Raw genomic sequence first — 72,089 nt, forward strand, 5'->3', positions numbered from 1 at the left:
TCAGTACAAAAATTGTTCTTATGAAGACAGAAAACTTTCTAATTCACAGTCATCAGCTACGACCAACAGGAAGTCGGCTATTTTGATTTGAATGTGGATTTTTTTTTACATTTAGCTGTGATTTAATGCATGCTGCTCAGAGGAGAAGTAACACTATACACACCAAACTTTGTCTACATGTTGAAAAAACATTGAGGAACTTAAATTGTGAATGGGTTTTGGATAGCTTGGATGGTTTTATTGTGGTGATTTTTTAAAATGACAGTAAAAATGGAATTATTAATTTTCCTGCATTTTTAAATTCCAAACACTTCAAAACCTTTTTTCATACAGAAAAAAAAGTCATTCTGAGGAAATATGCATAGTTTCATGACTTTACAACACTGTATGGATAACAGAAAATTAAAAAAACTGTCAGACATCTCATCTCACTCTGTCCCTCTGTTTGAGTATTATGTGCTGAGACTTCCATTGTCTGAGAGAAATAACGGCCCTAGGTGCAATTCCCGGACTAAAAAAGGGAGGAGACTCTCTTTTGGTTTCACTTTTAAATCGGTTAAAATACAAATAAATACTTGGATTTAATTCACACTGACAAGCTAAACCAACATATATGATTATTACCAGGCCAGGGCTCATTAATAATTGATGTGTGGTCAGTGATACGTGAGAAACAGGAGAGATGAATCACCCCTCTGAGCATGAGCGTGTGGAATGATGAGCTCAGAAAAAAACGAGTTTATTCTTGTTTTATAGCTATTAAAAATAAAGTATTGCAGCGATATCACACAATTCACCAATTAGAACACACCAAGAACTAAATTAAGATGTTTTTGAACTGTTTGTGTGAAAATGAAATATTTGCGGCTGCCCTCCGAACTCTCAGAGTTGTGATTGTGTTTCTCACGTATCACTCACCACACATCAATTATTAATGAGCCCTGACCCTGTAATAATCATATATGTTGGTTTAGCTTGTCAGTGTGAATTAAATCTAAGTATTTATTTGTATTTTAACCGATTTAAAAGTGAAACTAAAAGTCCGGGAATTGAACCTCTAGGGGCACTATTTCTCTCAGACAATGGAAGTCTAAGCACACACACAAACAGAGGGACAGAGTGAGAAGAGATGTCTGACAGTTATTTACATTTTCTGTTATCCATACAGTTTTGTAAAGTCATGAAACTATGCATATTTCGACAAAATGACTTTTTTTCTGTATGAAAAAAGGTTTTGAAGTGTTTGGAATTTAAAAAATGCTGGAAAATTAATAATTCCATTTTTACTGTCATTTAAAAAAATCACCACGACAAAACCGTTCAAGCTATCCAAAATCCATTGGCAATTTAAGTTCCTCAATGTTTTGGCATCATGTAGACAAAGTTTGGTGTGTATAGTGTTACTCTCCTCTGAGCAGTATGCATTAATTCACAGTTAATGAAAAAAAAAAAATCCACATTCAAATCAAAATAGCCAACTTCCTGTTGGAAAAGAAAGTTAGAAAGTTTTCCGTCTTGATAAGAACAATTTATGTACCGAGTTTGGTGTCTGTAGCTAAAACCAACCCCCCCACTTTTGTCAAAAGGTGGCACTTTAGAGTGCCTCTTCCACGCCCTTTAATAAGCTTTTGCCATTGTCTAGCTGTCACTAATACTGATATGTGTTCCGAGTTTCATGAAATTCTAAGTATGTAATATGCCTCAAAATCACCTGAGAAGTATTCCAGTTTGACATGTTGCCACGGCAACAATATTTTTAGATATCAGTATCCCCCTTGCAGATTTATATCGGCTGTGTTTTAACATTATTCTGATCAAGTTTGAAGCAAATCGAGTAATAATAAGATGCTGAATTCAAATCATTTTGAAAATGACACACTTCCTTCTGCCAGTTGGTGGCGCTATAACTTTGACTCCTTATAGTAACATATATGCGATCGACATCATACACCGAATAATCTGATTGTTTGATTAAAATCAGGAAATGTATGTGGATGGTATTAGACACTTCCTGTTTCTCATTTCTCGCCATAATTTCAACACCTCACCACTATCAAACCGTTTGAGATATCAAAAATCCCCTGGCAATTTTTCGTCCCCAATGTCTTGAGATCATATTGACCGAGTTTGGTGGCAATCAGCAAAAAAAACCTATGACAAGTATTTCAAGTTCCAGAGCATGCACTTTTTACATAACTCTAAATAGCTGACTTCCTGTTGGGCGGAGCCTATGACATGCAATACGAAAGTTGTTCTGCACAATGAGATCTATATGTGTACTGAGTTTCATATTAATACGTGCAAGTATGTGTGAGCTATACATCAACATTTCTGACTGTGTTCCAGGGGGCGCCGTAGAGCCCCTGTGCCACGCCCGGGTCCCAACCTCTGCAGGCTCCTAAAGGCCACAGATTCCAAAGGTGTGCAAATTTTCAAGAGTTTTTGAGTATGTTAAGGACCCCAAAAGCCCCCACAACTTTGACAAAAAATATGAATACTAAACCCTAAATAGCCAACTTCCTGTTGGGCGTAGCCTATGACATGCAGTACGAAAGTTGTTTGGTTTGATGAGATCAACATGTGTACCGAGTTTCGTGTGTCTAAGTGCAAGTATGTATGATATATTGCCCTCCATATTCTAGGGGGCGCTGTAGAGCCCCTGTGCCACGCCCGTGTATCAGTCTCTGCCCGGCCCTAATGGCCGCAGGGTCCAAGGTGTGTGCCAATTTTCAAGAGTTTTCGAGCATGTTAAGGGCCTCAAAAGCCCCCGAGACGTTGGAAAAAAATAATAATAAGAATAATACTAAAATATAGCTGCAAGCAGTGATGGCAGGCTCAAGCTACCAATGCCTTCGCCACCCCGGTGGCATCAGGTAAACTGTGCCCAGCGGGCACATGCATTCACAAGATCCCTCCGGCAGTGAGGTTTTAAAGGATATGGCAGTTAAAGGGTTAACCCGAATCATCTAGACTTTAAAATCACATTCACAGAACAATATATATATATATATATATATATATATATATATATATATATATATATATATATATATATATATATATTTAGTAACACTTTACAATAAGATTTCATTTATAAACATTATGTTAACATGAACAATATTTATATAGCATTCATTCGTGTCAGTTAATATTCCAAACTTAAACATTAAAACATTGTTTTATTGTGATTTTTTTCCAAGCACATTTTACCAATTCCAAACCATATCAATCTTAATAACTACCATAATTTTTTATTTAATCATTTATGAGTGCTATACAATAGTCCAGGAAAGCTGGAAGAGAAAAACTCATATTCATGTGTGCAGAATTATTAGGCATGTTTTCTTTTACAGATGAAATGCGCTAAAAACAAGTTTTAACTCAAACTGTTTTAACTCAAAGTCGAAAATTATGAAATACCCATGAGAAATATCAAACACAAATGCAATACAGAAATGGATAAGTTAAGACTTGACCATTGTACAAAAATGCTGACTGGGTCATGAGGTCAGAAAAGAAGAAGAAAAAAACAGGTCGAGAAGAACTGACAAAAAGAATTGCAAAATAATTAGGAATTAATGTGAAGATTAATTTTTAGTCAATTCTGCAAGACAGACTTTCAGGAAAGGAGGTGGAATAAAAATGAACTCCTAAATCTTAATCCCGGATTCTGGAAGATATATTCTTCAAACCATCGGACAAGAGGAGGTGGTGCTGGTCCTTCACGAGTCACTCTAATCTGTTCATAAAGCCTATATATAAAGTCTTAATATATAGTATTTCACAATACTTCATGGTATTCTAATTAAATAATTTTTTTGGAATCTTAGATCTCTCAGAACCTGACACATTGTAATTCTGAGACTCCAGGAAAGTGGCAGTTCTGTAAAATGTTGGTGCTGGAGACTAAATGCTCCCTGATAGTTTCACACCTAATTCAGTAACACACACACACACACACTCACACACTCACACACACACACATTACCCACGGTGACAGAGGGACATCAGATGTATGATAGTTTTTTTAATTTTCTATCATCCATATAGTGTTGTATAGTCATGAAACTATGCATATTTCCTAACTATGCACTATTTCCTCAGAATGACTTGTCTTCTATGTGTACATTTTTTTGAAGTGTTTAGAAGCTGCACATAAAAAAAAAGACATTTACTGGTTACTTTTTTACTGTTATTTCAAAAAATCACCACGACAAAACCATTCAAGCTATCCAAAATTCATCGGCACCTGTTCTGTAAGATACATTCTTTAAACAGTGGTAAAAGAGGATGTGGAGCTGATCCTTCAAGAGTCACTCAAAACTTATCTTTCCATAAAGCCTATGAAGAATTATTCTTAATATACACTTCACAATACTTCAGCTTGTTATTCTAATTAAGTGAGGGTCATTTTATCAGTAAAATACATAAAATTCATATTATTTTTCTTTGAAAGATTTCTATAAATGATTTAAATCATACTTGTTTCTACAATAATTATTTAAAAGTAATCCTATAGCTCCATCTGGTGGCCATTATTGGTACTAAGAATTGCAAGCTTGATTTATATGTTATGATAGTTTTAATTTTATGCTGGCTCTTGAAAATGATAAAGCTATGACTCTTACTGTGCTTCCTTCAAATGATGACTTCTACGTATATAAAAAATTATGAAGAGTTGGAATTAAAATTTTTAAAGATATAGTAAAATAATTATTGTATTTTTTTATGTTACATTAATAAATCGCTACGGCCACACCATTTAAGGTATCCTAAACCCATTTGAAATTTAACATCTTCAGTACATAGGCTTCATGTTAGTTTGGTGTGAACTACTTGTGTCTTCTTGGAGGAGTATGAATTCATTTACAGGCTGATTTTATCATAAATCCACAATAACATTTCTGAGTTCTGTATCAATCTGTGTTGTTGTTTGTTTATTTTTATTTTTTTATTTTTCATAGGAAGATAACTGACCCTTTACTCTCCTTTTTAATGAATGTGCTTATAAACCAAGAACTAGCTATTTATAGCTGTATTTATAAACTGCTTACTACTGACTATTAATATTGGGACAAGGCTTTATAAAGCATGAACTGACTATTTACTAATGAGTGCAGTTATTATAAAGTGTTATCAATGCGTTTGCTAATGTTAACAAATTAGACATTATTTTACAGTGTTATCAAATCCCTTAAATGATTTGTAAGTGTTTTGTAATGATTTTATTGACCTACAAGCATTTGTGAAAGTTCTGCTTGCATTACAGCTTAGTCTTGATCTGTGAGCTGAACAGATTTACTGTTACATCCATGAGATTGTCAACTCAAATAAATATAATGTCACAGGATGTCAGAGGTCAGTATCAAATTAATTAGAAATGATTATTTGCAGCACAAATAAGGTTTTTTAGGATTTTTAAAAATCCCTAAAACTGTCAGAAAAGGATAAGTCCTAAGATTTCTACACTCAAAAAAATGATTTTTCACATTTGTTCACTTTACCTGAACAATTCATGTTGAATTAATGCCATTTTGGCTATTTTTCAGTTCAACATGATTGTGTCATGTTAAACTGACTTAAAACTGTGACTCATTGGTTTAACATAAAGTTTTCATTTTGAAAGAACATGTTTCAATCAAGTACCTCAAAATAAGTTTTACACTTCCCATCATGCTTTGCACAGGACTGGATATGGGGAGAGAAAATGTTGAAATAAAGTGTTATTTTATGCAGTTTTTAGTAAAATGTGATAATAAGGAGACTTTTTCATGTCTAATGCTCTATTATATGGGCATTTTAAAAGACTTTATATTAGTGTATTTTGTGCGAGTTACCGTTGTGGTGAAGTGTGGAGCTTGTGGTTGGGTTGAGGACCTGCCAAGTTAGCTAAAATTATAAAAATAGAGAAGTTGCGGCCCAATGGTTAGAGTTGAACTGGCAATCGAAAAGTTGTGAGTTCGAGTCCTGGGCCTGCAGGAATTGTGGGTGGGGGGAGGGCATGTACAGTTCTCTCTCCACCTTCAATACCACGACTTAGGTGCCCTTGAGCAAGGCATCGAACCCCCAACTGCCACCCCGGGTACCGCAGCATAAATGGCTGCCCACTGCTCCGGGTGTGTGCTCACAGTGTGTGTGTGTGTGTTCACTGCTCTGTGTGTGTGCACTTCGGATGGGTTAAATGCAGAGCGCAAATTCTGAGTATGGGTCACCATACTTGGCTGAATGTCACGTCACTTTCACTTTTGTCACTTTCAATTACAACAATAAAGGTTTGAAAATGTAACATGTTTTGTCCATTTATTCAATAGAATTAAGAAAATGTAAGGTGCTTATATAAAGCAAGTAACAATAAGTTATTGAAAATGAGTAAAGTTTATGTATTATACAAGCTTAAATCACAGTTCATCAGTTTTCATATATTGTATTTAATTCATTTACGTTAACTGAACATGAAAAGGTGAAGCTTAAACAAATATTAACTTTTGCGTTGGATTTATGTGATTACATTGGATGGAAAATTGACATCTAATTGAATTAAATAAGTTTTAGCTTTTGGGGTTAAATATTTTTTTGAGTGTATGTGAGTGGCTAAATTTATTTGTTTTTATAACTATAATGCATAAACTATGAAATTATAAAAAAATCACCACGACAAAACCATCCAAGCTATCCAAAACCCATTCACAATTTAAGTTCCTCAATGTTTTTTCAACATGTAGACAAAGTTTGGTGTGTATAGTGTTACTCTCCTCTGAGCAGTATGCATTAATTCACAGCTAAATGTAAAAAAAATCCACATTCAAATCAAAATAGCCGACTTCCTGTTGGTCGTAGCTGATGACTGTGAATTAGAAAGTTGTCCGTCTTGATAAGAACAATTTTTGTACCGAGCTTGGTGTCTGTAGCTAAAACTAACCCCCCACTTTTGACAAAAGGTGGCGCTATAGAGTGCCTCTTCCATGCCCTCTTATGAACTTTTGCCAGTGTCTAGCTGTCACTAATACTGATATGTGTTCTGAGTTTGATGAAATTCTAAGCCTCAAAATCACCTGAGAAGTATTCCAGTTTGACATTTTGCCACGGCAACAATATTTTTAGATATCGATATCCGCCCATCAGATTTATATCGGCTGTCTTTTAACATTACTCTGATGAAGTTTGAAGCAAATCGACTAATAATAAGATGCTGAATTCAAATCATTTTGAAAATGACACACTTCCTTCTGCCAGTTGGTGGCGCTATAACTTTTACTCCTAATAGTCACATATATGCGATCAACATCATACAACGAATAATCTGATGAAGTTTGATTAAAATCAGGAAATGTATGTGGATGGTATTAGACACTTCCTGTTTCTCATTTCTCGCTATAATTTCAATGCCTCGCCACGAGGCAATTTTTCATCCCCAGTGTCTTGAGATCATGTTGACCGAGTTTGGCGGCAATCGAGTAAAAAACCTATGACAAGTATTTCAAATTCCAGAGCATGCGCTTTTTACATAACTCTAAATAGCTAACTTCCTTTTGGGCGGAGCCTATGACATGCAATACGAAAGTTGTTCGGCACGAAGAGATCTATATGTGTACTGAGTTTCATATGAATATGTGCAAGTATGTGTGAGCTATACATCAACATTTTCTGACTGTGATCCAGGGGGCGCCGTAGAGCCCCTGTGCCACGCCCGGGTCCCAGCCTCTGCAGGCTCCTAAAGGCCACAGATTCCAAAGTGTGCGCAAATTTTCAAGAGTTTTTGAGTATGTTAAGGACCCCAAAAGCCCCCACAACTTTGGCGAAAAATTTGAATACTAAACCCAAAATAGCCAACTTCCTGTTGGGCGTAGCCTATGACATGCAATAGGAAAGTTGTTTGGATTGATGAGATTTATATGTGTACCGAGTTTCATACGTCTACGACCAAGTATGTATGATATATGACCCTCTATATTCCAGGGGGCGCTGTAGAGCCCCTGTGCCACGCCCGTGTATCAGTCTCTGCCAGGCCCTAATGGCCGCAGGTTCCAATCTGTGTGCCAATTTTCAAGACTTTTTAAGCATGTTAAGGGTCCCAAAAGCCCCCGAGACATTGGAAAATAATAATAATAAATATAGCTGCAAGCAGCAATGTCGGGCTCAAGCCATCAGTGCAACGCCACCCCGGTGGCATCGGGAAAACTGTGCCCAGCGGGCATAAGCATTTACAGTAACCCTCTGACAATCAAGTTTTAAGGGATGCGGCAGTTAAAGGGTTAATCCGACCAATCTAGACTTTGAAATCACATACACAGAACAATATATATATAACTTTAGTAATACTTTATTTTTATATTTATAAAAAATTTATAAGGTGTGCATTGTAGCTGACACCTATATGAACACATTACAATTGTTTTGTGACTGCAAGTCTTTCTTCTCAAATGCTATTGAGCTTCAAATTTGCATTTGAGCCCATGTGAAAAAGTAGCATAATTTACATATGACTTACAGTTTGTTGTAATAAATATCAAACATTCAAATTAATTGTGCATTATAGCTGTCACCTAGATGAACAATTACAGTTGTTTTTATGACTGTAAGTCATTCTCTTCAAATGCTACTGACGTTAGAAAAGTGTATAACAATATCACATGTAACTTTAGAGACCGGCCCTAAATTTGAGACTCTCGAATGTCCAATGTCAAGACAACTTTATGCCTGTTTTTTTTTCTTTAGTTTTCTTTTCTCTGTGCCGGATTGCTGATGTGCTATACCCAGGCATAGATGTCTATCCATCAATTATGAACATTCAGCCGCAAACATGAGGTGTGAGCGGTCGCGAGCACATATTGGAGAATGGCGCATGTTTTTTTTGTTTTTTTTGAGCAACTGGGATGGTGCCCCCTCTGGGAGTTGGTGCCCTACGAAGACTGCATACTCTGCATATAGGGAGCGGCAGTACTATCTGGAAGATATATTCCTCAAACCATCGTACAAGAGAAGGTGATGCTAATCCTTCAAGAATCGCTCAAAAGCTATTCAAGTGTACAGTTTCCTTTTATTGCATCTTGAAATAAATATTTCTGAATTCTGAATCAAGCTGGGTTGTGTTTATTCATTTATTTTATAAGACAACTGAGACTTTAATCTATTTTGTAATATATGTGCTTTTAAACCAAGAACAATTTATTTATAGATGTATTACTGCTTAATAATGACTATTATTAAGGGAAAAGGCTTTATAATCATGAACTATTTACTAATGCTTAGCTAATGAGTGCAGTTATTATAAAGTGTTACCAATGCATTTACTAATGTTAACAAATTAGACATTATTTTACAGTGTTACCAAATCCTTAAATAATTTATTAGTGTTTTGTAATGATTTTAATGACCTATAAGCATTTGTGAAATAGTTTTGCTTGCATTGCAGCTTTATCTGTCAGTTGAAGAGTTTTACTGTTACATCCATGAGATTAATAAATGTCATGTCACGTCACAGGTTGTCATAGGTCAGTATCAAATGAGTTTGAAATTATTATTTGCAGCACAAATAAGGATTCTTAGGATGTTTTTAAATCCCTAAAACTGTCAGAAAAGGATAAGGCCTAAGAGATTTCTTAACCTGTAATGAAAGGAAAAAACACCACCATTAGCAACAACAAAAACAATAACAATTTAAAATACAGATTTTTTTTTCCTGATTATTAAAGGGATGATTAGGTCTCTCTCTCTCTCTCTCTCTCTCTCTCTCTCTCTGCCAGACAGCCCCTCCCTACAATCCACACACACTGTCAGTCACCAAACATTCACAGTCACCAACCCCCTCACACTCCCCCTCCCTCTCCCCCTCCCTTTCCTCACACAGACAGAGTGGCCAGAGTGAGATCATGTCAGTTGAGAAGTCTGACAGTTTTTTAATTTTCTGTTATCCATACAGTGTTGTAAAGTCGTGAAACTATGCATATTTCCTCAGAATGATTTGATATTTGTATGAAAAAATGCTTTGAAGTGTTTGGAAGCTGCAATTTAAACATACAAGACAATTAATGTTTCCCTTTTTACTGTCATTTCAAAAAATCACCACGACAAAACCGTTCAAGCTAACCAAAATCCGTTCGCAATTTAAGTTCCTCAATGTTTTTTCTTCATGTTGACAAAGTTTGGTGTGTATAGTGTACTTCCCCTGTGAGGAGTATGCATTAATTCACAACTGTAAAATCTCAAAAATACACATTCAAATCAAAATAGCCGACTTCCTGTTGGTCGTAGCTGATGACTGTGAATTAGAAAGTTGTCCGTCTTGAAAAGAACAATTTATGTACCAAGTTTGGTGTCTGTAGCTAAAACTAACCCCCCCACTTTTGACAAAAGGTGGCGCTATAGAGTGCCTCCTTCACGCCCTTTTAAAAGCTTTTGCCATTGTCTAGCTATCACTAATACTGATATGTGTTTTGAGTTTCATGTAAATCTGAGCTAGTTATCTGCCTAAAAATCACCAGAACAGAACATTCAAGTTTGACACGTTGCCATAGCAACACTATATTAGATATAAATATCCCCACAACAGATTTTCTTCGGCCGTGTTTTGTCATTATTCTGATGAAGTTTGAAGCAAATCAAGTAAAAATAAGATGCTGAATTCAAAGCGTTTTGAAAATGATTCACTTCCTGCTGCCAGTTGGTGGCGCTATAACTTTGACTCCTAATAGTCACATATATATGATCGGTATCATACAATGAACAAACCAATTAAGTTTGATCAAATTCAGGAAATGTATGTGGATGTTATTAGACATTTCCTGTTTCTCATTTCTCGCCATAATTTCAACGCCTCGCCACGGGCAAACCGTTCGAGATATCAAAAATCTCTTCGCAATTTAGCATCCCCAATGTCTTGAGATCGTGTTCACCGAGTTTGGTGGTGAACGGGTGGAGTTCCTCAGAGGAGTATATCAAATTCCAGAGCATGTGTTTTTCATAAAACCCTAAATAGCCAACTTCCTGTTGGGCGGAGCTTATGACATGCAGTGTGAAAGTTGTTTGGTTTGATGAGTTATATATATGTACCAAGTTTCATATGTATACGTGCAAGTATGCATGATATATGGCCCTCAGTACTACAGGGGGCGCTGTAGAGCCTCTGTGCCACGCCCGTGTATCAGACTCTGCCCGGCCCTAATGGCCGCAGGTTCCAAGGTGTGTGGCAATTTTCAAGAGTTTTTGAGCATGTTAAGGGCCTCAAAAGCCCCCGAAACCTTGAAGAAAAATAATAATAATAATAATAAATATAGCTGCAAGCAGCGATGGCGGGCTCAAGCCACCAATGCCATCACCACCCCGGTGGCATCAGGTAAACTGTGCCCAGCGGGCACATGCATTCACAATATCCCTCTGGCAGTGAGGTTTTAAAGGATAGAGGGGAGCGTAGAGGGGAGCGTGCATTTGCAGTGGCTGGGCCACGACTCTGGAATACCCTGCCTTTAGAGATCAGACTGGCCCCTTCCTTGTCTATTTTTAAATCTTTGCTAAAAACTTTTGTATTTTCCTTAGTGTACTGACTACTGTGTTATGCTACATTTTGAAATGGGTGGTTTTAAATTTTTTGTCTGGTCTATTTTTATGTATGTGTAATATTCTTGCTCTTATGTTAAAGCACTTTGGTCAGCCAGGAGGCTGTTGTAAATGCGCTATACAAATAAATTGAACTTGAACTAGAACTTGAACTTGATATGGCAGTTAAAGGGTTAATCCGAATCATCTAGACTTTAAAATCACATTCACAGAACAATATATATATATATATATATATATATATATATATATAACTTTAGTAACACTTTACAATAAGATTTCATTTATAAACATTATGTTAACATGAACAATATTTATATAGCATTCATTCATGTCAGTTAATATTCCAAACTTAAACATTAAAACATTGTTTTATTGTGATTTTTTTCCAAGCACATTTTACCAATTCCAAACCATATCAATCTTAATAACTACCATTATTTTTTATTTAATCATTTATGACTGCTATACAATAGTCCAGGAAAGCTGGAAGAGAAAAACAGGTCAAGAAGAACTGACAAAAGAATTGCAAAAGAATTAGGAATTAATGTGAAGATTAATTCTAGTCAATTCTGCAAGACAGACTTTCAGGAAAGGAGGTGGAATAAAAATGAGCTCCTAAATCTTAATCCCAGATTCTGGAAGATATATTCCTCAAACCATCGGACAAGAGAAGGTGGTGCTGGTCCTTCACGAGTCACTCTAATCTGTTCATTAAGCCTATATATAAAGTCTTAATATATAGTATTTCACAATACTTCATGGTATTCTAATTAAATCATTTTTTGGAATCTTAGATCTCTCAGAACCTGACACATTGTAATTCTGAGACTCCAGGAAAGTGGCAGTTCTGTAAAATGTTGGCGCTGGAGACTAAATGCTCACTGATAGTTTCACACCTAATTCACTTAAAACACACACAAACACACACACACACACACAGTGACAGAGGGACAGAGTGACATCAGATGTATGTTTTTTAATTTTCTGTCATCCATATAATGTTGTATAGTCATGAAACTATGCATATTTCTTCAGAATGACTTGTCTTCTATGTGTACATTTTTTTGAAGTGTTTAGAAGCTGCACTTTTTTTACTGGTTCCTTTTTTACTATTATTTCAAAAAATCACCACGACAAAACCATTCAAGCTATCCAAAATTCATTCACACCTGTTCTGTAAGATTAATTCTTTAAACAGTGGTAAAAGAGGATGTGGTGCTGAACCTTCAAGAGTCACTTAAAACGTATCTGTCCATAAAGCCTATAAAGAATTATTCTTAATATACAGTTCACAATACTTCAGCTTGTTATTCTAATTAAGTGAGGGTCATTTTATCAGTAAAATACATAAAATACATATTATTTTATTTGAAAGATTTCTATAAATTATTTAAATCATACTCGTTTCTCCAATAATTATTTAAAAGTAATCCTATATGGCCATTATAGGTACTAAGAATTGCAAGCTTGATTTATAAGTTATGATAGTTTTAATTTTATGCTGGCTCTTGAAAATGATAAAGCTATGAAACTTACTGTGCTTCCTTCAAATGAGGACTTCTACTTATATAAAAAATTATGAAGAGTTAGAATGAAAAATTTTAAAGATATAGTAAAATAACTATTGTATTTTTTATGTTACTTTAATAAATCTCTATGGCAACACCATTTAAGCTATCCTAAACCCATTCACAATTTAACATCTCAGTATATTGGCATCATGTTGAAAAAGGAGTATGGAGTAGTATGAGGAGGAGTATGAATTCATTTACAGGCTGATTTTATCATAAATCCACAATAAAATTTATTTTTCTGTTCTGTATCAATCTGTGTTGTTGTTTGTTTATTTTTATCTTTTATTTTTCATAGGAAGATAACTGATCCTTTACTCTCCTTTTTAATAAATGTGCTTATAAACCAAAAACAAGCTATTTATAGCTGTATTTATAAACTGCTTACTACTGACTATTAATATTGGGACAAGGCTTTATAAAGCATGAACTGACTATTTACTTTTTGAGTTTGAAATTATTATTTGCAGCACAAATTAGGGTTTTTTAGGATTTTTAAAAATCCCTAAAACTGTCAGAAAAGGATAAGGCCTAAGATTTCTATGTGAGTGGCTACATTTATTTGTTTTATAACTATAATGCATAAACTATGAAATTATACAAAATGTATAAAAAAGTACAACAGTCATTGTTTTCCAATGTTTTTTTTTTTTTTTTTTTGGATTTACATTAAAAAAAATTAGCCTACTGCAATCATTCTAAACAGCTTGAATAAAACCTGTTAATATTTATTATAGACCACTGTAACTGTGTATAATCTAACAAACAAGTTTATTATGAAAATAAAAGTGTGTACACCAGATAAATTGGACGATAAAGAAATTGCTAACAATAGTATAATAGAGCATGTTTTAGGTTTTTAGGCGTTTAGATGCAGATATGGACAAATCAAATGTAAAATAAAATGTAATTGATTTAATTAAATATAGATTAATTCTTGTTAGAGCAAAATAATAAATAAATAAATAAATACGCACACACATTAAAAAAGCAGCCAAGATGAATGAATTTCATTTTTTATATAGATTAAAATTGAAGACAGAAGCAGCTGGTATATGCGGTCACTTAATATTAAAATCCAGTAGATCCACTTCAGATATATTTCTCAACAGTTTATGTTCACGTGGCTGTTTTCGTTTATAGTCGCCAAGCTATTATGTGTTTTGAAATAATCTTGTCCGTGATGTGTTCGTTCGTACGACGAAAGCCAGAATCCTGCAGCTCGAGAGATACATGTTATTCTGCCAGTCTCGCTTTCAAATAGTCTTGCGCACTTAAACGGGTCACAAACACCTGCATTTACCTCTTGATGTGTTACAATGGGTTTATTGTGTGCATTTGTGGTAATGTTTTATTTAAAAAAGCTCTTAAACAAGAATAAATTCGTTTGTTTTGAGCTCGACACTGTAAGCGCTGATCGGAGGCGTGATTTCAGATAGGCAGCCACAAATATTTCATTTTCACACAAACAGTTCAAAAACATCTGAATTTAGCTCTTGGTGTGTTCTAATTGGTTGATTGTGTGATATCGCTGTAATAATTTATTTTTAAAAGCTTTAAAACAGGAATAAATTCGTTTTCTCTGAGCTCTTTACTCCAGACGCTCGTGATCACAGCGGTGATTCATCTCTCCTATTTCTCACGTATCTCTGGCCAGAAATAATTTATCCATGAGCCCTGAACCGGTAATAATCAGATATGTTGGTTTAGCTTGTCAGTGTGAATTAAATCTAAGTATTTGTTTGTATTTTTAACCGATTTAAAAGTGAAAGTAAAAGTCCGGGAATTGAACCTGTAGGGGCGCTATTTCTCTCAGACAATGGAAGTCTGAAGCACATATACTCAAACAGAGGGACAAAGTGAGATGAGATGTCTGAGAGTTTTTTAATTTTCTGTTATCCATACAGTGTTGTAAAGTCGTGAAACTATGCATATTTCCTCAGAATGACTTTTTCATCTGTATGAAAAAATTATTTGACGTGTTTGGAAGCTGCAATTTAAAAATACAATAATGATTCCCTTTGTAAGGTCATTTAAAAAAATCACCACGGCAAAACCATTCAAGCTATCCAAAATCCATTCACAATTTAAGTTCCTATCAGAAATACTGATGTGTGTTCAGAGTTTTGTGAAATTCTAAGTATGTTATTTGCCTCAAAATCACTTGAGAAGTATTCCAGTTTGACATGTTGCCACGGCAACAATTTTTTAGATATCAATATCCCCCTTGCAGATTTATATCAGCTGTGTTTTAACATTATTCTGATGAAGTTTGAAGCAAATCGAGTAAAAATAAGATGCTGAATTCAAATCATTTTGAAAATGACACACTTCCTTCTGCCAGTTGGTGGCGCTATAACTTTGACTCCTAATAGTCACATATATGTGATCGACATCATACAACGAATAATCTGATGAAGTTTGATTAAAATCAGGAAATGTATGTGGATGGTATTAGACACTTCCTGTTTCTAATTTCTCGCCATAATTTCAACGCCTCGCCACGAGCAAACCGTTCGAGATATCAAAAATCCCCTGGCAATTTTTCATCCCCAGTGTCTTGAGACCATGTTGACCGAGTTTGGCGGCAATCGAGAAAAAAACCTATGACAAGTATTTCAAATTCCAGAGCATGCGCTTTTTACATAACTCTAAATAGCTGACTTCCTGTTGGGTGGAGCCTATGACATGCAATACGAAAGTTGTTCGGCACGATGAGATCTATATGTGTACTGAGTTTCATATGAATATGTGCAAGTATGTGTGAGCTATACATCAACATTTCTGACTGTGTTCCAGGGGGCGCCGTAGAGCCCCTGTGCCACGCCCGGGTCCCAGCCTCTGCAGGCTCCTAAAGGCCACGGATTCCAAAGTGTGCGCAAATTTTCAAGAGTTTCTGAGTATGTTAAGGACCCCCAAAGCCCCCACAACTTTGACGAAAAATTTGAATACTAAACCCTAAATAGCCAACTTCCTGTTGGGCGGAGCCTATGATATGCAATACAAAAGTTGTTTGGATTGATGAGATTTATATGTGTACCGAGTTTCATACGTCTACGAGCAAGAATGTATGATATATGGCCCTCCATATTCCAGGGGGCGCTGTAGAGCCCCTGTGCCACGCCCGTGTATCAGTCTCTGCCCGGCCCTAATGGCCGCAGGTTCCAATCTGTGTGCCAATTTTCAAGACTTTTTAAGCACGTTAAGGGCCCCAAAAGCCCCCGAGACGTTGGAAAAAAAAAAAATAAATAATAATAATAATAATAATAATAATAATAATAAAAAATAATCCTAAGGAAAACAATAGGCCTCTCGCCCTTTGGGCTTGAGCCCTAATAATAAGAAGAAGAAGAAGAAGAAGAAGAAGAAGAAGAAAAAATAATCCTAAGGAAAACAATAGGCCTCCCGCCCTTTGGGCTTGAGCCCTAAATATAGCTGCAAACAGCGATGGCGGGCTCAAGCCACCAATGCCATCGCCATCCCGGTGGCATCAGGTAAGCCTATATATAAAGTTCAGAAAGCCTATATATAAAGTCTTAATATATAGTATTTCACAATACTTCATGGTATTCTAATTAAATAATTTTTTGGAATCTTAGATCTCTCAGAACCTGACACATTGTAATTCTGAGACTCCAGGAAAGTGGCAGTTCTGTAAAATGTTGGCGCTGGAGACTAAATGCTCCCTGATAGTTTCACACCTAATTCACTTAAAAACATTGGAAGAATATAGCCAATGTGAGGAAATAATTAAAAAAATATACAGTGGGGAAAGATACATTAGTGAAATGTAGAATAAGGTCAAGCCCATGTAACATTACACAAATAAAGAAAATTTGGATTTGGCACTGCCTGCAGGACATACTCTATATTGGACCTAGAGAGATATTAGGGTGGTACATGGGCAACATAGAAGAAATAATTATGCTAAATAAAGAAACCCAGATTATCCAAACTTCGCTCATTTCCGATAGATAGAGGTACCCAATGTGTAAAATATGGATTTTATGATAATAAACGTGCATTCCAAAGAAACTGTGAAAAATATTATAATGACAATAAACATACAATGTATGAAACTACAAAAAAAATTATGGGATCCATTTGCATGGATACATTGGTTTATATATTGACATAGGTTAATATTAATATATTATTATATATTAATGTTGGTTAGGTGAAACTACTGAATGAATTAGTGTATATTCCAAAGGATTGAGAACTTGTGGGAAAACGTGCTTACTGATAATGGAACTGAAAGGGATCAAATGATAATACAATTAATTTTTATTAGTTATTTTTTATTTATTTGGTGATACAGGAACTAATATTTTGGAGAACATTACTGTGAAAAGCATTAAAGCTCAAAACATTTAGATGAAAAACAGAGACTCTCATGATGGAATGAGTATAAAAGATAAAAATGTAAATAATAAATATAAAAATACCTGGCTAAGCGCTTACTATCCTTTTCCTGTAGTTTGGGTGAGATTTCAGGTAAAGGATAGCAGAATACTTTGGGCTATTTCTAAGGAAATCCCAGAATACCATAATGTTCAGGGTTCTAAATTAACTTTTTTGATCACCAGCCAATGTGGCTGGTAACTTTCTAAAGTTACCAGCCAATCAGAATTTCCACTAGCCATTTTTTTTTTTCGGTAAAAATAACAAATTATGAGTGCCACTAAATGCATTTGATCATTTTATTAACATTGTTGGCATGAAAAACTTCCGTTTATAAACCGTACTCACGAATTCATAAACTGTTACCTTTGTTTAACAAATTGTGCCCACGAATTTCCAATCCGTGCGCTCAGTTTTTGTAAACCGTACCCTCGGTTTGTGAATCTGTACCCACAAATTCATAATCCGTGCGCACACTTTCGCAATACGTTCCCAGGGATCTGTAAACCGTACTCACGGATTCATGCAGCAAGCTCCTGTTAACATACAGTTTTATTGACTATTATTATGTGGAATAGGTTTAATAATAATAAAGGAATAATCTTATAATAGCAACTGATTATTATTGTACAATAAACCTGGCATTGTGACTAACTCTGGAGTAAATTTTTCCTGTTTTTTCCTGTTCCTGTTGTAAATTGTTTTGGATAAAAGATTCTTATGCATAACCGGTATAATAATATATAATAATGATAAAAATAAAAATAAAGTTATTTTTATCATTTTAATTTGTAGGCTAAAGAAATGATTACAAGAAAATAATTCATGAATTGCTTTATTTTTAAATAAACTTTGAAAGTTTTGTAAATGCTTGTCTACAATTCTTTCTTAACATGCATGAAGACTTATTTTTCTGATTTTATTATACTAAGCTCCATCCACCCCACCTGCTGGAGTTAGATGCATGTTTCACTGTTAATGTTATTAATAAATAATGAGGCCGAAAATAACATTGCATTCAGTTAGAGAGAAAAGGAATGAAAACATAACCAGCATATTATTTGTTTTGTATTGCTTTTTACCCTTATTTTCTTTTTCTTTTTAGCGTTTTTTTTTTTTTGGTCATAAAACACAGGCGGCTGTGTCTTATCCTATTGGTGATTAATATAATAATCACTATTAAAATAAACGCTAAAAAGAAGACTATTTGTGAATTCTGATCATGGACTCATTGGATACTATGAAAAATAATGTTTAATAAACAGAAATGAATCTGCGGGTGGGGGCGGAGCTACAAATGCGTGTCAGTTTACAAATACAAATCCGAGGGAACGGATTGTGAAAGTGTGCGCACGGATTATGAATTTGTGGGTTGTTAAACCGAGGGAACAGTTTATGAATTTGTGAGTACGGTTTATAAACTGAGGGGACGGATTGCAAAACCGTCGTCACGGATTGATTTTTTTTCTCCTACAGGTGACGTGCGGGGCTCTCCGTAATATCCTCATCCCCTGCCTCGTTCCTCTTTTCGCCCCCAGAAATCTGTCCCAACCACCGCCACATTTAGTTAAATCTTAATTTTTTTTCTTTAATAGCTAACTCCCTCCTTTTTCAGTCTATGCTACCTGCTCTGGCTCCATTCATTGTTCTTCCTTGTGTTTTCTGATGGACGCTATTCGTTTCCATGTTTTTTCGCGCTGGTTTCACTGCAAACTGCGTGCAGCCAATGAGCATATGAAACGTCATCACGTAGCATTACAGCACAGTGTTCGTGGGAAATGTAGGAAGTGCTGCCAGGGGGATAAATGACCGAGAACAGAACCTCATGGCATGCATCACCAGCCAAACTGGCTAGTAAGTTTTAATTAACATCCGCCAAAATGAATTTTAACCCGCATTTGGCGGGTTGGCGGGTGTTAATTTAGAACCCTGATAATGTTATGACTATATCAAAACCTAATTATACAATGTCAGTTAATATCAGTGGCATTCTAGGTGTCAAAGAGATTTTGACCATTGACAGACGCATATGGACTGTTTATTACTTTACAGGAAAACAAGGCTTATTTAAATATGCCTTTAGATAGTTATTTTAGAAGATTGGATATTAATTAAGGAATTAATGGGATGTTGGCTTAAGAAGCCCATATATATGGATAATAGAGAGAATTATGCTGAAGAAGATAAAGGGAAATGAATGACTCCGAACCCATTGTATTGGACAGTAGCTAGACCACAATATATTAAATTACATGCAGGATACAGACAATGGATAATTGATACTGTATGTTATTTTACTAGTAGGAGCTTTCATTGGGATTTTGATTTTGTGAGAACTAAAGGGCCTTGGAGGACTGATAAGAAGTTTATTAAAAATCTGTTATTCTACAGTTGTTAATATTATCATGCAGGTGGTTGGGCTTAGTAGGAGTAGAGACAAAGAGGACAAACAAGTGCTAATTGAAAGAGGGATTCATCGAAAGACCTTGACCGAACGTAGCACTCCTTTGGTGCATAAGGTCTGAGACTTTACTTCTGAAATACATGGCATTTCAACAGAGTGACACGAAGGGTGAACAGTTGAGTAATATTCCATGGATAACTGTAAGAAGGATTCTATCAGCATTGCTGTTTTGTTAGGAAACGGTGACAACCTTTTGGAAATTCTGGTAAACAATTTTATTTTTATTACAGTGAATTAGAAAATAATAATAATATAAATTAAAATAAAAAAGGGGGTTACATACATATGTTTTTTAAGTTTTTATTTTCTATTTGTATTATTTTTGAACTTGTGGGTTATTGGTTCTGAAAATGTATGCATGATTTATTATGGAAACCTAATATGATAGGTAACTTTGAGTAAATTAAGAACAAATACAAAGGACCAAAATTTGAGAGAAAAAAAAAGTCTTTTAATACTTATATAGGAATTAAGGAGAGCCCCAGGTGGAGAATTATTGACTAGAAAATTTTATTACTGGATTGTTATTGGGCAAGATAATTGAATGACATGCCGTCAATTTCTGACTGATTTAAGAGTGAACTTTGTAATGGGGGATTTATGCTAGGAATGTTTCTGCAAGAATACATTCATTATGTGGATAAATGACTATGATGAGGCAGAATATAATGTTGAATCTTAGGAATTGATGACTGGAGTTCATGTAGACATTTTGGGAAAAAAATAAATTTACAATCTTTTTAAACGTAAAGACTGGTACAGATTGGAGATCGGGGGATTAGATTCTTGTGCACTGCTTGCATAATAAATTTACAGCTGAAGTTGTAAAAGTGGTCAAATTTGATGACTGCTTTTTATTATAGGCAGAGAAATTTGTGGAATTCCTGGAGAAGGAGGATGCAACTCCGACTCAGCCCGCCTTCATGCCCCAAGGTTCTAAGAATCAAACAAGCGGCTCGCACACCAAAAGGTATGCCTGGAATGCCAGATCCCCTCTCTTGGCTTCTGAAGATGATTTCAGAGAGAGGGGAAGAGCCGCGCGTTTCTGAGTGAGGACCCCTGGGGGCGTCTTATTGGGGCCTGTGTACATGAAATTACGAAAGGACGATTGTTGAGGGCAAGATTGGGACACTATCTTAGCAGTGGCAAGCAGAGCACAACGATTTGGTCACCTGATTCTTCTGTATCTGGAAATGAGAAAAAAAAAGAGTGCAAAGGGAAAGAAAGAATGCTCGAGTTTGGGTTGAAAACTATATGGATGTGTTTCATACCAGCTTACTGATCCATGATGGAACTGTGTATATGATGCTTGCAAAATATAATATGTTTAAAAAACATGTTGAACAGTACTTTAGATGAAGATGTTAGGATGAAATCAGCCAGCAAAATTGCAAAGCAGTGGGTGTTAATGGAGATGATGATTTTGCAATTGTACTGTCTTGATTAATGCTTAATTTACTATAAACAGATGTACTGTAACCTAAGTAGTAATAATGCTTTTGCTTAAGTACAAAGATGTAACCCTGTGATCAATGCTATATGGAAAATGTATTGTGTAACTTCACCAACATTTAAGAAAACTGCTTACTTGCATGAAATGTATGTAGTGACTGATTTAGAGCAGAAACACTTATGTATTAGAAATAGTTTTTATGATAAATGGACAATATAGTAGTTAAGGTGTATTTCACAGATGGTTAAGAGGAAAAAGAAGAGGAAAAGAACTAAAGCAATGCGTAGTAAACAACTGAAAGCCTCGGCAGAGGAGTTGGCAGCACTCCAGGTGATGACATCAGAAGACCCAGCGTTCGACGTCTGTGTATAAAAGACTGAGAGAGAGACTCGACCGACGGATACTGAACAAGCACAGTATCCCTCAACGCCTGATACCAGCTGATTATACCTTGATTTTGTAACTTTACTACTGTACTTTGATATAACTTTTGTTAACTTTAATAAAACTTGTATTTTATTAATGACAAGTTATGGTCTGCAAGAGTAGTAATTTAATAGCCGTAAGCAAGAACTGACCACAGGGAAGTCTACTGAGCAAGTTGTAAGTATTTTTGAAATGCTTATAGTTTTGTCCAGGGTACCTACCTGAGAATAATAAAGAAATAGGTAAAAGGTGTATAGATAAAGGAGACACCATAAAACAATATTCAAACATTTTGCTTCTGTGTGTGAAAGAACATATAACATCTTTAAGAGATAATTCATAATCCACCTTTCTTGGGGCAAAAAGAAAAGAACTAACATCAGACCAAAGTTTTAAAGAAACATCACAGTTGTAAAATAAATGAGCCAAGTCTTCCTCATGTCCTCATGTACAGTACAAAAAAATAAATTTGTTTTGGTCCCACTTTATATTAGGTGGCCTTAACTACTATGTACTTACATAAAAAAAACAGTACAATGTACTTATTGTGTTCATATTGTATTGTAAAACACTTTTGCTGCTATTGAGGTGGGATAGGGGTAAGGTTAGGGAGAGGGTTGGAGGTATGGGTAAGTTTAAGGGTGGGTTAAGGTGTAAAGTGTGGGTCAACAGTGTAATTATAAATGTAATTACAGAAATTAAATACATATGTAATTACATTTAGTTTTTTTAAAATATAAGTACAATGTAAAAACATATGTACACAATAAGTATATTGTACAAAATTGTTAATTAAAATGTAAGTACATAGTAGTTAAGGCCACTTAATATAAAGTGGGTCCTTTGTTTTCAATGTCCATGAATTTTGATAATAATGGGTAGATTTTGTGAAGTATTTTAAAGTGTACCTCTTCAACTTTATTTAGCATACGAAATTTATTGGGATTTAACCATGCTTCTTTCAAATGAATATCAGCAATTTGTGCATTCCAAAAAAAATTCCCTCTATGAGAAATTTTATGTTTGGATTAAACAATTAATCTGACATTTTTATTCTTACAGGAATGAGAAAATAGTTTAAAACCATCAACTATTAACTCAGGAAGTTTCCTTTTGCTACTTCCAAAAGTAAGGTGACTTTTCATCAAATGTTTAACCCATTGGGAATAGCTTTAACAACTTGCTGAAACTCTTTAAATGGAATGGGGAAATTGTAAATAAACATAAAATCTTCATAAGACAAAACATTTCCATTTTCATCAAACAAATCCTTGACAATATATATATACATAAAATTCAGTTGTTCACGTGTAAGTTTATTTTTAGAAATATGAATGCCAAGGTATTTAACAGAGTTCTGGAAAATTTAAATATACATTCCAGGGCTGTTTTAACTTGCTCTTTATCTTTCAGAAATAAAGCAGTGCCATCTGCCAATTGAGAAATTTTTATTTTTCTATCAAATATTTTCAGTCCCAGAATGTTATGATTATTCCAAATGTGAATAGAAAGAAGTTCAGCCACTAATAAAAAACAAAAAAGGAGAGATTGGACAGCCTTGTCGTATGCCATGATGAATCCCAAATCTTTTAGAGGTTCCCATATTAAGAATAATAGAGCTATTAATATCTTTAAAAAGCATTTTTATGACATCAATGAAATTATTGCCAAAACCAAAAACTTTCAGTGAGTGGAGTAAGAAGGAGTGTTCGATGGTGTCAAAGGCTTTACAAAAATCTAATAAGACAATAAGAGGCCCTGAATCAATTTGATCAGAATAGTCTAGAAGGTCAATTATAAGGCAGATGTTATTACTAATGTGCCTATTTTTCATGAAACGAAAAGTCGCATTAATGAGTTCATCTATTCCGGATTTTAATCTTTTTGCATATACTAGTGCAAACAATTTATAGTCTATAATTAATAGAGTGATAGGTCTCCAATTATCTATATTTTGGCCATTTTAGCACTTTATCTGGTTTAGGAATCAAGGAGATTAATCCTTGTTTCATAGTTGTGACCATATCCTTTTTTTAATACATTCATTGAACAATAAGAAAAGGGTTTCTTCCAATACCTTCCAAAAGTGTTGGTAAAATTCAATTGAAAGACCATCTGGACCAGGACTCCTACCCTTTTTCATATATTGGAGAACTGACAGTAATTGCTCCTTCTTAAGGTCAGAGTCACGTTTTTTGAAGTCATTACTGATTAATGGAATAAAATCCTGAATGTCATTAGTAAATGATTTACAAAGGTCATAATTAAAGTTAGACTGATGAAGTTTTTCATTAAAGGAGCTGACAAAATCTGAAATTAGTTTAGGATCCTTGCATATGGTTTCTTTAATTTATAATGCAGACTAAGAATTTCTCTTAAAATTTATTTTTTCAAGGGCAAAAAATAGGCTATATTCCTCTCTCCCTTTTCTATCCATCTAGCTTTTGAATGCACAAAAGCTCCTGTGGCCTTGCTAATATACAAGTCATCAAGTTTTAATTTTGAGGACTGGAGTTCACTTTGCTGTGTTTGAGAGAGTGTCTGAACTTTCCAAAATGTATCAGTTTTGTTTAATAGTTCTGTTTCCATGCAATCTCTGTCTTTTTTCAATTCTATACTTCTCCTAATAGCTAATTCTCTGGATTTGAATTTAAATAACTCCCATTGAGATGCATAATCTGATTTCTCTGACTTAAAGATGTTGGTGGCTAACGTTTCAATATTTTTTGTAAATATGTTATCTTCTAATAAAGAGTTGTTAAGTTTCCAATATCTACGGAGGCAGCTGGGTTTATGAACAGTCTGTAAAGACAACACAATCAGAAGGCGATCTGAAAATGGAGCATAATGATAGGAGATATCTTGAACATGTTGTAGCAGAATGAATGAAATAAGAAATAGGTCAATTCTCGATTTTAAGGACTTCGACACATTACTCCATGTATATTCAAATTAATTAGTATTAAAGTAGCACCACGAATAGAAGATAGATCTTTGTACAAGGAATCAATTATATTAAAGCATTGAGAGTGAGGTCTTACTTTCGTTGGAAATCTATCTATTAAATCATCGGGGACTTCATTAAAATCTCCCACGATTATAAACTTGGCATTTGGGGAGGTTTTCAACAATTGAGATAGAATAAGAGAAATGTCAGTGAAAAAGGTGTTATTCATAGAGTGTGAGTTAAACCCATAAATACAGGTCCTTTTAGCATATTGTGATTAAGTTCATTATTTTCCATAATGTAATGATAAAAATTTAACTTTCATATATTTTAGATTCATTGCACACCAACTGAAATATTTCAAGTCTTTTATTGTTTCAATACTGATGATTTTGGCATACAGCTCATGAAAACCCAATATTCCTATCTCAAAAAATTAGCATATTTCATCAGACCAATAAAAGAAAATTGTTTTTAATACAAAAAAAGTCAACTTTCAAATAATTATGTTCAGTTATGCACTCAATACTTGGTCAGGAATCCTTTTGCAGAAATGACTGCTTAAATGAGGCGTGGCATGGAGGCAATCAGTCTGTGGCACTGCTGAGGTGTTATGGAGGCCCAGGATGCTTGGATAGCGCCCTTAAGCTCATCCAGAGTGTTGGGTCTTGTGTCTCTCAACTTTCTCTTCACGGTATCCCACAGATTCTCTATGGGGTTCAGATCAGGAGAGTTGGCAGGCCAATTGAGCACAGTTATACCATGGTCAGTAAACCATTTACCAGTGGTTTTGGCACTGTGAGCAGGTGCCAGGTCGTGCTGAAAAACGAAATCTTCATCTCCATAAATCTTTTCAGCAGATGGAAGCAGATGAAGTGCTCCAAAATCTCCTGATAACTAGCTGCATTGACCTTGCCCTTGATAAAACACAGTGGACCAACACCAGCAGCTGACATGGCACCCCGGACCATCACTGACTGTGGGTACTTGACACTGGACTTCAGGCATTTTGGCATTTCCTTCTCCCCAGTCTTCCTCCAGACTCTGGCACCTTGATTTCCGAATGACATGCAAAATTTGCTTTCATCCGAAAAAAGTACTTTGGACCACTGAGCAACAGTCCAGTGCTGCTTCTCTGTAGCCCATTTCCTGCACACGCCTGTGCACGGTGGCTCTGGATGTTTCTACTCCAGACTCAGTCCACTGCTTCCGCAGGTCCCCCAAGGTCTGGAATCGGTCCTTCTCCACAATCTTCCTCAGGGTCCGGTCAACACTTCTAGGTGTGCAGCGTTTTTTGCCACACTTTTTCCTTCCCACAGACTTCCCACTGAGGTGCCTTGATACAGCACTCTGGGAACAGCCTATTCGTTCAGAAATTTCTTTCTGTGTCTTACCCTCTCGCTTGAGGGTGTCAATGATGGCCTTCTGGACAGCAGTCAGGTCGGCAGTCTTACCCATGATTGCGGTTTTGAGTAATGAACCAGGCTGGGAGTTTTTAAAAGCCTCAGGAATCTTTTGCAGGTGTTTAGAGTTAATTAGTTGATTCAGATGATTAGGTTAATAGCATGTTTAGAGAACCTTTTCATGATATGCTAATTTTTTGAGATAGGAATTTTGGGTTTTCATGAGCTGTATGCCAAAATCATCAGTATTAAAACAATAAAAGACCTGAAATATTTAAGTTAGTGTGCAATGAATCTAAAATATATGAAAGTTTAATTTTTATCATTACATTATGGAAAATAATTAACTTTATCACAATATGCAAATTTTTTGAGAAGGACCTGTATTACAGATAATAAAGATGGCATTATCTAATTTAACAGTTAGAATAACCCATCTGCCTTCAGGGGAGGACATAGAATTAACAATATCTCCTTTAAATGTATGAATTAAAATAAGAACACCAGCTGAATTATTTGACCCATGACTAAAATAAACCATATCACCCCATTTTAATGTCATCTCTTAAGCCCCGCACATTTAAAGAAACAATGTTCAGCTGTTTAAACTTGAAATTGTCTATTAAAAAATAAAGGTGTGATAAATTATGAGAGGGAAAAAGAAAGAAAACGAAAATGACAACCACAAAGTGTAGCTATTGAACACCTAACATGAAAGTTCTGTAACTAACGCTGTTTCCTTTAAGAAGGATCTGGAAATTAGTAGTATATTAAGGTCGAAAAGCCCTTAGAAGAAAGTAAACGATATAACTGGGCAAACGTGCAGAAAAAAAATTAATCGAACGTGACCGGAAAACTGTAGTCAGTTTACGGATGCTGTGCTTTCCCTCCTTCTGTGCCGCCAGGACAAGGGGCCAAAGTTTATTCCGACTGTCAATGTCCGCTTTGGATTCCTTTACATAGAGAGTGTGCTCTCTCTCAGATAGAGAGAATTCTTAGCTTCCATCCATAAGATGTCGCAGTACCTCCGTGTGGCGAATCTAATGATGATGTGTCTCGGCGAGCCATCTGGTCGTTGTTTGCCTACACGATGGACCACATCCATAGCCTCCTCCAGCTTATCTTTGATTCGCGGGACCACCCTGGCAAGATGATTGATGGTGATCGTTCAGACATTTTCTTCGTCACGTTCTTTCACTCCAAGCAATTTCAAACACCATCTGCAGCTGTATCTTTCTAGCTCTTCGACTCTAGACTTGAGAGATACATTCTCCTGTTGCATGTGTTGTATCGAAGTTTCGGCCTTACCGATCCTTTCGCCGTGAGTGGCAACATCTGAAAGGAGTCGATTGACGGTGTCAGATAAAGAGTTAACAGCCGCAGTTGTGATCTCAATGGAGTTCTCGATGTGAGTTATCTTTTGAAAAACCGCGTCTTGCTTGGAGTTCAGGGACTGAATTGCGTCGAATATCTTGGTAAGTGATACAGCACTATCAGCTTTTTTCTTTTTTCCAGGAGGACTTTTGCTGGGTGTAGCACATCCGTCAAAATCCTTTTCAAACTTATCTTGTGATCTTAGGGAGGTTTCTCCGGATTCAGGCATGGAGACATCCATGTTTTGTTCAAGAGATTCACAAGACATCAGACTGTCCAAATTCCACGTGGCAAGCAGGTTCCTATTAACTGTTTTTTTTTTTTTGCCCATTAAATTCAAAGGCGGGATCTAGCTTTTGTTTTGCAGCTTTTAATGAATAAAATCATCCGCCATAGGGGCAAAATAATGACCCGTTGACCAAAAAAATCCTCCCCTAACTAGAACAGGTGCAAATAACAGATCTACTCAGCAAGACGCCATCTTGGCCCCCGCCTATATGCATTATAAGGAATTATGTTTTGGGCGCACCAGTTGCACAGTTGCAGGACTACCCTGCTTAAAAAAAATATTTTTGACTGTCTTTTTCAAATTTAAACTGTTGTACTAGTTCTCTCATCATTGGTGCCATGTGAATAAACAGATACAGTGGCCTGTGTAATGTATTTCTTTACAAATGGTAGTCTAGTCCAAGGTGTCCTGTACAGGAGTTTGAAAAGATGCCTTCTAAATTTCTCTCTCACAAACACATAAAAAATGGGGTTTAGGCAACTGTGTGAATAAGCCAAAGCTTCTGTAATTTGCAGACTTAGATTGATTGCCTTACTCCTGTCACAAGATTGAGTTATGAGCTCATTCAGTTCTAAGGCTTTCACAAAAGCTGTGATATTGTATGGAGCCCAACAGCATAAGAAGACCACCATCACCATGATGACAAGGAGCATGGACTGCCTCCTGGTAGAATGAGCTGTCAAGAGTCTCTTTAAAATCATTGAGTAACAAAATCCAATCACAATAAGAGGTAGAATTAAACCCAAGACATTCATTTTCAAGATACCAAAAGTCCTTGAAGAAAGGTAAGAATTTTGATCATTTGTTGGGCAAGATATGCAATATTTTTTTTGATTGTTTTCTGTGGTTTTTAGGTGCATCAATTCGGGAAAGGATGCAGAAACAGCAACAATCCATGTGACCACACTTGCTGAGATCCCATATGTCCTTGTTCTGACTTTCAGGGCAAACACAGCATGAACTACAGCTAAGTACTGATCAACACTCATCAGTACGATAAAGAATATTCCACTATAGAATCCAATGTGGTAGACACTGAGGACCATAGTGCACATAACATCTCCAAAAATCCACTGGTCTCTGGCATAGTGTGCCAGGAAGGGGAGGGAGCAGACCAAGAGCATGTCAGCTAAAGCCAGGTTCAGAAGACAGATGTCAGTCATACTTCTCAGCTTCACACCCATCAATACCACCCAGATCACCATTGTGTTACTCAGAAGGCCCATCACAAAAAACAGGGAGTATAGCACAGGAAGAATGCTAGCTCCATGATCTTCATAAACACAGGAAAATCCAGACAAATCGACATATCCAGCGTAGTAGTCATAATAGTCATATGGTGTATCAGTATCCGGCTCATCATCCAATGTCCCATTTTCACTATAGTTGGAATCAAATAAAAAAAAGAAAAAGAAAGAAACTAAGGAAAACAGAACTCCACTTTTGACAGTTATTCATTGTACATAATCTTTATGTACTACTTAAGTGTAATTTAATCATGTATTTTAATTTTAATATGTGCTGTGACCTTACCTGGATAAGATATGATGATAAAGAGGACTATTGGTTACCATCATTGTCCGTGGACAGAGTGCAGGGGTCCTGTTCATGATAAAGGACTTCTATCCAAAAACAAAGGCAAAGAAATGTATTAGTGGAAAAAACTATCTGCAGTCAACCCAAGCTACTACTGGATAACACTTCCTCTGTATAAATTAAGAAAGGATCTTGCAACAGTTTCATCAACAGTTTCACAAAGTCTGTTAACTCTCCAAGAGAAAACGAGGTCTTACAACTATATACGTTCTAATGTTCTGAGTTTGTAATTGTCTTTGATGAAAAGTGTAATATGTAAAAATTTCTTACAAATATTAAAGAATATATCCCTAATTTCAAAATGTATAAAATCTATTAATTTTTAATAGAGCAGTTTGTGACACTTAAAATGAAGGAAAGCAGAACAGATCTGGTTTCACAACTCATTTCTTACATGTTAGCAAATCTGAAGAGGAAACTAACAAAAAGCAATGTTGCAATGTTGTTTTTCTGTCTGTCCGTTTTATTTTGTCTTCTGCGGAGCACAAAAGTTATTATGAAGAATAAAAAAAAAAAAAAAAAAAAAAAAATATGCTACTAGGATATACAGTCCATAAATAGGTTATATTTGGGTGCAGAATTTCTTAATTCATCATCATAAAAAAAAAGCAAGCAAGCAAACAAACTAAATAAAAAAACACAACTCCAAAACACTTAACTCCAAGGCATTCAGAAGTATTGTGAAAAATAAAAATCCTTTATTCTCATGTATTTACATACACTGTAGCATTGTGACTAACAAGCCTTCATCAGTGTGTCAAACTACAAATACACTCAGAGTCCATTTTAAACAATCAGTTTGTCACGACACAGTCACCTGGTTAAATGTAAAAACAGCACAAAGCATTAGTTGTAGAGGCTTGATAGTACATGCAGGAAGGCCCGTCAGGAAAGCATTACAAAAGTCCTAGGCAACATAGTGTGTGTGTGTGTGTGTGTATTGTGCTTTTTCATGTGCATTCTGTCCCTTGTTATCAATGTTAACATCCTTTAAAACAAATGTATATAAACTACAATGTATCACTAACTTAGCTAGATTTTTGTTGACTGCAGAGCCACGCGGCACATTCTCAATAAAGAGTCCTACTGAATATACACAAGAGTCTCCTGGTCTTCACTTCTGAGCTTCCAACTGTTTTGGTGCTGTGACCCCAATAGAGCTTCTCACCTCACATCGTTCCAGACTGAATTCCAGAAACCCTTTTTCAGCTCAAAAACGATTTGGTGAGTGTTACTCTATCCAAAAAACCACTACGTATAATGTGTGTGGCGAGTGGGGCGGGGCCGAGAGGCGTGGGAACGAGGAGTGAGGCCAGGTGTAGTGATTGGAGATGAGCTGCACCTGCGCCCCACCGCCAGTATCGAGTCCCACGTAGGAGATGGAAGGATATAAAACTGGAGCGACGACCGTGAAGGACAAGAGAGGACCAGGCCTGGGACATTATTTTATGTGTTTGCTTTTTATTTGTGCGCGTCAGTCGCCGTGAGGGGCTGACGCGCTGTTTTGAGTTTATTTTTGCCATTAAAGTCTTTATTTGATTGTGCGCCGGTTCCCGCCTCCTTCTTCCGGATGATTAGGAAGTTTTATCGTTACAATGTGGTTATCCTCTGTGCCATCAGAGAAGTGTTAACAAAAAGCTGTAGGATTTGGTTAAAAGACTAGTTATCATTTGCTTTGCCAGTGAGGAAAGTTCACCATCTGTTCACTCAGAGAAGGTTAACAGCAGTTACAGTGCGTGTTAACATATTGGTGTATCCTCTGCTTTGCCTAGGAAAGTTAACAGTTTTTATGTGTTAACAAGAGTATCATCTGCTTGCCAGGGAAGTGTTAGAAATGTCCTATTGTGTCAGGTATACTTTGCAAGATGTTGAAAATGAATGCTGAGCTGATTCCAACAACTGAGAAAGGTGGATTAGCTACTCCTTCATGGACAGACACAACCCATTCTCACTCCAAATGCGTCAAAAACTGAAGCATGGTCACTTTTATGATGCCAAACCCAGCTAACAGGGAACGTTCCCACAACATTCACTAACGTTCTTTCAAATCTGTGTAAATGTTAGTACAAAACGTTATTAAAATAATGTTTTTGGAACGTTCTTATAGCGTTATTAATGTTCTTGTCAGGTCGATAGAAAACGTTCTTAGAACAACGTTCTCGGAACGTCATTAGGACGTTATCTGTACTTGATGAATGTTCTTATAAGGTTGACAGAAAACGTTCTTAGAACAACGTTCTTGGAACGTCTTTAGGACGTTATCTGTACTTGATGAATGTTCTTCTAAGGTCAATAGAAAACGTTCTTAGAACAACGTTTTTGGAATGTCTTTAGGACGTTGTCTGTATTTGATGGATGTTCTTATAAGGTCCCTAGAAAACATTCTTAGAACAGCATTCTCGGAACGTCTTCAGGATGTTATCTGTACTCAATGAATGTTCTTATAAGGTTGACAGTTAACGTTCTTAGAACAACATCCTCGGAACGTCTTTAGGATGTTGTCTGTACTTGAAGAATGTTCTTATAAGGTCGCTAGAAAACATTCTTAGAACAGCATTCTCGGAATGTCTTCAGGATGTTATCTGTACTCGAAGAATGTTCTTATGAGGTTTACAGTTAACGTTCTTAGAACAACGTTCTCGGAACGTCTTTAGGACGTTATCCGTACTTGATGAATGTTCTTCTAAGGTCGATAAATTGTCACGCTGTCAGTCTCTGTTTTCCTGGGTGTTCCCTAGTGAGCTCACTTCTCCTTAGGCACTTCACCATAGGCACTTTAATTCCTCTAGTCTGGTCCTGTTTTCACAGTAATTGCACTCCAATTAAATCACACAGGTGCTGACAATCCTTTGTCATTAGTCTCCTTATAAATAGCTGTCCTTCTCTGTTGTTTGTATGGAGTCCTTACCATCTGTGTACTATGTTCTCGTCTCCCGAGACTTACCCTTACCTTCTCGTTCCTCCGAGTTCCATTCCGTTTCATCCGGGTTCCCTCCTTTGTTAGTTTTGTTTGTCTCCTTGGACTGTTTATTTTGAATTCCCTTTTTGTGCAATAAATACCAGAAATTGGATTTTACCCTCTCCTTGTGTTTTCCCTAACACAACGTCACATAAATAATGTTCTTAGCACAACGTTCTCTGAACATCTTTGGGGTGTTTTTGTACTTGATGAATGTTATTATAACATTGTTAATGAAATAGTATCTGTGCAATCATTTGCAATCGAGTCAATGATATTGCTGTAAATGAAGTGACCCTTATTAAGCAAGCCAGAGGCGACAGCGTAAAGGAACCTAAACTCTGTCGGTGACAGAATGGAGAAAAAACCTAGGGAGGAACCAGGCTCAGTCTGGGGGCCAGTACTCCTCTGACCAGACGAAACCAGCAGTTCAATTCCAGGTTGCAGCAAAGTCAGATAGTGCAGAAGAATCATCTTTTTCCTGTGGTCTTGTCCCAGTGGTGGTCTGAGACAAGGTCTTTACAGGGGATCTTTATCTGGGGCTCTAGTTTGCCTGGTCTCTGCTGTCTTTCAGGGCTGTAGAGGTCCTTTCTAGGTGCTGATCCACCATCTGATCTGGATACGTTCTGGATTCCGGTGACTGCAGTGTCCCTCTGACTTGGATACAGACTGGATCTGGTGGCTACGGTGACCTCGGAATAAGAGAGAAACAGACTAATATTAGTGTAGATGCGGGGTCACGTGATGACGCCGAGCAAGATGGCTGCTTAGGTTGAGGGCTGCGGCGCCACGAGAAAACATTTTGTGTGATTATATAGGCATCCGCGGTTTATTGCATTGTTTTTTTCCCCCGCAAGTTGCCTTAATAAGCGTCAACCACTTTCGATATGCCAAATCCCCGGAAAAACGAAAATGCGTCTCAACATCAGCAAAGTGCTAGGGCTACCGCTAGCTCAAAAGCTGCCTACGCCTCTCCTGTATCGCCAGCACGTGAAGATGCGGATGAGTCCATCTCGACTGCTAAAATTCACGAGCTTCTTCAAAAACTATCAGATGAGCAAGCTAAACACTTTGCAGATATTCGCAAGGACGTCACAGAAACGAGAAGAGCCGTTGAGGCGATGGAGGGTAAGCTGGCCGACATGCTAACCAGGATAAATAGCGCGGAGGTGCGTCTCGATATGTTAGAGGAGGTGGAGAAGCAGCGCAGCGTCGCCCCCCCCGGCTTCTGCTTCGGAGGTTGAAAAATTGAACGCCAAACTAACTGAATTCGAGGATCGGGACAGGCGAGTTAATCTACGCATTTATGGGTTTCCGGAACGTGTGGAGGATAAAGATGCTGTATCGTTTTTGAAGGCCACTCTCCCCGAAATCCTTCATGCTGACTTTCAAGGGGGCTTAGATCTGGAGCGTGCTCACCGGTCGTTACTACCTGCCAAGCCCGGTGCCCCTCCAAGGCCATTCATCGTGCGGTTCTTGAGGTTTCAACAGAAGGAACGGGTGAGACAACTCGCTAGAGAAATCGGGGATGTCCGTTGGCAGAACAACAAGATAAGCTTCTATCAAGATTTCTCGAAGGCCACGCAGGAGTGAAGACATTCCTTCCTGGAGTGTAAACGCCTGCTTCACTCAGCCAAAATCCCGTTTGGCATCGGCTATCCTGCAGTGCTTTCATTTACAACGCCGGGTGGAGTTAAGCATCGTTTTGAAGATCATAAGAAGGCCTTGATATGCATCAAAAACCTCTAAAACGTTAAACAGAACAATCATTCTTATCCCCGGCCATTGACGTTAGCGGTGATATTCCTCCCCGTTCTTTATTTATTTATTTATTTATTTATTTTTATTTTATTTTTTTGTTACATATAGGCATACATATATTTTTTCTTCTTTTGAAACCTTAAGACTGATTCGGGTATGATTATATACAATATATGTCCGTTATTCCTGTTTCTCCTCTGATGTTCATTTAAACTAGCATTCCGAATTTTATAAAGCTGGAGTTTTTATTTTATTTTATTATTTTTTACTATTAATATTAACTATTTTTGATTTTTGTCTCGCATCACTATCTTTATTTATTGCCTTTAATATTATTTTTGCAGTGGTATTCTTTATCACAATTTGTAGACTGGGCATATTGTTAACAGTAATTTTTTTTTTTTTTTTTTTCTCCTCTCTCTCCTTCTTTGTCTGCCCGAGTTATAAGTCATGTGTGCAGGTTATGTTGGGTGAGGGGTCTGTGGATTTCGTGTCCGTTAACGATATAGCACCGCTGTTATATGGCGGATGTTTTTGATGTGTTCACACTACTGCTGTTCAGTTGTTTGCTGATGGGTGGCGCCGCTGCCGCACTTGAGTGGTCAGAAAGTTCTCTGAGTTAGTTATCCAGTTGTGGATTTTCAGGAAGGTTCGACAGTTTCAGCTTCCTCACCTTCCTCTTCGGTTTTTTTTTATTTTTTTTTTATTCTTTATTTTTTTATTTTTTATTATTTATTTGGGTGTTTCTCTTTTATGGATCCGGTTCTCTCTCGTGCTGTTGTTGGGACAACTCTTTCTTTTCTTTTTTCTCTCTTTCTTTGTTTTTCACAAAGCCTTCTAGCATATGACAGCTCTTAACCTTATTTCAGTCAACGCCAGGGGTCTGAACGTTCCGCACAAAAGAACCACTGTACTAGAATTTTTTCGTAAGAAAAATATAGACTTTGCTATGATTCAGGAATCACATTTATTGGGCAAAGATGTGGGTCGATTAGCCAATAAGTTTTATCATTCTATTGCAACTTCATCTGCAGCAACAAAATCTAAAGGGGTAATGGTATTGTGTAAACGTAAACTAAAATTTGATATGATTGACTCTTGGGCAGATGATGCAGGTCGGATAGCTATAGCAAAGATCTGTATGGATGGGAAAAACATTGCACTTATTTCTGCTTATGCCCCTAATGTATTTGATCGTACCTTTTTCCATCTATTAACTAAATCCTTGCTTGATCTTACAGGATTTCACTTAGTTCTTGGGGCTGATTTCAATGCGGTGTGGGACAGCAGCATGGACAGAACAGGCGGCAGCGAGACTAAAGACCAACATCTTGCATCTGAGGCGTTGCGCCACTGGGCATCCGAAACGGGCATGGTCGATATCTGGCGTTTGTTAAACCCTTCTTTAAAAGACTATTCTTTTTACTCAGGGAGACATAAATCCTTTTCGAGACTAGATTTTATCTTTGCCTCAAAAGATTTATTTCAAAATATTCAAAATGCGCATTACATTCCGGTGACCTGGTCTGATCACAAACCCATATGTTGTTCAGTCACGGTTCGCCCATTTTCCACTAAAGCCCCCAGATGGCGTCTTAATACTTCTTTACTGCGAGATGAGTCTTTCAAAGCTCAGTTTGAAACAAATTTTAGTGAATTTTTGGATTTTAATGTTGGCTCTGTTCTCGATCCAAGGATTCTTTGGGAGGCCGTAAAAGGCTTTATAAGGAGTAATACCACTTTATATGCCTCAACACAAAACAAAGCTCGTGCAGCTAAATTGGAAGCTTTAGAATTAAAATATACGTCCCTTGATGCTTCCCTGCAACATAATTTTAATGATTACACAGCCCTACAAAAGGAATTGATCAAAAAAGAGATTAACTCTCTTCTGAGGCGTCGTTCAGAATTCCTCATGCACAAAACCAGACAAACTTATTATTTTAACTCCTCAAAACCCAGTCGCTTACTGGCAATGAAACTTCGGACGGATGAGCACTTTGCTGATATCTTTTGCATTAAAGACAAAAATAACACTATACAATGTGACCCAAAGAAAGTAAATGCTGTTTTCGCCTCCTTCTATCAGGAGTTATATAGTTCGGAAAATAATTTCGATAAAGATGTCTGCAATAATTTCCTGAAAGATGTTAAACTATCTCATCTCAGTAATGATGACGCCATAAAATTAGATCAACCAATCACATTACAGGAGTGCGAGACAGCTGCTAGGGACATGCGTAAAGGTAGATCACCAGGTCCAGACGGAATACCACCCGAATTTTATCTTACTTTTTGGCCCCAGATTGGCCCGCTTTTACTGGATATGATTTTATATTCTGTCAGAGAGGGATCATTTTCTAGGGATGTTAATTCTGCATTAATTTCACTGCTTCTTAAAAAAGGAAAGGATCCAGCTGATTGCGCCAGCTACAGGCCTCTTTCGCTTTTAAATGCAGATTTGAAGATTTACGCAAAATTACTGGCCCGTCGGCTTCAAGGCCATATGACAGAACTGGTACATAGCGATCAAACTGGGTTTATAAAGTCTAGACTTGCTACAGATAATGTTAGAAGACTATTACACATTATACATGATGCTCAAGATTTAAATTCCCCTGCTGCTGTCCTTTCACTAGATGCAATGAAGGCCTTTGACCGCCTGGAGTGGCCATTTCTGTGGGCAGTGCTAAAGGTTATGGGGGTTGGTTTGCCGTTTATTAATATGATTAAGGTCCTGTATAAAAACCCAACAGCCGTAGTACTTACGGGCAAAATTAGCTCCTCCCCATTTGCTGTCTTGAGAGGATCAAGACAAGGCTGTCCTCTTAGCCCTCTGTTATTCGCCCTTTCTCTTGAGCCACTGGCACAAGCTATCCGCGGTTCTCCCACAATCTCTCCAATTTCCATTAGAGGTACACACCACCATGTTTCACTTTATGCTGATGATATTTTATTGTATATAAATAACCCAGTGCAATGTATCCCACATATTTTGTCTACCTTCGATCTTTATGGCAAGCTTTCTGGCTTCAAAATTAACTGGCAGAAATCAGCTTTACTACCTTTAAATCAGGCAATGTGCAATGCTCCCATCCCTGCATCTATTCCAGTTACTAATAACTTCACTTATCTGGGGATAGACATCTATTCCTCCATACAGACAATTATTAAAAACAATTTTTCTAAAACACTTAACAAAGTGGTGGCGGATTTGGACAGGTGGTTTAACCTTCCAAATTCGCTCCGTGGCAGGGTAGCCATAATTAAAATGAATATTCTGCCCAGAATCAATTTTGTCAGCTCAATGCTCCCCCTTCCCCCACCCCCTAAATATTGGGGCAAATTGCACTCAGCAATAAGTAAATTTCTGTGGCATGGCAAACGACCTCGTATTAAGCTCACCACCATGCAGCGAGAAAGGCAGGCCGGTGGCCTGTCTCTCCCAAATTTTAAGTTCTATGAGTGGGCCTTCACACTTAGACCTCTCCTATCCTGGTTTCACCCTGATGCTCAAGTCTCTTGGCGAACTTTAGAGGAACGGATGATAGCTCCATATTCTTTTACTAATATTTTGTATGCAAAAATCTCACCCCATCAATGTCGTTTGAAATTTGGTCCTATGATTTCATATTTACTTTTGGTATGGAGGAGGGTGGAGAAATTGGCTGGTTGTTTTTCTATCTGGGACCCACACTTTCCAATATTTAACAATGAGAGATTGCTGATTGGCGGTTGTCATATTCGATTTCCTGATTGGGAAAAAAAAAACATTTGTACACTTGGGGATATTTATGGGGAGGCGGGGTTACTTACTTTTCAAAATATTTGCATCAAGCATGGTATACCACGTACCTCCTTTTTCTTTTATTTGCAGTTGAGATCGACTCTAAAAAGCAACGGTGCCCCCTTACAAGCTCCGCTCACATCACATCCAATTCGAAAACTGTTTTACTCTGTCGGGAGCACAAGGGGTTTTGTATCAAGACTCTACTGGCTCTTGCTGCGATATGCTTATAGACCTCTGGCGTTGGACACAGTGTGGAGGAGAGATGTTCCAGATTTGTCACCCACATTTGATTGGGATAAAGTGTGGATCAATATAGGTTTATCATCCAGAAACCCTGATCACCAGCAAATTCATTATAATTTTGTACATAGGGTTTATTTTACCCCTAGAAAGCTTCATTTAATGAAGGTTATTGACGATCCTACATGTACTTTCTGTTCTGCTAAAGTGATTGGCAGTTACTTTCACATGTTCTGGGAATGTTCCCCAGTGGCTGAATTTTGGAAGATGGTTGCCTTTAACCTCTCTAAGTTGTTTAAGATTAGACTGCCTTGTACGCCTGCTACACTCATTTTGAATGATTTGTCAAAGTTGGGATTGACACTGGACAAGAGAAGGGTATTGTTGGCTGGACTTACAGCTGCTAAAAAACTACTTGCCACACGCTGGAAACCTCCACACTCACTCTGCTTTCGAGTTTGGCTTTTAATGTATTTGGATATTGTTTACTTGGAGTTGTCAATAGCTAGAGTCCATGGTGCCAAAGAGTCAGCAATAGAGGCTTGGCACTCTTTGCTGACCACTCTCCGTGGGCTTTAGATTTAATCTGCGAGTGAGATATGGGGATCGGGATCCAAGGGGTGGGTGGGTTCCACATGGGATTTTATTTATTTTTCTTTTTTTTTTTTTTTTTTTTTTTTTTCTTTTTTTTATGTTAATTATGCTTCATTATATATGCTTATGTATAGACATGTTTGTAAATGGATGTATATATACATTTATATTCTATTTCTGTGAAGCATGTCTGTATGTTTTTCCCTAAAGGAAAAAATAAATAAAAATTTGATAAAAAAAAAAAAAATATTAGTGTAGATGCCATTCTTCTAATGACGTAGCAAGTACATCAGGTGTTATGGGAAGTGTTCCCAGTTCCGGTTTACCTAATTAATACAGCCTAAAAATCCTGGGTTGGATATTAGAAGCATATTAGAGTGTTATGTGTAAGCCAGGTTAAAGAGATGGGTGTTTAATCTAGATTTAAACTGCAATAGTGTGTCTGGCTCCTGAACAATGTTAGGTAGAAAATACAAATACTGAGGAGCTAAACCATTCAGGGCTTTATAAGTAATAAACAAATCTTTTAAAATCTATACGATGTTTGATAGGGAGCCAGTGCAGTGGAGTTTGTTTACCAAGCGTGCAGAACAACCACCCAATAAAGCATTACAATAATCTAACCTTGAAGCCATAAATGCATGTATTACCATTTCTGCATTTGACATTGAGAGCTTAGGCCGTAATTTAGATATATTTTTGAGATGGAAAAATGCAGTTTTAAAAATGCTAGAAATGTGTCTTTCTAAGGAAAGATTTCTTTCAAATAGCACACATAGGCTCCTAACTGATGATGAACAATTGACGGAGCAGCCATCAAGACAGCGTTCTAGGTTATTACATGCAGAGTTTTTAGGTGCTATAATTAACAGCTCTGATTTTTCAGAATTTAGCAGTAAGAAATTTCTTGTCTTCCAGTTTTTTATATTGACTATGCATTCCATTAGTTTTTCTAATTGGTATTTTTCACCAGGCCGCAAAGAAATATAGAGCTGAGTATCGTCAGCATAACAGTGAAAACACAGTGTTCCCTGATGATATCTCCCAAGGGTAAGATGTATAGTGTGAAGAGTAATGGCCCTGGTACTGAGCCTTGAGGTACTCCATAATGCACTTACGATCTATACTATACCTCTTCATTCACTGCTACGAATTGATGGCGGTCATATAAGAATGATTTAAACCATACTAATGCACTTCCATTAATGCCAATAAAGTGTTCTAGTCTAGGCAAAAGAATGTTGAGGTCAATAGTGTCGAACACAGCACTAAGATCCAATAGCACTAATAAGGAGATAACACCACGATTACACATTACGAAACATATTAACTAAATCCAAAAGAGTGTTTTGAAATAATGAGCAACATGAACTAAACTACTCAACTACTGTTCAGTAGTAGAATTGTCATATGAGTTTGTGTAATATATGTTGCAAAAGTCCATGTCAGTTTCTGTGACTAACAAACATAGTCTTTTAGCCAACCTGGCTCATGTCTTTGACGTTTCTCCCATGGACAAGCATCAGAAGACAGTGAATTTCCAGACAATGGAAACTGAGAGGGAATCAAGTTTTCAGGATTGGTGGTCAGTCCATTATCCAGCACATTAGTCAGCACAGGTGCGAGACACGATACATGCCATTTTTTTTTCTATCATCCAAAAGGTAAGAGTAAGGGCCAACTTTTTTTCTAACCTCAACTGGAGGAGTGAATTTTGGATGAGCTTTTGGTACATGTGCTGACTTTTTAACACGCACTTTATCCCCTTCTTGGAAAGAAAAGTGACACACATGATGCTTGTGGTCATAGCGAGATTTCATGACATCCTGATGTGATAATAATTCTGCAATTATTTAGGCTCATGACCAGAAGATGAGGGTTTCAGGACATTGAGGCGGGTACACATTTTCCTTCCATGAAGTAATTTGAAGGGAAAAACGAGTGGCCAGGTTGCCGTATCTACTGAAGACACAGGTAAGAAATGCAGTTAACTGTTTTGTTGCAACACACACAGTACAGACGCAGGCTACCTTGGGCCATTTACAATAATAGTCAGTGAGTGTCAGAGCATATCGACAGTCCCAGGCAGCAGTCTCAAAAGGGCCCATGATGTCCATCACCAGTTTTTCACAAGGTGCAGAAGGTAAAGGAACAAGCTGGAGTGGAACAGCAGAGGCTTTTGCAGTTTTATCCAAAGAAAGGCATAACTGACATGCAGTAATTTTCTCTGCTACTAGTATGTCAATTTTGGGCCACCAATACATTTTACGCAGGCGTTTCTTTGTTTTTACAATCCCCTGATGGTCCTCATGTGCAATCCGGACCAATGACCCATGTAGTTCCCCAGGTATCACCGATCGAGACCCTCTAAATACTAAATCAAAGCAGCAGAAGATGGAGGCTATCCACTCACAATTTGTGAGTGTTCAGGGCAGCGAGCAGAGGCTGGAGCAAACTCATAACTGGACATGGCAGTCGGACCAGTGAACAGTAAAGCAACAAACTCAGGCTCTGTGTCCGAGTCAGCATCCGAAGTAAGAGGCAGGGGCGAGTGGGACAAACAATCTGCAGTGTGGTTTTCAGATCCAGCATGGTACTCAACAATATAGTTGAAAAAGAGCAACCGAACAGCCCACCGGGCTATGCGCATACCAGCTCTATCAATCCATTTTGTGGTCAGCAGCGTCATTAAGAATATTTCTGTTCAGCTGAGGTGAGTGTTCTGGATGAGAAAGCAACAGTACATTCTTGACCATCCGTGCATATTTATGCGAAGACAGCACCTAGTCCGTAAGCAGATGCATCAGTAGAAATGACCACTGGCTTTTTTCATCAGCTTCATCAGACCAGCAAAATCCACTCTCATCTCTCAGGCATGCACGCAGAGGCATCACCAGGAAAGCGAAATTGGGAATAAATTTGTTGTACAATGAGAGGCCTAGCAGACAACACAACTGAATAGCATCCGATGGTGCAGGTGCATTGATTGCTGCAGAGGGATGTTCCTGATACAGCTGAATACCCTGTGGCGTCACCATGTGTCTAAAAACTTCAAGCTCTGCTTTCTGAATTGACATTTAGACTCATTCAGCACCAACACGGCATCTTTGAGACGTTGCAGCACATTCTCTAGCGCTTGATTATGGTCTTGCAGCGAGCGTTCCCAACTGATTATGTCGTCCAGATAATTTGCAACATTCTGGAGTCCTTTTAGTATGGCAACCATCATCTTTTGGAATGCAGAGGGAGCAGATGCCAAGCCATAAGCTACCCTGCGGAACCTGAAGAGGCCTCCGTGTGTAATGAATGCAGTGAGGTCCCAGCTGTCTTTGTGAAGAGGTACGTAATTGAATGTACTTTCTAAGTCAATAGTTGAAGATACAGATGCACCTTGCAGTATTGTCATCATCTCCTCCATGTGTGGCAATGGGTAGCTATCAGCCCAATGTAGCACGCTGTTATGGAGGAGTGGAGAAGGTACAGGCTCAAGCAGACAGTGTGTCCATCAAATCGAAACTGGAGTCCCTTAATAAGGTCCATGCCTGACAAAGCTGAGCCATTGTCGATGATGAAGAAGTGTGCAGGATAGGTATGGTCATATTTAGATACTGTTGCAGATAAACATCCTAGTACTGAAATTGGTTCTTTTAAGTTAAGTAACTAAACGGGCAGTATGAGAATGTAGCGGCACAGTAGAAATGCGGCTCATACAATTGCTTTGGCAGGATGGACACTGATGAAACAATGTCCACTGTGAGTTAAAGAGAAACAGGGATGGCAGCAGGTGTGGCATTTATGATCACATCACACGTCAAACGGTCAGTTGCTCCAGGTAGACAGAGAATGCAAACCTCTGGTAATTCAACTGAATGCACCGAATGCATAGGAGCAGAATGGCAGAGTCGTGCAAAATGTCCAGTCTTATTGCAATTCTTACATTTAACAGATGCAGCAGGATATTTTAATAAACTGTGTGCTGCTCTCAGGAAAGGAATACTCAGTATTCATATAACTAATATGGGTCCTTCTAAAAAAATTGCATATTGTGATAACAGTTCATTATTTTCCATAATGTAATGATAAAAATGTAACTTTCATATATTTTAGATTAATTGCACACCAAATGAAATATTTCAGGTCTTTTATTGTTTTAATACTGATGATTTTGGCATACAGCTCATGAAAACCCAAAATTCCAATCTCAAAAAATTAGCATATTTCATCCGACCAATAAAAGAAAAGTGTTTTAATACAAAAAAAGTCAGCCTTCAAATAATTATGTTCAGTTATGCACTCAATACTTGGTCGGGAATCCTTTTGCAGAAATGACTGCTTCAATGCGGCGTGGGATGGAGGCAATCAGCCTGTGGCACTGCTGAGGTGTTATGGAGGCCCAGGATTCTTTGATAGCGGCCTTAAGCTCATCCAGAGTGTTGGGTCTTGCGTCTCTCAGTTTTCTCTTCACAATATCCAACAGATTCTCTATGGGGTTAAGGTCAGGAGAGTTGGCTGGCCAATTGAACACAGTAATACCATGGTCAGTAAACCACTTACCAGTGGTTTTGGCACTGTGAGCAGGTGCCAGGTCATGCTGAAAGACGAAATCTTCATCTCCATAAAGCTTTTCAGCAGATGGAAGCATGAAGTGCTCCAAAATCTCCTGATAGCTAGCTGCATTGACCCTGCCCTTGATAAAACACAGTGGACCAACACCAGCAGCTGACATGGCACCCCAGACCATCACTGACTGTGGGTACTTGACACTGGACTTCAGGCATTTTGGCATTTCCTTCTCCCCAGTCTTCCTCCAGACTCTGGCACCTTGATTTCTGAATGACATGCAAAATTTGCTTTCATCCGAAAAAAGTACTTTGGACCACTGAGCAACAGTCGAGTGCTGCTTCTCTGTAGCCCATTTCCTGCACAAGCCTGTGCACGGTGGCTCTGGATGTTTCTACTCCAGACTCAGTCCACTGCTTCCGCAGGTCCCCCAAGGTCTGGAATCGATCCTTCTCCACAATCTTCCTCAGGGTCCGGTCACCGCTTCTTGTTGTGCAGCGTTTTTTGCCACACTTTTTCCTTCCCACAGACTTCCCACTGAGGTGCCTTGATACAGCACTCTAGGAACAGCCTATTTGTTCAGAAATTTCTTTCTGTGTCTTACCCTCTCGCTTGAGGGTGTCAATGATGGCCTTCTGGACAGCGTCAGGTCGGCAGTCTTACCCATTATTGCAGTTTTGAGTAATGAACAGGCTGGGAGTTTTTAAAAGCCTCAGGAATCTTTTGCAGGTGTTTAGAGTTAATTAGTTGATTCAGATGATTAGGTTAATAGCTCGTTTAGAGAAACTTTTCATGATATGCTAATTTTTTGAGATAGGAATTTTGGGTTTTCATGAGCTGTATGCCAAAATCATCAGTATTAAAGCAATAAAAGACCTGAAATATTTCAGTTGGTGTGCAATGAATCTAAACTATATGAAAGTTTCATTTTTATCATTACATTATGGAAAATAATGAACTGTTATCACAATATGCAAATTTTTTGAGAAGGACCTGTATTTTTTTAGTATTATGTGCTGCTCTCAGGGCCGGGGTACTCAATATTCATATTACCATTATTTTAATAATCCATGCGGTGCTCTCAAGGCAGGAGTACTCAGTGTTCATATTACTGTAATTTTTTGTGTATTATGTGCTGCTCTCAGGGAAGGAGTACTCAGTATTCATATTACTATTATTTTTACTTTTCTATGAGCTGCTCTCAGGGCAGGAGTATTCAATATTCATAAGCTATGTGCTGCTCTCAGGGCAGGAGTACTCAATATTCATGTTACTATTATTTTACTAAACTATGTGCGACTCTCAGGGGAGGAGAACTCAATATTCATGTTACTATTATTTTACTAAACTATGTGCTGCTGGTTGTGTTCTGATTACTGTGGACAGTAATCCCCTCTCTCCCTGACTGCGGGTGTCGCTGTTGGACAGTGTTTTCTCTACTTCCTGTTGGCCTTCTGTAGCTAATCGTAGCTCTGTGTAGCTGTTTTTGTTTTTATTTATTTTTTTTCTCTAGAACCTTTATCTTACTATCACTCTCTGTTTTTTAAAGTGATAAAATATAACTTAATTCACACCATATTTCTGATATTATCGATGAATCTTATCATATTAATTTTGATCGTTACTTTTATTTTATATCCGTGAGTGCAGTACACCTGCAAAGCGTTAGCACTCATTAGCTTGTCATTAGCGTTTTCATTCGAACCTATCGCTGTTTGCTTTTCTCCTCTCCTCACTCTCGCTCCAGTTTTCCAAGTTCATCAAACAACCGCAGTAAGAATATTTAATCAAGCATGGTGATTAATGGCTTCTCCTGCTATTGTTATGTGCACCTCTTGCCACATGTACAGTTTATCTATCTCTGTCACAGATGAGGGATTCACATGCGATAAATGCAGGGAAATAGTTAGGCTGACAGAGAAGATTAGCTAAGAAGTCTAGCTCAGGGATTCCTGTTCCTGTTTATGTTAAGTGTTTGGTCCATTTCCTCTCTAAGCCACACCCTTTTCCTAGATCTCTTACTCCCCTAGCCGCACATGCTTTAGGCCCTAGCAGAAACTCTTGTGAAAAGTAGCAGGCTTAGCCCCTTTATTCTCTACCTAACATTCTAGTGTTCTTATTCATTGCATTTCATTGCAGACTAATTTATTTAGTGTTTTGTTTTCACTGTGCTCTTTCCTATCTTCACCTTTTTGCATGCTGTTGTGATTCTGTTTCTTGCAGTTCACCTTCAGTTGGCCTCTTTGTGTGTGTGTTGTGCTTCTCTCGTCCGCAGTGAGCCAGGGATGTCGCATGCATCCAGTCCCGCAGTCCCTTGGGATCAGCTAGCGACATGGCTGGAGACGATGACGACCTCCTTCCTGCCAAAGGACACCAGTGACCTGCAGCACTTCAGCCAGAGACAACTGGACACTGAGAGTGACCAGCTGATGGCAAACGATCCGACGCAGAGTTACACCCATAAAGAACTCGCCAGCATCACAGGGACCCTAGCTCACCTCCTCATCGCCCAGGCACGGATCAGCGAAAAGAGCAACCACAACTTGGAGCAGGAAGCCGCGGCTCTGAGACTTCGAGTGGAGGAAGCCCTACAGCATCAGGCCCACACTCAGAGTCGTCTAGATAAGCTACTTCTCGGGACCCAAGACCAGCACGAGAAAGAGAACGCTACAGATCCAGAGCTACAGAAAGAAGTGGAAAGACTTCAAAATGCTCTGGAGAATCTTCGTCTGGACACAGACCAAAGAGAACATTTGGAGAGAGAAACCCGAGAGAGACTCGAGGCAAAGCTCCGACAAGGTGACGCTCTCCTTGAAAGGGCTGAAATCGAACTGAAAGAAAGAGATGCTAAAGTTAAGGCCTATGAAAATCACCTGAAAATGGCCCGAGCTGAAATCCACAACCTTACACAGCGTAAAGACTTTCTAATAGATGAACTTGACATGGTTCACAGAGAACTGAAACATTCTTATAGCCTGCAACGTGAACAGAAAGAGGAAACACACTCCACAGAGTTTCCCCTGGCCAGTGAACCCCAGCCTTTCAGCCAAGAACTTCGAGCTGAAAAAGGGGGTGAAAGCCTGCTTTTCAAAATGTCACCAGCCAGCCTCCACGAACCCCTGTCTGCAGTGGGGGAAGGAAAACCCTTCCAGAAAGTCCGGGTCACCAGCCACGGACACATAACTCCAAAAGAACTGGACAAGCTGGCTAGAAACATCCCTACGTTCAACCCAGATCCTGCAGGAGGCCATGACATTCACGCTTATTTACAAGATATAGACTTTCACTTGGAAACTGTCACCAACGTAACCACTTGGGACAAATTGTACCTGCTCAGAATTACGTCCATTCGTGAGGTACGCAGTTTCTTAGACCGTCAACCAGAGACTGTCAAAATGGACTACCAGCAACTGCGAAAAGCTTTGGTGCGTGAATTCTCTGATCCAGAATCAGACCAAGGGCTAGTAACCGCAATGGACCTCAAGCAAGGTCGACTTGAAACCCCACCAAATTTTTACAACCGACTGCGACGTGCCTACTTCGGAGCAAGGAATGAACCAGGCATGAAGGAAGACGTCAACTTCCGAACTTTGTTTCTGCGAAACCTCCATCCTACTGTCAGCCACCATTTGGGAGTGTTAGCGTGCCAACGTAGAATGTCAACGCAACAGTTATGTGAGTTAGCACATAAGGCCTACACCAAACAAAAGACTGTGTCAGAAAAGACTGTAAAACACCCAACTATTTGCTCTGTCTCTGAGCCCTATTCAGAGTTGACCCTAGAGGGCGCCCAACAGCACCCCAGTTATACACCCAGCAACCGAGAGTCAAAACCCCTCCCATAACCAAAAGGGGGGGGCCACCTTGGAAGCCGGCCGGAGACCCAGAAATAGCCAACGTGATGCTTGGAAACTCAAGGCTGAGCCCACATCTAACAAGGAAAGTGCAGCCACATCCGAAGCTGCAGAACTTCTGAGAATACTGAGAGAGTTCCTTCAAAAGAAACCTCACAAGGAGGACAAGAAGGATAAACCAGACACCGCATGACTAAACCTTATGCCTGAAACCAGCACCACTCCCGACGTCTCCACAACTGAACCAAGCACACAGAACACTGTTTTTCAACCACGAACTATTGAACTACCTGTTGCATCAACAAACGATAGCAACACCCACTCAGTCCAGCTGACGTCTGCACCTCCTGACCAAGAAAGCATCATCCCACACACTGAGGTGCCAGAAAGTGCTGTTTTGGTTATCTGTACCCACAACGAAACACACGAAACATACCCTAACTGCTTATCGATCAACACACAAGCCCCAACACCAAAACTCCTGGGGAACCTGATCGAGAAGGGAGTGGCTCGGAAACTCTACGTAACCATCACTTTAGAAAAGGAAATGAGACTCGAAGCCCTTGTGGACACAGGCTCAGACCTCACGTTGATTTCAGCTCAACTATTTGATAAGCTCAAATTTGAAGCTCAGAGACAGAATCGAACTCTAAATTTTCACACTTGCAAGCTGAATGTGCAGTCATACAGCCAAAATGACATCCAGCTCAGAAACGTAGCTCCCATCGACCTGACGATTGGTCCTATGAGTCTAGTACATCCTATTTATGTCTCACCAATGAACAATTATTCATTTCTCATCGGGAAAGACCTGCTAAATCGCTTTGAGCCTTTACTGGATTTCAAACAGCTGAAAGTCTGGGCTCAAGTGCGAGAACCTCTTCCCCTCCAGCCACACAGTTCACCGGTGCCAGACGGTCAGGTCACAGAGGTCACGACAATTCCCACGGTGCCAGACTGTCAGGTCACAGAGGTCACGACAATTCCCACAGAGCCAGACTGTCGGGTCACAGAGGTCACGGGAACCCCAGCAGCCAGCCATAGGTATCCAGCCTCAACAACGAACCAAGGCTCAAGTTCGATCCTCTGTACCTTCAAGGCCACTAAAGACTCTGATACCTACTGCCCCAAGGTCAAAACCGAACTGCAGCTGCATGATATAACAACAACGGACAGTATTCTGGCCATATGGGCAGACAACTCAGCCATTAGTCTCTCACTATACAATGCAATCACTGAGAAGACACCTGACCTCCCTTATGCCAGCAAGCGCACTCGTTTCCCTTTGAACTCACACCCATCCTCAATGGTGTCTGCTGGAGGAATCTGCGCTTTGCATGTGAAATGGAATTACCGGTGCCTGACTCATTATTTCCTGGTCCTTCCGGACCTGCCCCACGATGTTTACATTGGAGCAGACCTCTTGATTTGCCTCAAGGCTCATGTGGACACTTTTAATGAAGTTGTATGGGCCCCATTGACTTTGCAGCCACACGTTTCCATCAACCATGACAACCTCATATCAGGGCAGACCATCCCAGAAGTCTGCACTTTAGTCAACGAACAGGAAATGGTGGTACCAGCCTACACCAAAGGGGTCGCTATTCGGCTCAACATGCGATGGGGTCAAACCTTAAACCACACGCTGGGTTTCTTCCAACCCTCACCTGAATGTGTGGAACTCGGACTCACACTGGAAGCCACACCCCTCATTGAAGTGTCATCTCGTGTAGTCTACATCCTGTTCAACAACTGCACGGCAACTGACATCAACATTCCCAAGGCCTACCGGCTGGGATGGCTAGTGAGCAATGACTTTCATGATTTTGAACTTGTACTACCTGTCATTGGTCCCATTCCACCTGCACTGATACCCGAAGGGAATACAGACAATACATTGTTCACTGCACCCTTCAAACTCATTGCCATCACATCTGTTATGTCGGTGTGTAAAGACCAAGTGTGCAGAACGGAGCTGACCGAGGACCAACACCTCACAATATACACAATCTCCCACCAGAACGTTGGTGAGGCTAATGAATCTACTACACCTCTCAATACCAACCCGACTGATGACACACCGATGGAGGAGCCTTACCCAGGTTTTGAATCTCAAGTGCAGCAAATTCTACAAGACGCAAATGCACTTCAGAGCGATACGGATCGTCAAGGACTCAGACAAGTTCTGTATAAGTTCAAAGAATCCTTTGCCAAAGACTCTCTATGACCGCCATCAGTTCGTAGCAGTGAATGAAGATGTATCATATCGATCACAAGTGCAGTATGGAGTACCTCAAGGCTCAGTTCTAGGGCCGCTACTCTTCACGCTTTATATGTTACCCTTGGGAGATATCATCAGGAAACATGGTGTTAGCTTTCACTGTTATGCTGATGATACGCAGCTCTATATTTCCTCGCAGCCCGGTGAAACACACCAATTTGAAAAACTAATGGAATGCATAGTCGATATAAAAAATTGGATGACGAGTAATTTCTTACTGCTAAATTCAGAAAAAACAGAGGTGTTAATCATAGGGCCTAAAAACTCTACTTGTAATAACCTAGAACACTGTCTAAGACTTGATGGTTGCTCTGTCAATTCTTCGTCATCAGTTAGGAACCTAGGTGTGCTACTTGATCGCAATCTTTTCTTAGAAAGCCACGTTTCTAGCATTTGTAAAACTGCATTTTTTCATCTCAAAAATATATCTAAATTACGGCCTATGCTCTCAATGTCAAATGCAGAAATGTTAATCCATGCATTTATGACTTCAAGGTTAGACTATTGTAATGCTTTATTGGGTGGTTGTTCTGCACGCTTGGTAAACAAACTACAGCTAGTCCAAAATGCAGCAGCAAGAGTTCTTACTAGAACCAGGAAGTATGACCATATTAGCCCGGTCCTGTCCACACTGCACTGGCTCCCCATCAAACATCGTATAGATTTTAAAATATTGCTTATTACTTATAAAGCCCTGAATGGTTTAGCACCTCAGTATTTGAATGAGCTCCTTTTACATTATACTCCTCTACGTCTGCTACGTTCTCAAAACTCAGGCAATTTGATAATACCTAGAATATCAAAATCAACTGCGGGCGGCAGATCCTTTTCCTATTTGGCGCCTAAACTCTGGAATAACCTACCTAACATTGTTCGGGAGGCAGACACACTCTTGCAGTTTAAATCTAGATTAAAGACCCATCTCTTTAACCTGGCATACACATAACATACTAATATGCTTTTAATATCCAAATCCGTTAAAGGATTTTTAGGCTGCATTAATTAGGTAAACTGGAACCGGAACACTTCACATAACACCGTACTTTCTACATCATTAGAAGAATGGCATCTACGCTAATATTTGTCTGTTTCTCTCTTGTTCCGAGGTCACCGTGGCCACCAGATCCAGTCTGTGTCCAGATCAGAGGGTCACTGCAGTCACCCGGATCCAGTACGTATCCAGACCAGATGGTGGATCAGCACCTAGAAAGGACCTCTACTGCCCTGAAAGACAGCGGAGACCAGGACAACTAGAGCCCCAGATACAGATCCCCTGTAAAGACCTTGTCTCAGAGGAGCACCAGGACAAGACCACAGGAAACAGATGATTCTTCTGCACAATCTGACTTTGCTGCAGTCTGGAATTGAACTACTGGTTCCGTCTGGTCAGAGGAGAACTGGCCCCCCAACTGAGCCTGGTTTCTCCCAAGGTTTTTTTCTCCATTCTGTCACCGATGGAGTTTCGGTTCCTTGCCGCTGTCGCCTCTGGCTTGCTTAGTTGGGGTCACTTCATCTACAGCGATATCATTGACTTGATTGCAAATTAAAACAGACACTATTTCAACTGAACAGAGATGACATAACTGAATTCAATGATGAACTGCCTTTAACTATCATTTTGCATTATTGAGACACTGTTTTCCAAATGAATGTTGTTCAGTGCTTTGGCGCAATGTATTTTGTTTAAAGCACTATATAAATAAAGGTGATTGATTGACTGTGGTCTCTCCAACCTCCACACGGTGCGCATCCCTACGCACCCTGATGCTCCTCCCACTTTTGACAGACAGTACAAGATTCCCATCGCCTCACACGAACCAGTGCAGGAGATCATCGAATCTATGCTTGAAAAGGGGGTCATACGTCCATGCAACAGCACCTACTCAGCCCCCATCTGGCCCGTCCTCAAACCTAACGACTAATGGCGACCCACCATTGACTACAGGAAACTAAATCAACAGGTGCCGCTGTCACGATGGCCCATGACCCAGCTAGAACAAGAACTACCCCAAATCAGAGTAGCCACAATCTTATCTACACTTGTTGTGGCCTCTGGATTCTGGACCATTCCGGTGCACCCGAATTCAACATCTTTCTGAACAAAGCCTGCCCAGACGCTAGAATGAGAGGCAACCTGATCTATGTAGACGATGTTCTCATCAAGAGCACAACGGTGGCCGACCACCTGAAAGAAATAGACTATGTTTTGAACCAATTATCCACCGCCAGAGCCAAGATCGCCCTCCACAAAGGACAGTGGTGCCGAACTAAGGTTAACTACGTGGGCCTGCTCATCGGATCCCAAGGCATTGAACCTCAGTCAAACCGCATTCATGCCATTCAAAACATCAAGCCTCCCACCAACGTCTCTGAGCTGCGGAGTTTTCTAGGGGTATGCAATTACTCTCGACAGTTCATCAAAAACTACTCAGACATTGCCAGACCTCTGACAGCTCTGCTAAAAAAAGACTGCCCTTTCGTCTGGTCAGAGGCTCAAGAACACGCCATGAAAGAACTAAAAAGACATTTATGCACAGCTCCGTGTCTTGCTTACCCCGATCCCCAAAAGGAAGTCTACCTGGAAGCTGGGTTTTCCAACCAATGTCGCAGTGCTGGCCTGTACCAACGGCCTGACCAAGGCAAGAAAGTAGTTGCCTATGCCAGCAAGACACTGCTTCCACCAAAATGTAAGTTCTCAGACTGTGAAAAAGCTCTGCTCTGCACTGTATGGGCCATTCAGCGATTCTCCAATTACATTGGAGCACAGAAAGTTATCATAGAGACTTGCCACCAGCCAGTAATGTTCCTCAACAGCCAGCGAATCCGAGATGGCGTGGTCACCAATTCACGCATAGCCACATCGTTAATGGCTCTCCAAGGACACAATGTTGAGGCACGGTATGCACAAAATCAAAAGTCTGCACTGGGCAATGGCCTGGCCGCATGCCAAAACTGTTGTGATAACACATCTGCAGAAGAAATGGGTGTGCAAGAACCCCAACAGCAACAACCGACCTGTCACAGGTACTTTGAAGAGAATGCGTGTCAGGGCATGCTCACAGCCTACGTCGATGGATGCTCCTACAACCACGATGGCATCCTTAAGGCAGGTGCAGGAGTGCTGTGGGTCAACGACCAGCCGTGTTCCCCACAACACTTCAAGTTAGGTCCCCAGTCATCACAATATGCAGATATAGCAGCCATTCTCATAACTCTGCAGATCGCATCAGCCCATGACATCAGAGAAATCCTCATCTGTACAGACTCTAACTATGCCAGACTCAGTTTTGTGTGCCACCTTACAGGCTGGAAACAGAATGGTTTCAAAACGGCAAACAACAAGCCAGTCAAACACCAACACCTGTTCCAGGAATGTGATAACATCACCGAAATGCACAATATGACTGTGTACTGGAAGAAGGTAAAAGGACACTCTAAGCTACCAGGGCTGGACAAAGACTTAAATGATAAAACCGACGCCCTCGCCAAAACAGGCACACTACACGGGGAGGTGTGGTCACCCCCAGAACCCACACCCAGCCCCGATGTTGCAGTGTTAACCCACAGCAAACGACCTTCACCTGTGGCAGTGCCCGCCTCACAGTCGCTATGGCTAACTCTGCAGATCTCCAACAACGACATTGCGGATATGCAAGCCTCTGACACTGCCATAAAGACAATTCTTAACCACCTCTCTGACCCCTCCAACCACCCTATCACTGAAGCTGAGCTCAATGATGACTCGTGCCTCCGACACCTGTATAACACCAGACACATGCTACGTGTACAAGATGACATTCTGTGGTTTGCACCTGATGACAGCACATCGCCACGGCTCGTGGTGCCACGATGCCAAAAGGGGTAATGCTAATGTACGCCCTCGACACACCATGTGCTGGACACCACGGTGCCAGAGCCACGTATGACACACTGAGACAGGTGGCATTTTGGCCCGGCATGCAACAAGATGTGGCAGAGTACGTCAGAGAATGTCTTGTGTGCTGCCAGTTCACACCAGCAAACCCAAACCACAGAGCCCCACTGCAACGCCCAACTCAGACAGAGGTACCCACTTCACGGCCGAGATCATGCAACAGATCTGGAAATGCCTAGGGGTACAAGCTAAACTACACATCAGCCACCATCCAATTGCATCCGGCCAGGTAGAGAGATCGAACCGAGCGGTGGTCGCCATGCTGAAAAAGTATGTGTCTCCTAATCAGAAAGACTGGGATGTGAAACTAACCCTTGTGTTGATGGCCATCAGAGCCACCCCACAGGAATCAACACGGGTGTCCCCTTTTGAACTCATGACTGGGCGGCAGATGACCCTGCCACTACACTTGCTGTATCAACCAGGAGACTCCAACCTTGTCACCGCTTACACCACATTCCAGTACCTTGACGAGCTCCATAGAAACTTGAAAACAACGTTTGCTTTTGCCCAGCAACACCTGCAAAAAAGCGCTGAAGGCCAGAAAGCATACTATGACCGGAAAGCGTCACCCCAGGAACTGAATGTGGGCGACAGGGTCTTGTATTACCGCTTCACCCCGCCAACTCAGACAGGCCCCCAGCGGCTGTCAAAGAAATTCCTGCCACACTGGACGGGACCTCATGAGATTATGAACAAACTCTCCCCAGTTGCGTACCAAATCAAGCCGGGGATCGAGAGAACCAGTTCTCAAATGGGTCCACCGTAACCAGATTAAGAGACATGTGGCCACTAGCAGAGAAAGACAGGGAGGGGCCAATGCAAGCTAAACACCAACTGCCGCCATCGAAGCGAAAAGACTGTCCCATCCAACCCGGGACAAACCTCACTGACCTGTTCCCTCTCTCTCTTTTCCCTTTTCCTCCCCATCTCTCTCTCTCTCTCTGGCCGGTAACAGGATGCTGCTGTGGATTCTCATCCTGTGCCTCCAGTCAACCAGAGGCCAGACGTCATCAGACATCATCACACCGGGTCCTGCCTCGGGCATTGTATTGAGAGAGCAACCAGGACTCCTGATCACGAATTGTCGGACGTACACCCAGAAAGTATACGTTCGATTCGACCCCCGCAACGTCTACAGAGCACACTACCCCCACGCTGTAGCCCAGTACAGCTAGGCTGGTGCCCGTTGGACAGAGGACTCCCTCCAGCACGCCGAGGCCGATGTCAAGCACATGCTCAACCAACTTGAGAAGATGACTGTTACCCAGGCGGAACTAGGTGGACACAACCGCCGCCCCCAAACGTTTCCTGGGAGCGCTGCTCGGAGCCGCCGCTGCTATTGGAACTCTGTTCAACATTGGTATGTCCAGTGTCAATGCAGTAAATATAGCCACTGTGAGACGGCATGTGGCTGAAATTCAGACTGAACTTCCACAGCTAAAAGAGCAACTCACTACACAGAGTGCATCCTTGCAAACCATTGGAAAGACTTTGAAAGGAACGGTGGTCATTCTCAACACCCACAGTGTGCTTTTGAACCAGACCATGAACTCAATGAAACAGCTGTTCACTGTGTTCCAGAATGACTTTGCCCAAACGCAGCTGGTCACAGCATTAATGACTGACATGCTACGGGAAGTGAGTTCTTCCATCGACAGTCTAGCCATGGGAAGAATTCCACCATACCTGATACCCCTAAGCCTGGTGCAAAATGTGCTGGCTTCCGCCATCACCACACCCACTGATCCTATGCAAATCCACCTTGCCTACTCTCTAGGTAGTGCTATTCCCCTTTACGTGGATCCTGAGCAGAAGGAGATGAGTTTCCTCCTGAACTTACCCATCATAGAGTCAAGCCGAATCTACAGACTCAAAGACATTGTTAATGTGGGGTTCTGGAAGGATAACACTCATATCAAGATACGTACCCCTGAGGTGGTGGCGTACCATGACAGCAACACCCAGCTGTACTTAGCCCCAAACCTGCACATGTGCACCCTAACTAAAGACATTCACTACCTCTGCCCCAGCAAACCGTTTCTCAGAGACAATACTGATGGAATCTGCGGGTTGCAGCCCATGATCAGCGACACGCGTTGCCCTGCCGATGCCCAGCCTCGCAGCCACGTCACGAGACGCAAGCTGAGATTGTAGGTGATAGATGGATCGTTAACACTCCAGTACGTACCGCTACACCGACCTACGACCAGCATGACACAGCCACCCGTGTCAACCTGCTTGACCAGAGCATGTGGATTCAAGTCACGCGAGGGGCCATCCTCCACCTCGACGATCTGGCCTTTTACCATCTTCCGAGTGAAGAGTACCAATCAGAACTAGAAATCCCATCCTTCTTCAAGAACTACAACTTCACCCTAGGTCCGCAGTTGGAACTGTGGATTGAAAAAGGCGGGCCTCAGCTCATTGACATTGCTCCCGTCGACGCAGCCCTCCAAGTCTTGTCTCGATTGCCCATCCTGAACACCTCACCTGTTGTCCAAGCCTTGACTGCAGCTGACACAGCACTGTGTATCTCCATGGTCGTCGGCCACACACTGACCCTTGGCGTGGCCTTAGTCCTATACAGGAAACTCAACGAGATGCGAATCTCTGCAGCTAAACTCAAGACAACTAGGATTGGAGGTCTCCGATGGAAACCCCGAAGGGAAGGTACCACACCAGAGACGGATAAGGACCTCATCGAGTTGAGTCCTCAGCCCTAACAAACACCTGCTATCCGACTGTCAGGATTCACCTGCCATCCGACCATGGTGGTGGGTGTTGTCCGATAATGACCACAGGGCATCATCCGACCAACACCCGCCCTTTTTACTCGCAGCGATCACACATTCCAGTGAAACAGACGCACACAAATTCAAAAACAGGCACAAGCATTTTTGGCTAGCCCATGGACCTTTTCCTACTTAAACTACCTCTAAATGTATTTTAATGTCTCCCTTTTTGTGCTCAAATGTATGTATGTGGCATAGTGGAATATATGAATGTTACTGTGTGTTTAATGCAAACTTTATATGCATTTAGTTAAGAATAACTCTGTATCTTTGTATACGGGATTGGTAAAATCATAGTTCTTGGTGTCTGTATAATCGTAAAAACACGACTGTAACGAATCTTGATAGCAAATTACAAAAAGATGCATTGTTTCAGAGGAACGATCTTGCTTAAAAAAAATGTTTAATTTTGTCATTGCCATAAATTAGACCAGTGGGCGGAGATCAGCAAACAAAGAAGATTTTTCCCGCCTCAGTTTGTTTACACTTCATTGGCTCATACTGAAAAATAGGTGTAAACCTGGTTTTACGTAAAAGCTCAGGGAAACCTGTATTCTGTGCATTCCGCCAGAGAGAAAAGGGGGTTCCCAGCTTTGAAACCGGACTTCAAGAAGTTCTCCGTTTATTCTTCTTTACTTTTCGTTTCATTCCAGTTTTTCTTTATTGTCTTCGGATATTTGACTTCGTTCAATTGTCTTCACGAGCCAAACGAACTTAAGTCTAATCATCTTTTGGCAAAGTTTACCTTCGCGTTAACCATCGAGCTCATGCATCATCTGCTCTGGAAAGAACCGCGGTGAGGCCGCACGGACGGACAATTTGAGTGCAGCTACACACAAGAGCCAGATCAAAACAAGTACTTTCTTATATCGCAACTAAAATTGCTGTTTAAGGTTGTCTAGGCTATTCCATGTTTGTGAAATTATTCAATGACTTGGGGTCTCTTGCAAAGTTAACTGTTTGAAATTGTCACGCTGACACTTTCTCTCCCTCTCTCTCTCTCTTTTTCTCTCTCTCTCATTTATCTCATTATTATTCTTGTTCGTTTACCTTGTTTTAATTGTATTTCCGTTTTGCTATATACTCATATTTACTCCGTGTGAATTGTAGTTATGTACTCTTTAGTCTGTTTTTATTAAATCCTATAATTTGCTTGAATTTAATTGTTTTGAAGTCCCTGAATCGTGTGATCTACGCTACGAGCTTTGTTTTATATGAATTAATTTCAGTAATTTTAGTAGTACAGACACAGAAAATATTGTTTTTCCTGATCAGAAGATTAATATTTCTTGGAGTTTGTAAGAAGGGTATTTTTATTGAATTTTGATAAGGAAGTCTAGTTTCCAGTTCACTGGACGAACAGATTGTCTAGATTAACTTAAATTAATTCTAGTAAAGGTTACCTTTAAATGATTAAATATTCCCTCTTTGGGTAATTTAATATTTGTAAGCAATAAGCACGTTATATTCATAGACTCATGAATATTCACTTCATTTGAATTAATTATTCCCCAGAAAGTGATTGTTGCTGCAGTTGTTTATATTGCGGTGTGTAGCCTGTAGTGTAGTAACGTTAGCGTGCTGTTTGAGGGAGAAACGTTTCACCGGCATCGAGGGCAGAGGCGTCATGCCCATTCAAAGATTTCTGAGCCAAGTTGATTTTAAATGCAGCTTCCAAACGACCAAAAAAAAAAACAGCAGAATAATATTTTTTATATATTTGATATAATCACACTGTTGTGATTAGATCGTTCAGTGCACAGCATCAGCTGCTAAATTCAAATCTGTGTTCGCTGGCTGGCGCTGAGCCAGAGACATTCGTACAATGCTTCATGATAACCAATCAACGGTTCTGTTGCGCGAATGCAATGGCCAATCGGAGACGTACAGAAGAGTCATCATGAAACGCGGTGTTTTCGTTCACTTGCTCGCTGACTAAATTATTTAGCGAATTCTTTCTTCAGAGAGAGAGAGAGAAAAAACAAAAAAATCCTGATGTGCATAATGTAATGTAAAGTGCTTCAGTGATTGTAATGGTAGTTTTTGAGAGTGCCTGAACTCTGGCTAGACTGAATGAAAATGTTATTTGATAATGTAAATGTTCTTTACTCTCTGTAAAATGAAAGTGTTAAAATAAGTAACTTACAATATTGTTATTAAAATTTACATTAAATACAAATTCAGTCGTATTAAAAATATGTTATGGCATGATATGGCACTTAAGTAAAAAGTTGGGGTTTTATGTGTAGTTAATAGATTACACTACCTTTCCATTTATTGATCAAATAACAATCTATAAAGGTGCAAAACGCGTTTACTTACACGTTTGAGAATCGAGATATTTCCTGATATATTAAGCATGTTTGGAATTGTTTTGAACAAAAAGGAAAAATAAATAAAACATAAGCCCATATAAGTTATACAGTGCTTTCATAGCATGACTCAGTTGTTTATTGTTTTGTATCAATATTTAAGGTGGACTTATTGATTAGGTGCAAGAATAGTAGTGATGGTTAAAATAATAGATTGATAATGAAATAGTAGATTGTGCCTTATTCCTAGATGGATAGAGACTGTAAAGTAATAGATCAGAGGAGGAGATGGAGATAGAGGAAGAAAAAGAGGCAAATGTAGACGCACAAGTGACAGAAAGAGCAGGTAAGCAAGCCAGGAGACAGAAGCTGGTGAGAAAGAGGAAAGAGTGTTTTCTGTAGTTTTTACTATAACAGCTGTTCTTAATTATTCTGTAGAACAGAGAAGAAAAAGCCATCAGGTTGGGACAATTTAAGACATTTCAGTTTCTAATCCCAGAGCTATTATTAGGTGGAAATAATTTTTCTTTTTTTACTTTTAAACTTAAAATTGTCTCTTCTAATCTTTTTCTTTTTCAAAACTGCATCACAGCATTTGCTACCGCATCAATACATAATCATCCATATCGATACGCAAATCAGCAAGGAATGCATCACAATAAATTGCTGTATTGCTATTTTGAACCGCGCTATTTAAAGCCTTGTTCCATGTGCCCCTTTTATACTTTGAGCACCTGCCCCTACAAAGGTCTCTGCACGGCCCTGCTTGAAAGTAACCTATCCTACAGAAAATCATTAAAAACTGCTAGATCCGATTACTTTTCTTCTCTTTTAGAAGAAAACAAACATAACCCCAGGTATTTATTAAAAATAAAGCCTCAACAAGTGTTGACATTTACCAACACCAGATCAGTAATGACTTTATGAACTACTTTACTTCTAAAATCAATACTATTAGAGATAAAATTGCAACCATTCAGCCGTCAGCGACAGTATCGCATCAGACAGTGCACTATAGACCCCCTGAGGAACAGTTCAACTCATTATCTACTATAGGAGAGGAAGAATTGTATAAACTTGTTAAATCATCTAAACCAACAACATGTATGTTAGACCCTATACCATCTAAGCTCCTAAAAGATGTGCTTCCAGAAGTCATAGATCCTCTTCTGACTATTATTAATTCCTCATTGTCATTAGGATATGTCACCAAAACCTTCAAACTGGCTGTTATTAAGCCTCTCATCAAAAAACCACAACTTGACCCCAAAGAACTAGTTAATTATAGACCAATCTCGAATCTACCTTTTCTGTCCAAGATACTAGAAAAGGTGGTATCCTCATAATTATATTCCTTCTTAGAGAAAAATTGTATATGTGAGGATTTCCAGTCAGGATTTAGACTGTATCATAGTACTGAGACTGCTCTCCTTAGAGTTACCAATGTTCTGCTCTTATCTGATCGTGGGTGTATTTCTCTATTAGTTTTATTGGATCTTAGTGCTGCGTTTGACACAATTGACCACAACATTCTTTTGCGTAGACTTGAACACTTTGTTGGCATTAATGAAAGTGCATTAGCATGGTTTAAATCGTACTTATATGACCGCCATCAGTTCGTAGCAGTGAATGAAGATATATCATATCGATCACAAGTGCAGTATGGAGTACTTCAAGGCTTAGTACTAGGGCCGCTACTCTTCACGCTTTATATGTTACCCTTGGGAGATATCATCAGGAAAAACGGTGTTAGCTTTCACTGTTATGCTGATGATACTCAGCTCTATATTTCTTCACGGCCCGGTGAAACACACCATTTTGAAAAACGAATGGAATGCATAGTCGATATAAAAAACTGGATGACGAGTAATTTCTTACTGCTAAATTCTGAAAAAGCAGAGGTGTTAATTATAGGACCTTTCTTCATTTCAGTTAGGAACCTTGGTGTGCTATTTGATCGCAATCTTTCCTTAGAAAGCCACATTTTTCCATCTCAAAAATATATCTAAATTATGGCCTATGCTCTCAATGTCAAATGCAGAAATGTTAATCTATGCATTTATGAACTCAAGTTTAGATTATTGTAATGCTTTATTGGGTCGTTGTTTTCCAGGCTTAGTAAACAAACTACAGCTAGTCCAAAATGCAGCAGCAAGAGTTCTTACTAGAACCAGGATGTATAACCATATAATCACGGTCCTGTAAACACTGCACTTTTCCTATTTGGCGCCTAAACTCTGCAATAAACTACCTAACATTGTTTGGGAGGCAGATAGACTCTTGCAGTTTAAATCTAGATTAAAGACCCATCACTTTACACATAACATACTAATATGCTTTTAATATCCAAATCCGTTAAAGGATTTTTAGGCTGCATTAATTAGGTAAACCGGAACCGGGAACACTTCACATAACACCCTATGTACTTGCTACATCATTAGAAGAATGGCATCTACAATAATATTTGTCTGTTTCTCTTTTATTCCGAGGTCTCCGTAGCCACCAGATCCAGTCTGTATCCAGATCAGAGGGTCACTGCAGTCACCCGGATCCAGTACGTATTCAGACCAGATGGTGGGTCAGCACCTAGAAAGGACCTCTACTGCCCTGAAAGACAGCAGAGACCAGGACAACTAGAGCCCCAGATACAGATCCCCTGTAAAGACCTTATCTCAGAGGACCACCAGGACAAGACCACAGGAAACGGATGATTCTTCTGCACAAACTGACTTTGCCGCAGCCTGGAATTGAACAACTGATTTTGTCTGGTCAGAGGAGAACTGGCTCCCCAACTGAGCCTGGTTTCTCCAAAGGTTTTTTTCTCCTTTCTGTCACCGATGGAGTTTCGGTTCCTTGCCGCTGTCGCCTCTGGCTTGCTTAGTTGGGGTCACTTCATCTACAGCGATATCGATGACTTGATTGCAAATAAATGCACAGACACTATTTAACTGAACAGAGATGACATCACTGAAGTCAATGATGAACTGCCTTTAACTATTATTTTGCATTATTGACACACTGTTTTCCTAATGAATGTTGTTCAGTTGCTTTGACGCAATGTATTTTGTTTAAAGCGCTATATAAATAAAGGTGACTTGACTTGACTTGACTGCTCTCAGGGCAGAAGTCCTCAATATTCATACTACTATTATTTTAATTATCTATGTGCTGCTCTCAGGGCAGGAATACTCAATATTGATATTACTATTTTTTTTGAATAGGTGCTGTTTTCAGGGCAGGGGTACTCATTATTCATATTACTTTTATTTTACTAAATTATGTGCTGCTCTCAGGGCAGGAGTACTCAATATTCATATGACTGTTATTTTTAGTGTATCATGTGCTGCTCTCAGGGTGGGAGTTTTTAATACTTTATTACTGTTATTTTACTAAACTATGTGCTGCTCTCAGGGCCTATACATTTTTTTACACGTTTTTATTACAGCTCTGACTGTTTCATGTAGTTTTTCTTCTCTTTGCAGAATAACATTCTTGGAAAAGGCAGAAGCCATCAGTGGTCACTTCTTGGAGAAAGGAAATTTCTGGACTTTCTTTGTAAGCTCCTCTAGTTTAAGTTGAGAATCTTGCTGATATTTGTGCCCATATTATTGCTGATATAAGTGTAGGATTATCCTTGAACAGCCCATTTCAGTAAAGAAATCAACACCGCATTCCTAAGTTCGGCACGATTCCCCATCGAACCATTAGTGCGTCATAAAACACAGTCATGGTGCCAAGATGCCTAAAGGAGATAAAGGAGTCACCCCCCTTTCCCTTTTTGTGCCTGTCTAATTTCATACCAGAGACGCCAGGACAGGAGGACAAGATTTGTCAGGACAAAGACTCTTTGTTCCCCATACCGAATGGCCAAGAAACCCTGTGGTGATTCCAGTACATAAATCCCCAGCCTTATCAGAAAAGATCAGATGCTAAGGCATTCCTTTGGCCCAGGATCACCACAAACCTTAAACCAGGGAACTCCTCCTTTCTGCAGCTGTAAATTCTAGAGACTTTGTCTCCAAAACCAATAGACTGAAATTTAACCCACTTGTGGTTTAATACAAACAACGGTCTCAAAATTGCTTCCAATAAGCTGATTTGATTCCCAGTATTTACCTCACATATATCTTAAGTATCATGTATGTTTTACATGACTTGTGGGATTATTTCTGTGTCTTTAACTTTCATTACAGCCTATCCGTAGGGTTTTCTACCTCAGTTATAGGAACTTATCACCAGAAGTTGCATCTGTATTATGCATGCTTTATATTACTCAAGATAATTTTGTGTGTTAAACACTTCTCAAGGCTAAATACTTATTTACTTCCACCTCAACTATGGGAAGTATATGTATTTTGGTACCTACTTGATGGGTAAATGATTTCTAGAATTTTGATATAAACTATTAAGTTTGCTTATTAAAGCGTTTAAACTAAACTCCCAGGAGTTTGAACACACGGGGACATGTGGACATTACGCTAATTATATGCAAGAGCCGGCCAAGACAATATCTGATTGGCTGTCGCCCTAAGAAGGATGGGTCAGATGGACACGCTTATAACCCAATGACAAGCAGCTATGCGTTGCTTTTTGCCTTTGCTTTTTGCCATGCTTGCAGTGACTTTGGCTCTTGCCAATGTTTTGTGCTGACCTTTCCATCGTCCAGCGTGTAATCTTCAAACTACCAAGGGCTCACTCAAAACTCATCAACTCTATCGTAACATCCTTCGCTGAACTTCGTCAAAGAAAACCTTCTCAGAGTCAAAGAGCCAACTCCGTTGCATAACAACCCGCAATCCAGGAAGTCTCGCAAACGAAGCGCCACCTGGCAAAGCCGACCAACCATCACCAACGATTGGCGTCCCTCAGAATGCGTCATCGACTGACTGCCAGACAATCAACACCAGAGATTCTGTCTCCAGCAACTTCCAACCTCTCGCCCAGAGGAGCATCCAAATGCAAGTACACAATATCTCATAATTCTGGCTGAAACTGGTGCAAATCTTGGGACTCCATTCACCCTCCGTTAATAACATCACTTTTCTCTGTCATTGTTTGAATGAATGTTTGTGTGTTTTCGTTAGTTTAGTTTGTGTGTATTAGAGTAGTTCAATAAAACCTTGTTTGATTTTACATACCAGTGTCTTGTGCTGTGTGCTTACAAGTTACTGCCTTAAACTGCAGATTCTGTTACCTTGCTCATAATCAGTTATCCTAATTTTATGATATTATTACCATAGGCCACGGGATAATATTTTGTCCAGAATTGATCAAATACCCTAATCTCAATTTATCGGTTGAAGAATAGTTGATAAACTGTTAAATATTAATTCTGAATAATTTGCATACTAATTCGGTGTTTATTCACTTTAATTCAATCCCCTATTATTTTACCCTTAAATATTATCTTTCATGAATTGCAAAATAGCTGTTTGTAAATGTAAATAGGTCTGCAACTGTTTACAGATCAAATTGCACGACAAATAAAGTTTTGTCTCGTAAAAGTAAGAAAATTGATTCTGAACTACTGTGCTGAAATGAGTGTCAGAAACTCCAATGTTACCAGTTACCTGTTTGTTTGCATAATGCAAGGCTATGGATGTCATCGGCTGTCCTTCAAATGTTTACTACTCTAATTTGCCCTCAATCACTGTAGTTGTAGCTGAGGCCAAACAGAGTACAGTAGTCTTTAGAAATTGTAGGGTTTAAGGATATATTATGTGTCATTAAGAAATTGTCAATTTTTTTCAGGGTTTTGAAACGTTATTTTTATGATTTTACTAGTAATTACGTTTGCTTACATTGATATATTTCAGATGCTGGGCAGTGAGCTGTTCATATATGTAATGTTCCTGGTTTGCAAGTTTGCTCCACAAAAGAAAGTGGTCCAGGAAATATAAGAAAATGAGGATGTTCATGATTCAATGTCCAAAATTAAAGACTTTATGTAAAATAATGTTTTTGTTTTTATATTTTTACTTATTTTTTCATAATCATCAGTGTAAATTCAATTCAAAATCAACAGTAAAATAACAGTAGTATGAATATAGAGTACTCCTGCCCTGAGAGCAGCTAAAAGAACAGTAAAAAATAATTGTAATATGTAAATTAAGTACTCCTGCCCTGAGATCAGCACATAGTGCACTAAAAATAACAGTAATATAAATATTGAGTGCTTCTGCTCTGAGAGCAGCACATAATACATAAAAAATAACAGTAATATGAATATTGATTACTCCTGTCCTGAGAGCAACTCATAGTAAAGTAAAAATATCAGTAATATGAATATTGAGTACTTCTGCCCCCAGAGCAGAGCATATTACAAAAAATAACTTTAATATGACTAGTAATCCTGCCTTGAGAACATCTAATAGATCAGTAAACATAATTGTGACATGAATTGAGTACTCCTGCCCTGAGAGTAACACACAGTACACTAACAATAACAGTGATATGAGTATTGAGTGCTCCAGCACTAAGAGCAGCTCATGGAAAAGTAAAAATTACAGTGATATGAATATTGAGTAATCTTTCCCCTAGAGAAGCTTATAGAACAGTAAAAATAACAGTAATATGAATATTGAGTACTCCTGCCCTGAAAGCAGCACATAGTTTAATAAAATAATAGTAATATGAATATTGAGTACTCCTGCCCTGAGAGCAGCAAATAGTTTAGTAAAATAATAGTTATATGAATATTGAGTGCTCCTGCCCTGAAAGCAGCACATAGTTTAGTAAAATATTAGTAACATGAATATTGAGTACTCCTGCCCTGAGAGCAGCACATAGCTTAGTAAAATAATAGTAAAATGAATATGGAGTACTCCTGCCCTGAGAGCAGCAAATCATTTAGTATAATATTAGTAATTTGAATATTGAGTACTTCTGCCCTGAGAGCAGCACATAGATAATAAAATTAATAGTTATATGAATATTGAGTACTCCTGCCCTGAGAGCAGCACATAATACACTAAAAATAACTAATATGAATATAGAGTATACTCCTACACTGAGAGCAGCACATAGATCACTAAATAACAGCAATGTGAATATTGAGTACTCCTGCCCTGAGAGCAGCTCATATAACAATAAACACAACTGTGATATGATTATTGAGTACTGCAGCACTGAAAGCAGCTCATGGAACAGTAAAAATCAAAGTGACATGAATATTAAGTACTCCTGGACTGAGAGCAGCACATAGAACAGTAAAAATAACAGTAATAGGAATATGGAGTACTCCTGCCCTGAGAGCAGCAAATAGTTTAGTAAAATAACAGTACTATGAATAACATTAACTGACTGATGTAATGTCAAGGAGATATGAACAAGTTTTTTCCGTTAATATTGGTTTCACAGACAGCGTGGAAGCACTGGAAAAGCATGTTTTACTCCAGTTACCTCATAACCATCTTTGTTCGCTAATTATCTTTTAAAATGTTAGAGATGTTAATTTTTTCATGAGAATACACAGTAAATTAGCTTACCTTTCAATAAATGCCTCCCACAATTAGTAAGTAATATATCTGTCTGAAGTATTCCTTCCACATGTTCAAATTTCCTGACTCCGCCTCTGCCTTATTTTCATTAGATGAATCTGTAAACCAATAACTTTCCTTTCTGCCCTCAGAAAAAGTTTGAATAAGTAAAACTCCCATTTGCTGTAAGGAAATTCACAAAAAGTGTCCAAAATAAACAGGTCCTCATCGTGCTGTGGGGTTCAGGTAGGTAGAGCAGTGATGAGGAAGTAAGGGTCAAGGTAAGGGACAGCGGCTTCTTCCAGCGGCTGCATCCCTCTGGCTGGCCGCTGTACTTGAAGGGACTACAGGGCCCGGCATCCTGGCCTGATGGCTGTGTAACAGGTGCAGTTCTCATCCAGACCACGGGTCCCCAGACCGCGGGTCCGGCAGCTTACATTTATTCATTTAGCTGATGCTTTTATCCAAAGCGACTTACAATTGCTATATATATCAGAGGTCGCACGCCTCTGGAGCAACTAATAATAATAATAATAATAATAATACATTTTATTTATAACTAGGGGTTAAGTGTCTTGCTCAGGGACACATTGGTGTCTCACAGTGGATACGAACCCTGGTCTCTCACACCAAAGGCATGTGTCTAATTCACTGTGCCAACACCACCCCTCTCAGAGCTCACGTCTCTGGCAGCCCAGGAGTCCCTCTACTTACCCTTCCTGGACCCACAAGGACACCAGGTGCATGCACGGGGAAGACACCGGTCTCCCAAAGAGAGGCACACTCGGCATTTAAACAGTGGTGGTGATGAGGCTCCATCTGGTGTACCCCATCACACGCCACCAGCCAGCTCTCACCAGCCAGTGCCCCTCCTCTCTCACACACCCCCTCCTGTCAGGAGCCTGGTGAAGGGTAGTGATTAAGAGATGGGGTGACGATGAAAAATAGTTAGGGGCCGCCGACTCATCACAATACACACAAATAGAGTGATACATTACGGGATGTATACATACATACTGTATGTGGATATATACTGCAAAATATATTTGTTAGATTTGGTTCATTATATATGTAACATATATGTTCCCATGTAAATGTTAATGTACACACATGGTCAGAATTGTTGATACCCTTGGTAAATATGATCAAAGAATGTTGTGGAAATAAATCTGCATTGCTAATCCTTTTAAGCTATTATTATTATTTTTTTTTTAAATCACAAAAATCTAACCTTTCATCTGAGAATAAGAATTCAAAATGGTGGGAAATATCATTATGAAATAAATGTTTTTTTTTTCTCTAATACACATTGGATACACACTTTTATTCAATATTTATGGGCAGGACTCGAAAAAACCCACATCGTGAGATGAACTAATCAATTCTCTTTCTGGCTCAGACTGCATTGACTGAAACAGGTGAACTTTTTTTATTTTATTCAATGCTTCGAACATTAACAGAAAGGTGTTAACTGGGAGATTTACAAATACTGACTGAGATTACAGTAAATTTTCATTCACACTCTTTACATCATAAAACAAAATAAATGTAAAATAAAATAAATTAACAACAATGAAGAAAATTTATTAAATAAATAAAAAGAAAAAGTAGGGGAGTAATAGGTTTTCACATTAAGAAACCAAAGTCCTATAATGAAGTATACAAAAATCTTTGGGACTTTTCATTCCTTTTAACATCTCCAAATACATTACAAATTCCTCTTTAAACACCACTAATCATGGGGGAGTTTTGATAAATGTAAATTTGCAAAATCAATCTTTTTATCCTTAAATAACAAGCCAAACTTAACACTTTCCCATGAGAGGATCAGTCTTAAAGGTAATCTTTGGTGTAGCCTACAGAATGCATTATTCCAGAATGGTTGTACCAAATTATACTGAAAATACAGATGTTCAACTCTTTCTATCTCCAAATTGCATAATTGGCACATATCAGAGTCCCCAACATTAAATCTTACTCTTAAAAATTATTTTGCAGGATAAATATGATTCATAATTTTAAAATGCACCTCTTTACATTTAGGGTTGACAGGAAATTAGTTCTAACTTAAGACACTCTTTTCCTACCATAATGACAAAATATATAAGATCTCTTTACTGGTCCTGGAAAACAACGTTGTAACAGACAATTCCTCAAAAATCTGTTAAAACATTTTGTTTATCAGCAAAGTTAACATTTTTTATCATAAGATCAGGTATTTTTTTTTGTTCCTTGACTAATTTAATCATCTGCAATGGTATATTCTTTATTACTTTATCATACATTTTAGAGGAGCAACTTACATTATATTTGTCACAAATATCATCATAGCTCAATATATTCCCTAAGTCAGGGGTGCCCAGCCCTGCTCCTGAGGATCGACTCTCCTGCAAAATTTGGCTCCTACCCTAATCAAACACACCTGCCTTTTATTTGTAAGTGAGACAGAAAACCTTAATTAGTTGCTTCAGGTGTGTTTGATTAGGATTGGAGCTAAACTTTATAGGACAGTCGATCGCCAGGAGCAGGTATGGGCACCCCTGCCCTAAGTTGTCTATAACATGTATAAGTGACCATATGCCTTTCTTCCACCACTCATCAATAAACACAGATTTTCTATTCACCAAAATACACCTGTTATTTGAGATATACATGTTATGGGCTAAAATGATGTTTAAAAATCTGTTTCCAATGTAGCAGAAATGAGTCGAATCAGACAAATGAAAGAGTCTATCAGAGCTGTGTGCATTGAAACGAGAGCCGAACTCCTCAGGAAGTCATAAATCAGTTCTAGTGCCACAGGAACCAAGCAAGATAACCAACCAACCAACTTGTTCACACAACAGCTTTCAACATTAACACCAATAGAACAATTATTGACAATTTTATTTCGAAGAAGAGATTGTCAAATTTATTGTTCATGATTGAGATGCAATGCTGGACATCACATGTAAACCCAGGAGATCAAGTTAAATACTTGCATTGACTTCCCCCATCCAGCAGAGCCAGACTGAAATTCCTAAGGGGGAAGGGCTTTAAACCTTTGTCTTCACAGAAAAGTCCCTTTGCCAGAGAATGGCAAAGAAACTGCTTGTTGTACATTATATATGGACCAGAATGAACTCAAAAAGACTTATAAAAGAATCGTTCCATTGCTTAACTCCATATTCATTTATGTGTAACCCACACATTTGACTATCATGTATAATCACTTATTGTGTATGTCTTTTGATAACTATAGGATACATAGTCATGACTAGTATTGATATAATCGAATTTTCTTGCTTGATATTGTCCTGACAATCATTTATTTGTTAAATATATCATAATTGTGTTATAGGAATCATGTCCAAAATTAGATCCTGCGAGGCAGGAACCACATGCTTGGTAAGATAAACAAATGATTTATGACCCCAGACTCAAGACCATATCTGATTGGTCAAGGCAACATTTGAGAGGTGGCCAACAAGGAAGTTTAAATACGTTGGACACAATGTAATTTTGCTTTTAGTCGGCTTTTAGTTCTAGTCTAGCTGCTGCTATTAGCCATGTCGGCATCTAGTTCTAGCATTGCTTGCGCTATCAGTCATGCCTTGCTTTTAGTCTGCTTTTAGTTCTAGTCTAGCTGCTGCTATTAGCCATGTCGGCTTTTAGTTCTAGCATTGCTTGTGCTATCAGTCATGCCTTGCTTTTAGTCTGCTTTTAGTCCCTAGCTGCTGCTATTAGCCATGTCTGCTTTTAGTTCCAGACTTGCTCGTGCTATCAGTCATGCTATTAGTCATGCCTGCTCTTAGCTTTTAGCTTGTAGCTTTGCTACCTAGCTTTAGCTTGTAGCATCTAGCCATGCGGTTAGTCATCATTGTTCTTTGAGCGCGGTTCCAGCGTGCCTGCCTGCTGCTACTAAGCCACGATGAGAAGGAACACAACCTAGTCTCGTCAAACTTTATTTCTTTTCTTTTCCGTTTGAGAGTTTCGTGTTTTGAGTTAAGTTTTGTAACGTCGAGTCTCCGACGCCTGACCTCGGATGCCCGTTCAACTTCAACCAGTGCACACGACTCTGCACTTTCAGCCAACGCCCAACAACCACGGGCTTCCCAAGACGTCACTTCACTACTGAACTTCCAGCCAATCAGCGACACCGGGATACCCCTTTCAACGGGAGTCCCTTTCACAGGAAACTAAGGCAACGTATCCCCAGATATTTGTTGTGCTGGTGTATCTAATATAATTTTAGTCACATTGAGGAACTCAATGCAAGGGCTAATTACGTGATTGATGGTTGTTCATGTCTATGCAATTTAACGTATTGCTGTAAACTTGGGATTCCATATTTCCATTCTCTTAAACTCATCTTTCCCTAACTTTCGATCTTCCTGCAACTTGTGTGAATGTGTGTGTGCGTGCGTTTATGTGTTAGATTAGTTTATGTCTTAGATTTATCTAATAAAGCCTTATTCATATTGAAAAGAGAAGTATCTTGTGTTTTGTGCTTACAAGTTAATGTCTTAAGCTGCCGATCTTGTTACTGTGCTAATTGATAGTGTTTCACTATAGTTTGGATATTAGTATCCAACGCAGATTTGATGTTAAACGGCTAGTTCACTGAATCGCAGGGCGTCTCCGTGACCAACCGTGAAACAGTGATTCTGTTCAAATTCCCTTTAAAATCTTAAATGATTCCCTTTGAGCTAAATTGACCTGTTTCCCTTACACCAATATAATAATAATTGTTGATGAAAAGTAAAACATTTTATGGGAAGTTTAGACAATTCAAAATCACATTGTAATAAAAAACTAATGCCATAATTTTATTTTTAATATAGCTGTAGGTATCTCAAAACCAAAATGAAGATTCATTATTAATGAAGGAGTGTAACTGTCAGGAGAAACGGGCTGGTTTCAGTTTCGGGTTTACACTGAGCTTTATTGAAAGCAGATGAGTCAAGGCAGATGAGTATCATTCCACAGTTTAGCTCATTCGACAGCCGAGTACCAGAGACATGAGAGCTGGAATCTTCTAAGAGTACTGCATTTGTGAGAACAAAAGGCAGAGCAAAACAGCAAAAGACACTGGAGCCTGAGGAGACACGACAAGGTGAGTACACAGACCAGCTAGTAGATCGGAGCTATTGGTACGAGGAACAACAGTCTGACAAGGGACAGAGAAACACAGGGAATTATAAAGAGGAAAAAATTAGAATAACATTGAGAACAGGTGGCGAACACTTAAGGCTAACAACGGAGAAACAAGGAGGGTGGGGAAAAACTCAAATCAAACAGGCAGATGCGGTGAGCTGTCAAACCATCCAAACACACGCAAACAAATTCACAACCCCAAAAGGCAGGAGATTAGCCCTGACAGTACCCCCCTCCCAGGAGCGTCACCTGACACTCCAGGAAGGGGCCTACCTCCATGGGTTTGACAAGACAAACAGAAACAATCTTCAAGGACAGGACAAAACAGACAGGATAGCCTTTTGAGATGGCTGACAACTAGTAGGAGCATCCTCCGAGGAACTCGTCAGAAACAGCAGATAGCTGGTCTGGTATGATCTCAGTGATCGTAACTTCTATTAGGAACAACCTCCTTGGTCTTGACAAGACAAACAGGAACACATCTCCATGGCCATGACCCAACTGGCAAAGATGACCTCAGAGGACATAACCGGACCGACAGGAACATTTTACATGACCATAACTTGACAGGCAGGAACACCGTCTAAGGCCATGACCTAACTGGCAGGAATGACCTCTGTAGGTCTGACAGGACAGGCAGGAACACTTTGCATGGCCCAGATGTGACGGGTAGGAACACTTGAAGACTTGACAAGACAGGAACCATCTCTATGGCCAAAAAGTCAAAGTAGGTAGGGGCAACCTCTGAAGGTGTGATCTCTGGACACTTGGTAATATCTGTGGATATGACAGGAGTGATCACTGGACACTTGAGAACATCTGTGGACATGACAGGAGTGATCTCTGGGTACTTGACAACATCTGTGGACATAAGAGAAGTGATCTTTGGGGACTTGACAACATCTGTAAAGA

The 72,089-nt window shown here is 39.1% G+C and overlaps 1 protein-coding gene across 1 annotated transcript; it reads right to left on the reverse strand.

Moving 5' to 3' along the window:
- Positions 1–26,852: 26,852 nt before the first annotated feature.
- LOC113078650 (C-C chemokine receptor type 5-like) lies at positions 26,853–30,772 on the reverse strand. Its single transcript, XM_026250976.1, has 2 exons — positions 29,421–30,772; positions 26,853–29,267 (listed from the first exon to the last, which is right to left on the reverse strand). The coding sequence occupies exons 1-2, from the start codon at positions 29,495–29,497 to the stop codon at positions 28,190–28,192; spliced, it is 1,155 nt and encodes a 384-aa protein (XP_026106761.1). The 5' UTR covers positions 29,498–30,772; the 3' UTR covers positions 26,853–28,189.
- Between the last annotated feature and the right edge of the window lie 41,317 nt (positions 30,773–72,089).

Source organism: Carassius auratus, unplaced genomic scaffold, assembly GCF_003368295.1.
Source record: "Carassius auratus strain Wakin unplaced genomic scaffold, ASM336829v1 scaf_tig00026259, whole genome shotgun sequence".
Classification (NCBI taxonomy): domain Eukaryota; kingdom Metazoa; phylum Chordata; class Actinopteri; order Cypriniformes; family Cyprinidae; genus Carassius; species Carassius auratus.

Excerpts from the sequence above, each read along its gene's own strand:
- LOC113078650 (XM_026250976.1), bottom strand. The coding sequence starts at position 29,497 with ATGAACAGGACCCCTGCACTCTGTCCACGGACAATGATGGTAACCAAT. Across the intron at positions 29,268-29,420 it reads TATCATCATATCTTATCCAG|TGAAAATGGGACATTGGATG; the intron begins GTAAGGTCACAG and ends TTCCAACTATAG.